This window comes from Lagopus leucura, unplaced genomic scaffold, assembly GCF_019238085.1.
Source record: "Lagopus leucura isolate 7727_CA_CO unplaced genomic scaffold, USGS_WTPT01 Super-Scaffold_100017, whole genome shotgun sequence".
Classification (NCBI taxonomy): domain Eukaryota; kingdom Metazoa; phylum Chordata; class Aves; order Galliformes; family Phasianidae; genus Lagopus; species Lagopus leucura.
Window position 1 is genome coordinate 7,565,268 of NW_024962271.1, and position 60,948 is coordinate 7,626,215.

General features: G+C 40.4%; 3 protein-coding genes and 1 non-coding gene across 5 annotated transcripts in view; all 4 read right to left on the reverse strand.

Annotated features, from left to right (window-relative positions):
* Nucleotides 1-17,771, reverse strand: part of LRP3 (LDL receptor related protein 3) — a 21,441-nt gene extending 3,670 nt beyond the window's left edge. The window contains exons 1-5 of the mRNA XM_042877088.1: nucleotides 17,688-17,771; nucleotides 14,080-14,127; nucleotides 7,810-7,948; nucleotides 719-927; nucleotides 1-442 (exon numbers count right to left, since the gene is read on the reverse strand). The exon at nucleotides 1-442 is cut by the window's left edge and continues 645 nt beyond it. Coding sequence (XP_042733022.1) covers nucleotides 1-442; nucleotides 719-927; nucleotides 7,810-7,948; nucleotides 14,080-14,127; nucleotides 17,688-17,757 — 908 coding nt within the window. The 5' untranslated portion in view covers nucleotides 17,758-17,771. The remainder of the gene's footprint in view (nucleotides 443-718; nucleotides 928-7,809; nucleotides 7,949-14,079; nucleotides 14,128-17,687) is intronic.
* An 11,909-nt stretch (nucleotides 17,772-29,680) lies between these two features.
* Nucleotides 29,681-43,624, reverse strand: WDR88 (WD repeat domain 88). Its single transcript, XM_042877198.1, has 12 exons — nucleotides 43,031-43,624; nucleotides 42,353-42,463; nucleotides 41,695-41,780; nucleotides 40,253-40,316; nucleotides 39,620-39,758; nucleotides 39,240-39,369; nucleotides 37,045-37,229; nucleotides 36,403-36,485; nucleotides 34,649-34,717; nucleotides 34,151-34,243; nucleotides 33,624-33,793; nucleotides 29,681-29,760 (listed from the first exon to the last, which is right to left on the reverse strand). Exons 1-11 carry the CDS (start codon nucleotides 43,142-43,144, stop codon nucleotides 33,656-33,658), a joined length of 1,212 nt encoding a protein of 403 aa, XP_042733132.1. The 5' UTR covers nucleotides 43,145-43,624; the 3' UTR covers nucleotides 29,681-29,760; nucleotides 33,624-33,655.
* On the reverse strand, nucleotides 32,436-32,509 carry TRNAT-AGU. The gene has a single exon. It is a non-coding gene; the product is annotated as a tRNA-Thr (tRNA).
* An 87-nt stretch (nucleotides 43,625-43,711) lies between the features above and the next one.
* Nucleotides 43,712-57,445, reverse strand: GPATCH1 (G-patch domain containing 1). Of its 2 annotated transcripts, none has more exons than XM_042877197.1 (20): nucleotides 57,351-57,445; nucleotides 55,926-56,060; nucleotides 55,546-55,631; nucleotides 54,963-55,123; nucleotides 54,522-54,619; nucleotides 54,280-54,338; nucleotides 53,697-53,942; nucleotides 52,738-52,885; nucleotides 52,014-52,093; nucleotides 50,840-51,044; nucleotides 50,208-50,498; nucleotides 49,632-49,813; nucleotides 49,235-49,362; nucleotides 48,836-48,969; nucleotides 48,332-48,501; nucleotides 47,419-47,626; nucleotides 46,968-47,078; nucleotides 46,402-46,526; nucleotides 45,719-45,864; nucleotides 43,712-44,552 (listed from the first exon to the last, which is right to left on the reverse strand). In XM_042877197.1, the coding sequence occupies exons 1-20, from the start codon at nucleotides 57,421-57,423 to the stop codon at nucleotides 44,531-44,533; spliced, it is 2,808 nt and encodes a 935-aa protein (XP_042733131.1). In that variant the 5' UTR covers nucleotides 57,424-57,445; the 3' UTR covers nucleotides 43,712-44,530. The 2 variants fall into 2 exon arrangements, with proteins under 2 accessions (XP_042733131.1, XP_042733130.1); XM_042877196.1 differs by lacking the exon at nucleotides 43,712-44,552 and adding an exon at nucleotides 44,667-44,982.
* Nucleotides 57,446-60,948: the final 3,503 nt, after the last annotated feature.

Consider the following 60,948-nt stretch of genomic DNA (forward strand, 5'->3'; position numbering starts at 1 on the left):
TCATTGTAGCCTAACTGCAAATCAAGCTGCAACAGAACATGTCGATTATCTTGTGTATCCACATACCACGTGCAACGAAGGTCTGATTTGCTGTGATCAGCACGGAATAAGTCTGGGGAAGCAAAAGATCCATAAAAATTACCCAGCCTTTTGCCACAGGAAAGATCAGGACAATTATCTTCATCTGAACCATCGCTGCAGTCTTTAACTGAATTACACCTCAGCTCGTTCATCAAGCACTTGGTGGAGCGGGCTACACTGCACTGGAATGTTCCTGAGGGACAGATGCTGGACGGAGGCTCTGTTGGAGGAACAGTGCAGTTTCTCTCATCTGAGCTATCCCCACACTCGTCCATGGAATTACATTTCCAAGTACTGGGAATACACTTTCCATTTGCACAATGGAATTCATCTGACTGGCATGCAGCCTGGCCGATCTTTCCTGTGAAAGAGGACAAGCAGAAAAAAGTCAGTATCAAAACTTTTGTAACCATCCAATGTCACATTTTAATGTCTACCCTCTCTGTGTGTCACAAGTCAATAGTCAGGCCAGTATACTTCAAGAAAACCAGTAAAAAGCTAACTGGAAAAAGTATCAGTGTTACCACGCTAACACTTAATAAGCAAGACTGGTCCCATGACTCTCATCAACAAATACTCCTGTCTTCAAGTTTTACTAGAGTGCTTAAGCAAAGCCAACAAAATTGCAAGGTTTTACCTCTAATATAAGAAAGGCGAAATCCCTGAGACTGTCCTGAGCTTGATGCATCTGAGTGAAAAAATATCCAAACATGATCCCTTGCAGAGATGAAAGATGGAGGTATGGAAGATCCGCATACTTTGTACTCCTCTCTCTTGGAAGATGGGCCAATCATCAACCAATCTACTGCACATTTCTGAGATTCTTCTAAATCAAAGTTCTTAAAACTGTTAAGAACAAAAGAAAACACAAGTAACAAAAGACATTTATCTGGAACAGTTAAACAGTGAAAAAACAGAATGTAGCAGTTGAGTTTCTGCACAAGCAGTGCTGACATAAAGAGATCACATTCAAAGATAATGAAACATCTCCAGTATCTTGCATACACATAAACATTGCATTCAAATTCTCCCAATTTGGAAAAGCACTCATCTCACTGGCATAAACAGTATGCCAAGCAGCTCCAAAATCTGAAAGAATGCATCTCTTATTCAGAGCCTGTAGGCAAAACTACTTCCTAAAACACAGACCTGAGTAAAAGAAAAAATAGCAAAGAACATTATGTGGAAGCATAAAAAATTATTTCAACAATCTTTTCCGACCTTAGAAGCTATTAAAAGATGGCATGAGATTAGAAGCTATTGTATCAGAGTAAGAACAATAGGAAGCAATACAAAGAACCCTAAGGGGACAAAGAAGCAAGACAAAAATCAGTTTTTCAAGCCAGGGATAAGCAGGGAGAGGACAAGATGAGAACAGCAAGAAAGGAAATGGAACATGAAGTCTCTCTAACTGTATGATTATTTAGTTCAAAGAATAACACATTCCCTTTCCGGGAACGCAAATGCAGAGCAAACGAGCTTATAACCTTTCACCATCAAACATCCAGCTCTCGTGCTGACCCAGGGCCAATGGCTATTCCATAGCATCTTACCCAGTGCAAAGAGGTGTTCCAACAGCTGCTGAACACTGAACACAGCCAAATAATACTCCCTAAACTGGAGCTCAGAACCACACTGGGTGTTTGTTCACGCTCTGATGAAACACATTGCATTTGCTTTCAGTAATCTGCAGTAAGGGAGAAGCTTACTGTGAAAGGGCACACTGTCCAAGACACTTAGAACCGTACTGTGTTCTTCTTTACATACCTCAGCTACACACAATTAACTTGGTAACAGTCACTGCATACTCCACACAAACACCTGAACAGAAAAGTCATAGAGACTGAAAAGCTGCTATGAAGTAGGAATCTCCTTCCACAAAGGACTTCTCAGAAACACAGAGGAAGAACTATCTGAAAAAGATAAATGGAAGATAATTTTCTGACACCATGGTGTACTTACAAAAGGCTGTAAAAGCCTGCCAGATCTTGCCCTTTGAAGGTGAAAGGGAAAGAGCAGCAACTTTGTAAACCAGCCAATTCATTTTAGAGCAGTTCAAGCCTACACACACCCCAGAGTTCTGCCAAATGTACTGACTTGAAACATTTTTTTGCAGTTTTCATGAAGAGAATGAAAAATAAGAGCCACCAGGATGTTAAATTAAAATGGAAATTAAAACGTGATCAGCAACTTGTTGGATACAAATATGCCCCCCTCCTCTTTTCTAATTCTTTTTCTCCTATTATGTTCCACATATCATTCCAGCTAGGAAGAATTCTTCCACAGTACCCACTTCCTTCCTATGTAAGCAATTTCATCAAGCTTTAAAAAACAGCTTATTTTGCAAGGGAGTCTTAAGTGAATCTGAAGTCAAAATAAAAAACCTCAAGTATCAACCAGGCAAAGAATTTCTGTCCCAGGTGTTCTACAAAAACTTCCTAATGACCAAGTGTACAAAGAGGCACTACAGCACGAAAAGGAGTTACATGAAGCAGCTATGAAACTGCCAGCACCCACGGAAAGTCTGAGACGGCACTACTGAGCTTCCACATTGGTTCCACTTTCTTTTTCTTAGCTACCAGGCACCACGAAGAGTTTCTATCATCTACTTGGAAAATTATTTGTAGAGTTTTCTTGTCAGAAAGAATTTTTATGGAAATCATTGGAAGTAACTATTTGCCCAACAACATTTGTAACAAAAGGGAACAGTCACTAAACCCAGTAATGGAAGCTCAGAACTTGGGAGTGGAGGAGGGGGAAATAACCAGAAAAACCCTTGCTCGTGTGAAACAATGAGATCATTTACTACATCTTTTAACTCACTTCTATGGAGATTTCAGATGTACCAAGAACAATCTTACAGAGCTGAGCAATTTGTTCTCCTACCCTGCCAGCTCCCAGCACTGCAGCCAAGTCTCAAAGCTCACACATTTTCCCCACTGCACTCACGCTTGGTTCACAAACTCTTCTGCAAATGAGCAATCTACCCTGTATTTGTAGATAATTATCAATAATTACCTCTATTTGCATATTCAGAATATTATACTGCTAATAAAGAGCAAAGAGGAGATACGAATGAAGAAGAAAGTTTAGTCCCACCTTTTAAAGCAGAAACATACAGACGTAACTGATTTTCCTGAGTACTGGCTGTGGATCTGAGATTCAGAACAGAGTCCCACATTCTCCATCCAGAAGCACAAGTGTTGGGCACAAAGCCATCCAAGCACACAAGCGGTGAGGCGGGATATATATGAAGAAGGTAGCACGTTTAACAGCCTCCCTGACAACACCAGCACACAATGCCTCGCTGCCATGCATGAGCTACTGAAACAACTGCCTCACTATTCAGTAAAGGAAGATAAAGAATACTGTCAAGAACAAACTCCTTGTTTTCTCAGAAGCAAGAAGCACCTCAACCACATGCTGGCACCTGAAAGTTTGAAACACACCGAATAAACACAAGTTCTCTGAAATATAAGTGTTCTAGTTTTGATGTGAAGTTTTATATACAGTAAATGCCAGAGCAATTATAAAATTCCTTCAGAGGGCAAAAGCAAAGTCAAAACAATTACATTCCATTTCATGCAGAGTATAACTGAAACACATTTTGCTTCGATTAAGGCACTGTATAACAACTCTCCACAAGCACCCTTTTACATTACACTGTTATCAATGGAAGCAAATTTTGTCCCATCTATATTGATAGTGACTTCACTTAAGACCAAAAATATCATATATTTGAGTGGACTGTCAGTCAATCTCAAACAAAAAAAAATTTACAACAAAATATGAAACAACACATATGCATACATATGCGTGTAGAAATACAGAAAACTGGTTTTCACTTTACAATCCATTTGCAACGAGGTTTTGTGCAAAAAGCTTCTGCCACATTGATCTGACATTAAATAGCCTACTGATTTATTTAACCTAGGAGTTCTGAATAGGGCATTCAACTTCTGCTGCTTCACTTCTTTCATCACCTGTAATTAGATCTAGTGTTGCTGTTGTAGTCTTCTGAAGAATAATTTAATTCTGCTACCCACAAAATAGAGCATGGGGACATTTGCTCATTCACTTGAACTTCCTCAAACAGGAATACAACTTTTTGTGCCAGAAGGATCAGCCCAGCAGCTGAGTGATTGATGGTACAGAGCGTAAGTAAGGGAGAACATCCCTTCTGCTGCTAATTCCTTTTAAAATAATAACAGTAATAGCATACAGAAGTACAATAATAGTCTATCAGGCACTGGGAGCATTCAAATCCCAAGTTCAGAACAATTCAGTGGGAACGGACAAATGTGGCACAGTCTGCTTCTACGGAATACTGCAGAAAGAAAAGGTAAAATCATCTCATTTTTCTTTGAAGGTACGTTACTGGAAACAGGTTACCTCCCACACTGAGCAGGACTCTGGGAACTTGCAAGGAATTACAGGACAGGTTGTGATCAGATCTAGCTTGTAACATTACTGAAATGAAACAACAGTAACTTACAACAACATTCACCTATTAACTGTTAAGTGTTTGCGAACTTCTGGATAGAACTTCACTAAACCAACTTGCCATAAATACTCATTTACACTCTGTAACTAAGATAAAAAGCAGACTACCCGCAAAACTAATCCATAGCAGAGATTTTTGGCATCTGCACCAGAGAGCAGTAGCTACTAGGAAAAAAAAAAAGTACTTGTATAAATAATGTGGGGAATTCCTTACAACCTCTACGTAGTTGAAGCACAAGCAAATACAGATTAAAGCTGGGAAAAGCATTCTTAACTGTAAAAAGATAAACATGGGATGACCATGAATATGAACAAGAATGGTTAAATGCTTCAGACCCAGCAGTTGTAAAACCTGAATGAAAGTAAGAATTTAAAAAATGTCCACCTTGGCCCTCCAAAGTCATTAAATTTGGAGAATAAATATCATGGGTAAATTAGGAGAGTACAGTCCCAAAATAAATCAGAGAGGCCAATTAAGCAAGAGAAGTTACTTCTATTTGCCAGCCTCTCACAGCAAGTGCAGACTGCAAACAACTGATGACTGAATTGGCTCATTAAAAGCTTTTGTTTACTCACTGGAGCACAAGGACCTGAAGTCAGGAAAGCTCTATTCTACTCCCCACTTCCAAGCACCAACCCTGCAACCTTAGGCAGGAGATATGGCTGGTTTTTCAAAAGCACAAGAAACTTAATTAAATACATGGCTATTATAAGTTTTTCCAATTAATGTCAAATTCTGAATCACCATGTTCAGCAAATACAGTATCAAACGGCCCCTTGAATTTGTCCATAAATACATGCCAGAAAGTCTTGACACGAACACGCCTCGGCTTTACTCAAAATCTCAATCTCAGCTGGCACCTTGGCATTTTTTTTCCCAAACCAATGACACAGATCACTGAAGTGAAAGCTGGCGAGGCCTCCCCAGTTAATACAGAACGTGAGAAGGTCACTACGGAAATAATTTCTCAACGCTCGTATCTTGAATTCTGATCATGGAGAACATTTTACTCTCAGTCTCATTAATTCCTATAATAAAATGCAATTATTCATACTGTCCCCACATCAGGGCCAATTGCAACAATCAGATAACAGCAACTGATAAAGAATCTTTTAAAAAAAAAAAAAGATATTTTCATCAGATTGGTGGAAACAAATACACCCTGTTAAGGATGGTGCAAAAAAGCAGTTAAAGGGTATGACATCCCTATTACAGGACTTACACGTGGTCTTCTATGAAAATAAGACCTAAACAGAGAGGAATTCAGACAAAAAAAAAAAAAGTTTCCGAAACAATAACTTACTAATTATCTGAACAACAAGTGACACAATATAATCCTGGAAAACAGTGGCTACATGTGTTCCCAGGTCTCAACAGCACGATCCTATCAGAAATAAAAACTTGAAAGAAAGGATGGAAACGTGCAAAACTAATAAGGACCTGTTATTCTTGCTAATAAGCAAGAAAAACATACTTCTCATTCTTGTGAAGATTCTCCCAGGGATTTCTAAAAAGTAAACTACAGAGCAAAACAGTGGAGACGTGAGGATATGAGACAATCAACACAACCGTGAAAGGTAGATGCCAAAACCAAGCTTCTAAAGGACACATCCACAGGAGACAGGACACAACATCCACGTGTAGATCTGCATACTGCTCTATTAAAAGCTGCTGAATAATGAGCTTATTAAAAAAATGACCACTGACTGCATGTTTTAGAAATCAAAACCACTTTCAGTTGCAATTTTATCCTTCAGTGACTCCTGCTGTATCCCAAATATGCTACTTATATAACATTGCTGTCATACCATCAATGAGAATCCAAGATCAAGGCAAATGTTTTCTGTATGACATAACACAAAGAAGGTGGTATCTTCTGTTTTGTGAACCTGTTAAAAACTAGATCTCACCCTAAGAATTATTTTTTATTTTCTTTGGAATATTTTCTATGCCCCCGTCAGCACACAGCTATGACAAGAAGCATTCCCCACTGTTAAGAAGAAAAAATGTTTTTATTTGAGCCCTGTTTTCCAGTTTCCTAGGCTGGCATGACATAGGCAAAGTCAGCTGCTGCTTTTACATCTTTGGCATTAAGACTGCTACAATATTCTAAAGAAATCCTCTGATGCTGTAACATTTTGTATTTCCTACACTGGAGTGAATCATTTCAAGGACATTTATAGTCAGAAACGTAGCACTACAACACGTCTGCTACCCACAAGGCAAACTACTCCCTAGGATGTAAACACAGCTCCCATTGTTCACATGTGCAGAGGAGGGCAGGATATGGCTTTGTATCCAGTGGCAGAAAACAAACTCATCAGAAAGAAATCTTTCAAAACTATTGCTAATGCACACATTCAAGCTGTGTACACATTATTACTGGTTTCCTCATCTCACTTTCCTTCAATTCTTTACCCTCTGTTAAATTCACACTTGCTAAAGAGATCCTAATTCTAACTAGGAGCTCTGAGACTTTTCAGAGCATAAACTGCAGCACTATTCTCCAGAGCCAAGTCCTCTCTCTCATTTATATGCTTTCTCAGAGCTTCCAACAATCTCTGCTTTGAAATAAACTCTGCAAGTCCAATACAATTTAATGGGGTTGAAAAGCATGTTTCTATTTATGGTGCTTAAATGTTGGCAGGTATCTACTTCCTTACGTTTGATGAGTAGATCCTATTTTGAACTAGGAATGGTGGAGCCCTTCTATTATTCCATCTGTGTCAGATTTGTTTTTAATTGCTGAGCATCTGCAGCTGAAGAGGTTTGTAGTCCTTTTAAGCAGCTGAGCAAAGAATGAGCAGATGGCATCAAATAAAAAAAAAAAAGCACTAAAGAAAAAACAAACAAAAAACCTTTCCCAGGTTTGCTTTTTTCTTTTTTTAAACAAGCAGTTCCTGGTTTGAGAAGGATACTGCAATTATTCAAGAGAAATTAATCAAATTTACAGGTATTACGAAGACAAAAATATCAACAGACTACAAATGACTTGAATATAAACAGATGTCAGAGGTAACTTACAGAAACAAGATAGCAGAACAATTCTAAAATGGAGGTGCCCAACCTGCAACCCATGCTCCAGTATGACCAAGTTTGCTGTCCATCTATTCAGCCACTTGGTAGCTCTGGCAAACAGTTCAACATTGTTACATCAGATCGCAACATACAGCTTCATTTCAGCAAAGCAACCAATCATCCCCACAGAATATCACAAACCATACCTAATTGTTATCATGTCTCCACGATCTCCTTGAATGTACCAGCTGCAGTTTACTGCTGGAGGATAGTTTCGTGGCCAGGAAGGGCTGTAGATGACGCCCCGTCTCTCTGTGTGCTGTTCGAGTTCTCCACTGCAAGCAACTGTTAATAAGAGGGAAAAAATATTGTTAATGCTTCACCTAATCAACAACTCACGTTAGCTACAAGAGCTTTCATCAATTTCTGGGGGTTGCAGACAGATGGGAGTCAACAGTTTCATCCTCTTATTGCTTTCTTCCCTGCCCAGTTTTTAATTAAGGCACCCACCTGAACTGCAGGTAAGCATAACCTGCATTTCAATGCAGGATCAATCAATAACCTTGTATGAATTTACCGAAGGCTACAATCAATATCACCGCACAGATCTGCAAGAGAGGATGTAATGCAGAAATCCTCTTTACCAGCTGCCCAAAGCTGGCTGTGACTCTCACCAACTGGAAAAGATCCATATTCAGTGCAAAGCACCTAGAAGCCCATTTTGCTACAACCTGTTCCTGGATACGTTCCTTCTCCTAACCGGATGACAGACCTGCAGAGTGTCATGGTTAAACCAACAAAAGAAGACAAAAAGTTAACTGGACTTCGATGTCAAATGTTTTCACTGAAAATTCCTGAGTACTTTAAATTCCTCCTGATAACAGATTAAAATTTTGCAGAAAGGGAAAGCTCAGTATTTTCAAAGTCTTTTCAGAGCTTCCTATGGAAAGCTGCAGGCCAATCAAAGCTGCATCAGATAGTTATAATTTGTAATTAAGCAATTCAAAAATGGCAGTGAGCTGCTCCAAGGACAAGTGGGAAAGCTGTTCTGCTGGGAAGATGTACTCTCAGCAGACTACAAGAGAGGAAATTCTCTGTAATGCAAAAGCTGTTCTGAACGCTCTCCAAATATATATTTAAAATTATTTCTAAATCAGCTGACTATCTGGAGCACGCCTTCTGGATTACAGCTGAACATTCCCATTGTTACAGGTTTCATTCTTCCCAGTTTATAATGAAGGGGAAAAAAAAAAAAAAAAGGATGTCTGCACTTTAAGGTAAGTATGCTCTGATGTACATCACAGACTTGCAGCATTGCTTGCACGCAGGCACAAATGCATCATTTTGGGTTCAGAGCCAGGACAGCATCAGCTGCACAAGGATGGGCAAGGTCCCAGCAAAGCCACACGGATGCAGGCACTGCAGGGCTGCCCTCAGAGCCTGGCCTGCAGCATCCCCTGGAAAGCCGGTGCTGGAGCTCACCCATTTGCCCACAGCAAGCATTTCTCAAGCGAGAGCCACGTGAATACAAAGCACGAGGTGAGCAACTTACCTGAGGCAAAACAGAAAGAGCCATTATTTTTACCCTCCAAACAGGGCGTTTCACTGAAATACATGTATGCAATTCCTACTAGTTTCAAAGAGCACAAAAACTTCCCAAACACATAAACACAAGTAAACATCTATTTTCCAAGCAAGTATTTTGCAGTGAAGTGGTTATAAAAATACAAGAAAACCTTTGTTAGCACATGTCTAAAAACAGAGAGGCTCCACACTGGGCACTGACAGCTACAGGAACAAGAAAGCAAATGTAAGACTACAGTACTTGTCAGCTTGGGCTCTCAAGATGTTTCATTACACACACCAAAGCAGCCTACCCAGGCCTTGAGATGTGCCCCTCCACACATCTATCACTGCACACACATCCCACAGCAGCAAGGGAGGACACAAAGCGAGCAGCAGTGCAAGAGGAACTGGGAAGTGCATGTCCTACCGCTGAGTTACTGAAACTTCTCAACGGGAGGGAAACAAAGTGCACACAGAACAAACACAGCACGCAGCACTATCCAGAGGCTTTCTGCAGAGCCTCGCAAAGGTTTCTGTTCCCCTTGTACCAACTTTTGCTCTGGATTAATATGCTGTGTTGACAATAAATACAGCAGCACAGAGAGCAAAACCAGCTCTCACACAAAGCTGGTTAGAGCTCATATTCTGAGGAGTCCCAGAATCCCTGCTGAATCCCTACAAGCACCTTCACTCACATTCATTGCTGCAGTTTAGCAGAGAATTTCCCCAATACTTTCACCTGAGTGCTAGGAAATATTTACAAAAACCTGACCAAAGGCTATGTGACACCTCCCTGATTTCTGAAGTAAGGTCACTAGCAGGTTTTCTTTTCCAGCAACAGTTTCCCAAGTCTTAGCAGCGAACGTGATGCAATGTGACAAGTTTCTCAGTGAGAAACACCTTTCCTTATTAACACTGCACATCTGCCACAAACATGGGACAAGGAACAAGAACGGACAAAGGAAGAAGATTTTTGATTTTAACAGAATGATGGTTGCTGTGAAAATCTGAGGTAAGGGCTGTGCTAAATGTTACTTATGGCAGCCCAGGTGGCCATGGCCATTGTTTCTCAATACCCCGCAGCAGTCTACACTCCTGCCATAAAACAAACATTTCAGACTCACCTCATTCAGAATTAAAAGGAGAATTAATTTTTCTCTCACAATTAATCACTCTTACAGGGACTGCTCAACTAACAGGCTGCTAACCTTATTACCATTGCCAAAACATACGTACACTATTTTAAGGGTATGTGCATAGCCCCCTGAGCCCACGGCGGAAATCTGGAAGGGGACACACACACAAAACTCCTATCTCGTCTACCCAAACCTCACTCTAATTGCCAGGTGCTTTAGACACCCTTCATTTCTTGTCAGTGCTCATTACTATGGCACTTGCAATTGACCAACAGATCTCCTTCCTAATGATTGTCTTCCCCTGTGCACTGACTGCTGCGTAGCAGTGAAGGTGAAGTCTTCAAACACTGCTTCTGAGCAGCTGTTCTTTCACCTGCATAAATGACAACTTCATTTTGAAAGAAAAACCCACACTAAACAGAAAAACCACGAGGGCACACTGCCATACCATACTGTTGGGGTTTCAGTGCTGACAAAGGGGCCTCAATTCCCTTCCTAGTTCCTGTGTGAATTTTGCAGAACCACAAACCCACATGCAGTGCTGTGATACTAAGCTGGGCTTCAGCACAACACTGAGTATGTATCAACCTTAAGGAAATACAAGCCTTCTCAAATTGCCAAAACATCCTAAAGGAAAAGGGAAGTCTCTAAATAGCAAGGCATGCTTCTGGATGAAGAAGGTCTTATAAGCAACAGTGCATAAGAAGAGTAGTGACAACTTTTCTGCAACAACTCTTTGTGCTTTTGCACACAAACACAGAAGCAAAGTGAAAACTCAATTTACAAAACACCCAAAATGGCTTACATTTTCCACATTCTGGATGTTTGATCATTAAAAAGCAAGAGAATATCAATCCCTGTACAAGCAAACCAACCCAACAAAATCTTACTGAGGTGATATTTTTTGTTGTTGTTTAACAAATTCTGAAGATAAACAACAATTAATCTTTTATAGATTTTTTTTTTTTTAAAGTATCATTTCAATGTTAGAAGTGGTTTGAGTTTAGAGTTTTCATCAAGAAGGATGAGAGAGCTGGGTTTTTCAGCCTGGAGGAGAGAAGGCAGCAAGGAGACATCACTGCAGCCTTCCAGTATTTAAAAAGGCATTATAAACAGGAGGGAATCAGCTTTTTACTTGGGTAGACAGTGATACAAGGGGGAATGGTTTTAAGCTCGAGGAGGGAAGGTTTAGATTGGATGTCAGGAGGAAGTTCTTCACAGAGAGAGTAGTGAGGTGCTGAAACAGGCTGCTCAGAGAGGCTGTGGACGTCCCATCCCTGGAGGTGTTCAAGATCAGCTAGGATGGGGCCCTGGCAACCTGGTCTAGTACCTGAACTGGAGGTTGGTGGCCCTGCCTGTGGCAGAGGGGTTGGAATTTGGTAATCTTTGGGATCCCTTCCAACCCAAACCACTCTTATGATCCCACAGTAAGATGAAAAATCTTAATATGAGGCTCTTTCAGTAATGATCAAATGGATTTCTTATACTGCAAACAGCAGTAAATTTCTCCCTCCAGTTAAATACGCCACTAATTCTTGCTACTAAAAGCTTCCAAGAAATTTTCCAAAACATTACACAGAAGGTACTAGTCCTATTCTTTGCAAGAGCAACTACAACAGATACCACACTTCACCAGAGGACAGCACAGCTTGTTTTGGGGTTACTAAGCTGTGCAGGAATAAATAGGGTGAGAGCAGAGACAAGGGAAGTGGTGGAGTCACCATCCTGGAGGTGTTAAAGAAAAGGACAGGTGCAGCATGGACAGACACAGGTTAGTGGGCATGGAGGGATGGACTGCTGGTTGGATTGTGGCCTTTTCCAACATTCATGACTCTATTCCATGAAATTTTTAGATGATCCCAGCAGAAGATCAACCCTGCATCTTTGCACCCTTCTGTAACAGGGAGTACACCTCAACCATCTGCTCCAGACTAAGAGAAGCCACAAGGAGCTTTCTCTCAAGACTTCATGTTTAGCAAAATATGCCTTCTTAACAGCTACCTCAGGGCTGGCAGAACACTCTCTCCTCAGTTCTCTAACTGCTCCCTCAAGGAGTGCTCTCACACACTGCTTAGCACAGACCCCTCATGCCTGTAGTCTGAAGGCTCTCCCTGGTTTTATCCACCACACAGCCAGCTGCTGCTCCCCCAGCACCAGCACACACACAGCTCGCTGACCCTGCAGAACCTGAGCACTCTGTGGGACCAAGAAGCAGAACCTGCTCTACTGAGGCAGGGGAAGAGCACATGGTGGGAGAACTTCTCCCTTTCAGCAGAGACAGCTTTGATGGCTTGAAGTGTACGAATACAGCTGAGAAGGTGGCTTGACCTGTGATCTCCAGAAATTTTTATTTCTGCCACTGCGAGCTTTATGAAGAGAAACCCCACAACACCTTTCTGTAAAGATATGTCTGTAATAGATGCTTCGTAAGGATACGTTTGGGACAGCAACCGCCCCCCTCCACTTTTATTATGGCTGCTAAGGAACACCTCCTTCAAGAGGGTTCTCAGCAGAGTTATCTGCCTTGCAACTGCACTACCCTTACCTGTTATCTTCCAGCACACAGGAAAACAAGATATGAACTGCATTATGGCAATGACCTTTTATGATCATTTTTCACACTGCTCCAGTTACTATGTCAGGATTCAGAGCAACTCAAAGCTGTATCAGAGCAAGAAATCATGAAGGCTACAGTATTACAAGGTTTTCCGAATGCTCGAAAGAATAAAAGTAAAATGTTACAACCCTGTTTCTAGCAAAAGGACAGCATTGGAAAAGAGCAGAGCCAGCAGGAAGAAGTGTTACGTATTTGAGGCTGAAGTAGTAGCAGCAATCTAGACTGTATAATTACGCAAGTTACACTTTGTAAACTTAAATACCATACAGGCAGGGGATGCCAAACCCCATCAGAAGCTAAGAACAATCCTGGCAGAACAGATCAAGACACAGATCACATTCTGGTCTTTTTCTAATAGAAGAATGGAAATATAGTATTGCAAACAACACACACCCCATGTGGTGCATCCAAGCTACCCTAAAATAAGCTTAAGGAAGTCATGTAATCATACAATTACTATCCTTTCCCAATTTAAATCTTCTCTCAAAACTCCATGTCGATTTGAATACTCAGACTCTCACATTAATCAAGCGACTGCCTTAGAATTATTTTTGTGTTTTCTCATTTCCATTTCTCCTGCCTCCCATATTTGGTTATTATGTTTTATTTAAGTTGTAGCCTCTTTAGGCTTAAAGTATGCCTACCAAAGTGACTGTGGATTGAAAGGCACAAGAGTACCCTTATCACTAAGAGGACTCTGATTATACTCCTCCAGTAACGTCAGTAAGCCACAGTACTACTACAGAGAAGGAAATTACACTAAGTGCCAGGACTCTGATTGCATTTCCACTCTAAGAATCAAAAGATGTTCTTAACATTCCGGTTTTAGCTCCTCTGGGAATGGGCCTCTGCCCCCAGCTTGATGTTCCCAGGCACATCTCCTAAACACAGATTTTCCCCCAAACATATCAGTACATACTGTGACCTTGGCCTCAAGCTTAAGATTTTTTTCCAACACAGAGACACTGTCTCAGAACACTGACGGAGTCCAATAACCATTCCAGCAAGATTTGAAAGTTCTAAGCTTCCTAAAATGTCACTGCTACCCTTTCTCAAGCAAAGGTCATACTGCTTTGCTTAAACAAGTCTTCAAACAGTAAAAGAACAGTAACAACTTCAAAACAACAATAAATATAAATAAGAAAAGTGTATCTTACCTAGTGAGGTAACAGCACTTTCTATTTTCCCAGTCAGAAAGAGATTCACTGTAAAGATAGAAAGAAAAAATGTTACCATAGGTTCCAGTGGCACAGTGAGGCAGTTCATAGTCTGCCGTTTCTAAGTGTTTGCTGCCATGTTTATATAAAGGTATTACAGTCTTCCAGTAAGAATTCTATTTATCTCCACTGAGAATTCACATGAATCAACTCTCAACTTTCAACAAACAATATCAGTTCAGCATCAATCAAATATGCTAACAAGAGAAACGACAACTCAGTTGTCTTTTGTGGGATTTTTTTTTTTAATTGGGGAAGACAGAAAAACAATCACACTACAACATCCACAATCACAGCTGGTCACTTTAACAGCTCAAATGTTGTAAAATAATTTATAAGGTTATCTTGAAATGCATCCTCGCTGAATAAAGCAGTTTGTTCCTATCAGGTAAATGTCACCTTGAAAACAAGCTGCAAAAGCAAACACAGTTAACTTGGCTAATCAACAGCAATGAAGTTTTTTAAAAAGCCTATTAGTGACATCAAAGCAAGATGAGATTTGCAGGGTGCCTGCAGTTCACATTTGCCTTCCAGGCGGGTCTTTAGATGCTCCCCACTTTCTCAGAAGTCTCCTCTCAGAGAATACACTGTTAGAACGATCTTTAAGAGGGGCCATCACCAACACTTTTTCCTGTGCTGTTGTTACTGCAGAGCTCAGTGTAGCACACACTTCCACTGGAGTTTCCTCGCAGATTCTTCAAGCCCTTTTCTGGTGATTACACTGCATTTCACTAACTGCTCTCATCTTAGCAGTGTTCTGTAACCTACAGTTTACTAATGACATGACAAACACTAAAGCAAATTAGAAAGGTTTAAAAGGTTACCAACACTTAATTCACAACACCCCAGCCAGGCACCCTGTTGGCTTAATTTTGCATGTGTTAAATCCAAAATCTTTCTATAGCCAATCTGCAGCAAGCGTTTAGAAAAAAAACACCATTAAAAAATGAACAATGGAAGAGGAACTGTCTGTGCTCCCAGCAGTGACTGGAAGCCACTGACAATTAGCACTATTTCTGTATCATGGAGGCATGCTGACTTCAGGCCCTTTTGTCTTAGCACCGTTAAAACATCGCAGGACAACAACCCTGGCTCCAACCACCTTCTGGCCTGACAGACCAGCACAAGGGAAAGAAGCTGCGGAACAGTGCAAGGGAAGGAGGGCAGCTGAGGAACAGCTGTAGCTTCAGAACAAACAGGCTCGAGCTACTCATTTGCACTCAAAAGTATCAATACTATGTTCAAGGGATGTTAATAGTGCTGATTTTATTACATAATTAACGCACAGCAGCATTTATTACACAACCAGGCCAAGGCACTGTGTAACCACACTGTGCCAGGGGCAGCTCCACACCTGAGCTGCACGATAGGTCCTGGCCCACAGCAACACTGTGACACAAAGTTCCCCCATGTGGCATTAAGCACCGCTGTTCCTGTAACCATAGTAATTCAGTCACACAGACTGAGAAGACATCAGCCAGCAATTAAGTCACAAATTGACAGATGTTATGAACATTAAAATATTTTGCTCCTAAGTATGTGAATGTACTCTGTCTAACAATAGGCAGAGTATCATCCTAACCAGGCTCTGTCACTGCCTTTCTGCACATGTCCTGCCTGAGTTTTCCCAACATGACAGAACAAGCTCCAAGCAGAGGTTCCTGAGAGGGGTCCTTCAGGAGGAACTTGCAGCAGGACAGGGCTAGAGGGAAGAAGCAGCACACATGGAGCTCCCAGCTCCATGTGACAGCTCAGCCAGCAGCCCTGAGCACAGCCAGGCAGACAGTGATGGGCAGCTCCGCACACCTGGCAAACAGAGCCCTCCCTACACAAACCTACTGGCTGGTACTGCAGCTCTCTCTCATTTCCAAGTTGCTCCATAACAAGCAGCCAGTAGTTGAGAACAGTTCTTCAGAACTGCCTCACATCAGATGCTTTCCTCAACATGGTCCCTCACTGTTCCCCACTCCCACCCAGGCCCTCAGATCAGAGCACTTGCCCTGATGCACTCCCAGGAGAGACACCAGCCCTGCTATTCTGGTTATTCATCCACTTTCTGCATTCTCCAGCATTTCTAAGGAACAAGGAATGAAACAGCCTCACCAAGAACAGCTGCCACAAAGCAGCTCCACACTGCGGCTCACAGCTGAAGTCAAACAGCCACAGGCGGCAGCAGTGTGTCTACAGAGACACGAAACCCCACAAACAGCCCTAGGAGAACAAAAAGTAAAAGCGGAGAAGGGCTGGAGAAGTGAGAAACAGGAACTGAAAGCAACGACAGACCGAAAGGCCAGGCAGGCAGGAAGTAACACACAATAACAGCTAAAGCACAGTGCTCTTGTGGGGTCTTCACTGCACAACAAGTGATAAGCTTCCCCCCTCCCCTGCTTGTTAACTTTCACTACTGTGCAAGGGACAGGCACAAAGCACTGCAGAGATTTACCAAACTTCCGACCTCATGCCACCTCCAGAGAAGGACACAAAGTGCTCTCGCTTGGACTCTGGAACTCGCATGATCTTCAGTGACAGTATTAGTCACTTTTAGAACAACTACACTATTTTTATTAAATAACAGAAGTTTTCACAAAGCTCTGACCAGGCCCCAAGAAAAATAAATGGCTGGAACTTATATTTTAGACTCAAGAGTCCAGCAGGCTCTGCCCTCATGCTGCACACACTTCTGGCAGCCCTTTATGTCTCTGCAATACAGCAGCGGCAGCAGGCAGAGATGTTTCAGCTGCTCTGAAGCTTACAGGGCTTTATGCACTGTATTTCATAGTTAACACAGAGATGTCTTTAGTCACCAGAGCAGTCTTTAACTTTCCACACTTTCCTGGGCAAGCGCTGACATTAAAAACTTCCACAGAAAGAGAATAAGCAGTACGGCCACTTCTGACAGTTTATGTAACTGATGCTGCCTATCAGTCGGCATTACCAAACACAAACCCGCTTTATCAGCAAGCAGCAGAGGGTTTCACACAGTTCCGCGGGCAGTACGTTTATCAGACAGCACTCAGAGCCCTCGAAAGAGCTGGGATCAGCCCAGCACAGGCCCCTGGGACAGGCAAGGGCCGGTAACCCCAACCGCCGGGCTGCCGGCTGCGGGCACAGGGCAGCACAAAGCCCCAAGGAAAAGTGCCTTCCCCCAGAAAAAGGGCTGCCCGCTATCGGCAGGGGACGCGCCTCCGCGCCGCCACAACCCGGCACCTGCCGCGGGAGGAGAGCGGAGCATCGGGGAACGCGTTCCCCCCCGGCCGCTCACAGCGGCGACGGGCGGTGTCGCGGTTCAACTCCTTGGGGCATCGCTGCCGTCCAAACTTTCTTTTTTTAAAGCTCCGCATGGGGTCACCGTACTAGACTCAACCCAGGAGCGAGACACGCGACCCGGACGGAACGCGGCTCGGCCCGCACAGCCCCGCCGGCCCGGCTCCCCCCAAAACGCCCGCAACGCGGCCCCGAGCCCGCCGTGCCGCGGAGGCCTCCGCAGGTGCCCGCATCCCGGCTCCGTGCCCGGACGTGCCCCGCGGGGAGCGGCCGCCGGCACTCACCCAGGCAGATGGCGGTGAGCGGCACCAGCGCGCCCTGCCGGAGCTCCGCCGCCGCCGCCGCCTTCTCCATGGCGGGTCGCCGCCACCTGCCCTTCGGCAAAGGGGGGAAGCGCTCGCTTCTACGCCCGCCCGCCGGCCCCCGCAGCCCGGGCGGCCGGCGGCGGGGCAGCCGCCTCCCGCCGCAGCCCCATGGCCGGGCCCGCGTTCACCGCTCCGGGGCAGGTGGAGGAAAACGGAGCGCAGCGCCGCCGCTCCACCGCCGCCGCCCCACGTGACGGCCCAGCCGCGCGGCTGCGGCGCTCGGGCCGGAGGACGAAGGGAGCGCCGCCCCGCTCCGCGCACACCTGGGGGCCGCCGGCAGGCGGAGCGCGGCCCGCGGCGGAAGGGAAGGCGAGGGCCGGGCCCTCCCGCGCGGCGCCGGGCGGGCGGCTTCCTGTCAGGCGCGGCCCGCTCCGCCGCGCGGCCATCGCGAACCCCGGGCCCCGCGGCGCCCCTCCGCCGGGCGGGCTGCGAGGAGCCCACGGGCCGTGGCGGGAGGCCGCGTCCGGCGCCGCCTTGCCCTCCGACCCCCCCTGCCGGGGGAAGCTGCCCCGCGGTGCCCGGCCAACCTCCCCCTGAGGATGGGGCCGGGGGCTGCAGCCGGGGCGTACGAGAGCGGTGCCGGATTTGCCTCTGCCGCGGTTCGCTCGAAGGAAACGGGGTAGGGTTTTTAAACGGGGCGGGGGGGCGGCAGCGGCCGTGCCCGGGGAACTCCCCCGGAGTCTCCGTGCCGGCCGCGGCGGGACGGCGGCATCCCCCAGTCACAGTGCGGGCTGCTCCCGGCGCGGCACTGCTAAGCGCTGCGCAGTGCCACGGGACAAAGCCACCGCGGAGGTTTACACCGAGCAGCAATAGAACAAAGTGAGCCGGGAACTTCAGGAGATAAACCTAAGGAAAAATGGAAGAACTTCCTGCAATGTACCAACTCCACCTGAAACATTCCTTGCCCTTCCTCTGTTCTCGAAGTGCCTCACTAACAGCTCCTCGCTCCACAAAGAGGTTCTCCCTCAGTGCTTGGCCATGCGCCTGCACCTCGCCGGCAGCACCATCCCTGCCCTGCTCCAATGAAGGCCCTGCTGCCAGGCACCTCGTCACCTGCCAGGTGAAGGGTCACTGTGCTTACAGTGACATTTCCCTACGTGCTTTAAAAAAATGGCATAGTTACAGAATGTAAAGATGACACAAGAGACAGCAGAAGTGTCTGTGGGGATACCGTCTACAGCAGAGACTCTCCGATCAATATTAAATACCGATCGGTATGGACAACATCGCAGACCAATCAATAACATCCATTATTGTACTCAGTTTCCCACTACAAGAATGCAGTTTCTAAGTGAAACTCATCCTTAGGGGCTGCCCGTTCAATGTTAAGGCCTACCTGGACTGGCGGTGCCTGAAGGAGCCTCTGGCAGTGCAGGAGCCGTAGGGTCACAGCAGCACCGATGCAGCTACGTGACTGCCTCTTGCCCGGCAGGCATCATGGGCCATGGCAGCAGGTGTATCAGAAGCACAGCAGGCTGAGGAGGAATACAAAAAGCAACAGGCACTGTGAGAGGGAGCGGGACACTGGGACGTAGCTGTGCTCTCAGTGAACATCTCACGCATTTGTTGCTGTGCATGCCTCACCTATGGTAACAGCTGCACAAACCTAAACATCTGGTGTTGTGGGAGGAGAGAAAAGCGTATTTAATTTGCCTGGTGTGCCATACAGTTTAAAATTATTAATTGGAACTCTGGTTTTCATTTGCCCGTAAGCTCATGAGTGCAATTTTAAACACATATCTCAGTTAAACAAATACTTTCAAACTTGTCTACAACAAAACCGCTCCACAGAGCTTCTCTCATGGCACTGTATCATGCTTAAAATTAATCCACTCAGCAGAAAGTTTTGGCCAGGGAAAGAAAGAAAAAGACTAAATTAAAAAATGGGAAAGGAAACACCAGATAAGGAAGAGAAGGAAGGCGGCGGAGAAGGGGAAATCACTGGGCCAGACAGAAACTACTTCAAGGCATTGGTGGTGACAGCTCCATCCTGGAGTCTGGGAAGCGCATCGCATTGGCTGCAGAGAGCGCATTAAAGTCAAAGCACGGACTCAGGTTCCCTTTTGCTGATTCTTATTTGATAGTGAAGAACTCTGGCAGAGTGGTGAAAGAGAGGGCTGAGGGCTTAATGCCTGAAAGCACCAGAGTTCACCAAAGGACGTCTCTCGGCACACTGAGATATTGCTTTAGACCTTTTTATTTCAGCAATATAAAGTGTGGCTGCAGCAATATCTCGGGGGTTCGGCTGATTCTTATCCTCGCTGAGCTACAGACTTGTGCTTTATCTCAGCAGCTCTTTGATGGAATTATTGTAATTGTAATTCACATTTGTCTATCACTCTGGATCTTAATGGATGCCTAATGGATGACTGGCCCGAGGATCAATAGTACCACGTCTTGTCTACTTGGGATGAGAGAACTGAATGTTAAAACAAATACGCCTACTATGCTAAAGATGCAGAAATATTAAGCAGATCAATGCAAACCAGGTTTGCTGGGAGGTGAGGAGGCCCTGCACGCAGCATGGGAGGACCTGTGGCCCTTCTGCCCGCTCACCCAGCCCTACCAGCACGTGGCCGTGCGCTTTTTAAGGAGCATAATAAATCACACAACATTTTCCACAACTAAGTTCTTTCTAATCTAGCCAGACAATTCTTAAACCTTTAATGAGCTGATGATTGTAAAATCACTTCTGTCTGGGTTTCTGAGCAGTGATCTTCAAATTATGGGTTTGAAACAGCAATAATGGAATGTGTCATAAAAGAGTTCTTCCTCAGTAAGTCTATTATTGTAATAAAATAACATATCTAGTCACCTCTACATTCTACATTAACCCTTTTTATGATAATTATGAGTAAAGCGTATCGCTCATTTCCCTTCAATAAGATTCTCACAGATCACTGAAACAGCAGGCTACATAGACTGAAAGCAAAGTGACACGGACCTTCTTTTTTATCCATGCCAGAAACTTGTTAAGGTAAAATCCACTCAGTTTAGGAATTATTCTTGCCATTTGTGTAAGATTAATTTCAAATTCTGAGTCCTAATTTTGAGTTGCATACATTTGTTTTCACAGAAATGTATGTACCAATGAGACAAGTGCACATGAAATGCCATATTCCTGTGCTCCCATATCCACTGTTATCACAGAACTCACAATCACACCACAACACCCACACAAACACCTTGAAAATGCGATCACTAGAAATTAATCAGGATGATTTATAGATCCCATTTTAAAATTACTCTTAAATAGTTGCACAAAGCTAACCCACAGCAAGCTGAAAGCCTTCATACTCAGTGTCAGAATGTGTGATATGGAGGAGGCTGCAAAGAACTTTCATTCCTAGAAGTCACACATTATGTGTGCTGAAGCTATAGGCATGTTCATTCATTTTAATGCTTTTAACAGAATTGGATCATAAAAAAATCATGTTGTTAACACCACCAAAACAAAGTTCTGATAACATTTTAAGAGGTAAAATCAAGGGATATTTTTAAATATGTAGTAAAGATGAAGACATCCTAAAACAATATAACAGTGTTGATTAAAGATTATGGATTTCATTGATATTAGTACTAAAAAAGTCAAAGGAACTTGAGATCTTATCCTATTCATGTGAGTAATCTGTCCCAGACTGACTACATGCACTTTTATTACATACTTCATGTCACTTCCATCTGCATCTGATTTTTGTAGTTCATAAACATTTATGCTTCTTTTATAAACAACTCTTGAATTACATGAATTTGGTTGAGATTTCTTTAAACTATGACCCCAGTATTACCTGTTCCACAAGTTTGTTGTATTTATCTCTTCTCCACCATAACTCAGTTTCAAAGGAGAGGCAGCAAGTACAGAGTTGTGTACATAAGCAAGCCTGAAATCCTGTATGTTTTCATTATCTCTGTTCTCTTTTGAAATCTGGCATTAAAGAAAAGTCAGCTAGAAAATATTAAGTTCAGTGACATACATAATTTGTTTCAATCTCACATGGTTTACTGCTGGCTTTACTTTTTAAGAGTTCATATTGCACCACCACACAATGCTTTCTGGCTGGATTTAATAAGGTTTACATTTAGTGACAACAACACTCTTCCTGAAAGGGAAGAAGAAAATTCTCAAGGGTACTTTTGTACTGACCTTAACACTACTCCTGTCTTGATCTATCATAGATCATTACTAAACTTCAGAGGGAGCTGCTTTCCTTATTCTTCCTTAGGAATTTGTTATGCATGTATTCTATGAAGAGCTGAAGAGAACCACTGTAATTCACATCTGTTTTATTAAATGTGACAGGAATATATATAAGCACCTTCGTATGACAGGAAAGTGAATCCAGGTATGTGATGGAAAAATACTATAATAAGGTCTCCAATGTACAGGTTTTTCCAAAGAAAATGCAAAGCTGTGATATTCCTTTGTGGCACTATGATGTTCAATAAAAGCTTGTATTTATAATCTGGTTTGCTTGATACGAGTAGCAATTACACTGGGGTAATTGCTTGAAAAATAGAATAATTTTCTCTTGAAAGGGCCATCCTCTGTAACTATTATCAAGGCAGCATTAATTGCATCTTCATTTTTTATACTTAACTCTTAACAAAACGGAAAGGTCCACATAACCTGCTCCATTAAGTACGTAAATTAGGACTCCTGATTATTGAATGGTGTTACTGAGATCAGAGTTTTGAATCATACAGAATAATTACAGAAGAAGATCAGAATTGTCTTCATTTCTAATCTTTGTGGAAATAACTTAAGGAAGCTTATCAGAGTTGTTTATCAAAATTGTTAAACTGCACTTTACAAATAAGTTCCATTGCACAGCATGTCATTCTGAACAATAGAGAAAGTCAGGCCAAAAGCAGCACTGTTTCATTTCTCTCTTCTTTTTGCCTTTAAATATTTTCATCATGATTCAGTTTCAAATGTGTAATCTCATGGCACTGCTTCGTGCCAGCAATTATGTCCATTGTTTCACAAGGTAGTAGGCTGTCACCTGCCAACCAGATGTGGTGGTGCCTGCAGCACACTGCAGTCCCAGCTCCTGGATCCTTCAGCTGCTTCCCAGTCCCACTGCACAGCCATTGTGCAGCTTAGCAGCATCAGTTCCTGCAAATTTATTTCACTCATGACTCCACAGAAAAGGGCTGTTTCAACACCACACCTCCTACCCCCCTTGGTGACTTACCATTTAATAACTACATATGGATTGATTCAGGCTGCAGTGATGCTCGTTCTTATCATGTACTGGAAAAGCACTACGCACCAATGGTAAATCCATGAACATGAACAACTAAGATGCTAAATTGATTTCTTTCTTCTGGCTGTTCTTTCATATCTATTGACGAACAGAGTTTGGACAATTTAATTTAGTTTATAATAAATCCTTTTATGCTGTAGTTGTGATAGGGCTTACTCTGTGGTAGCTAGAGTCATTAAAGGATTTACTATTCTTGACGTACAAAATCTTTGGTGGATGAGGGCTGAAATAACTCAGAATCAAGTTTCTTCTGCTTGTAAATGATAAAAGAGCAATGTCAAGATACAGCTGAATCACATTTCAGATGTACAAATGTTTTCAGATTTCTCTTCACAATTCAGGGAAATAGTAGGATCAGTAAAACCTTGCCATGGTTTATGATTTTCTGTTATCAGTCTATGTAAAACCCCGCCAAACCTAAAGTTATATTTATTTTATCTACTTCCTACAGAAGAAAATGTCACAGTGTCCCAAACTATCAACACATTCTTAGCCAAACATGCACTGGCTGCACAAGTTACCATAAACTTATTTTAGAATTTAAGCGGGAGATCAAACAGCTTGGAATCAGAAACGTGAAATCTCTAAGTCATGGGATGAACACAGTGAATGTGCATTATAACCACCTTCTAGCAAAAGTACAAATACTTTCTTGGGTTTGTATGCATGTTGTTATCAGAGTAGATGAAAAGAGCCATTATGACTCCACAGGTTACTCAGCACTGCTGGCAGTGCAGTCCCCAGTTTCATTTAAATAATGATTTAAAAAAAGAGTAGACATTTAAAAAAGGTGTTGCATGCAGTCAGGCATATGTCAAATAAAGTGACATGTGAAAAGCAAAACAAAATTAGAACTGAAGAGGCACCTTTAAATGAGTTTGGTTCCTGACTTCTGTACTGGGTGAAGAAGGGCTAAAAACAACACAGCTCAGGAGATGAGGCTGCAGAGCAACTTCCCCGTCACGAACCCCTATAGCATTCCCACTGCCAGCCTGGCAAGTGCCCTGTGGTGTAACACTACCCGTTGGTTGGAAACACTGGTAATATTTAGAGCTGTCTTCCATCCCTCCCTGTGACTGTGAAACTTGTGCAAAGATCCAGGACTGGTATCCATCAGACAGAGCACGAGGCTCAGCAGGCCGACATGTGAGGAGAGGCGCAGCAAGGACTAAGAGCTGGTGCTCTACCACGCCACCTGTGAGTGCCAGGGGAGATCACTGAGCTGCCCTCTGAGCACTGCAGCAAATTGACTGTCAGCTGAACTAAGCAATGCTCCATACTACCCTCTATGCTTACTACAGATTGCCATTTTACTTGTATTCAACTACCAGCTCAGCAGGAAAAGTGCAACAAGCTAAGGACAACCACATTCTTCATGCCTTACTGATAACTAAATAATGTTGTCTGCTGTTTTGTATTTTAAAAAGTACTTCGTATTTCTGACGCCTAAAAAATAACTGCTGTGGCTGTTCTTTTTCATGGAAGCTTGGCCCAAATACTTCCTTAGATGCTAAACTTCATCTTAGGGAACATACTTGTGTTCTAGCTTTCCCAGGGACTGTACCTAACACGGATTCATTGCTCCTTTTCCTTTATTTGTCTACTGCAGTTATATTTTCTACAGTTCTAGTGGCATGTTTCTGTGTGTAATGTTCTTCTAGACCCACGCTGCATGAAGCGCATTTCTTATTCACTGTAACACCCCACATAGTTTAAAGAGTCTTAAAGATTTTATACTACAAGCATGTCCTTGGAAGCATCTAAAGTCATTATTACTAACAGTTCTTTCACATTTGTTTATAACTTCTCAATACATATTCATAGCACAGTGATTTTTGGGTTCATAAAAGAGCAAATTACAGCTTATTTCCCAAATGATTGCAAAGCTCTTCTTAACAGGCATAGAAGGGTAACACAGCAAAATTTGGAGCTGTGCATCAGTGAGGCAGTTCCACAGAAAGAATGAGAAAGGATGTTAAGGAATGCACGAACTCACCTAGAAAGTTCTCTCAGTTTTTCACAGGGATATTACAGCCAGATTCGTAGTACATATAATATATTAACAGGGATATGAGGATGTTGCTATACTGGCTCATCAGAACAACAGCCTGTCAGCTAATTTTGCTAAAAGTAAAAGCAACTTTAAAGCTTAAGGGGACAGAAATACCAGCACATACTTAGGTGTGAACGTGAGATCATTCTGCAGACTGTGTGCCAGTACTTACAGTTAAGGAGATGCAGGACGTGTTGATTTCTACAAGTCATGAGGTATGCTCCCGTGATAGAAAACGCTCTGGAATATTTGCTGTGTTGCTGTGAATCAATGAATGCTTCTCTCTGGCACCTTCGTGATATAACCGTTAGCTGCAGGAGCAAGAAGTACAGTATAAGCACTCAGTGTTCCAAATAAAAACTGAAAGCATGTGGTCAGGGATAGGGGGTTGGTAGACATAGATAGGAAATCGTACCTGCCCTGAAGGTGTGACAATTTCATCTCTATTCCTTGTTGTCTAGGCTAGTTTTCAGTATTAGGCTGCGTACAAAACCTCAAACACATTAAAGCTGTCTGAAGTGTGCAAGTGAACTCATTGTATAATGACTAATATAAAAATGAATAACATGATGACAAATGAACATGCTTATTCAGACCACACTACTGAAAGGGCTGAGAAAACAAAGAACAGAGAATAGGAATAAACCGTGGAGCAAAACTAAATGTCAGATTTCCAGAAGAATCAAAGCTGCTTCACTCTTCAATGAAGCATAAAAGCACGGGAAGTCAGATTTTCTTTTGCATAAAAAGAACCAAATAATCCAATATAGCTTTTAACTGTGACTTATTAGGCACAGCACAGCTATGGCTGCCAGTTGTACATTCTGACCAAGAATAAAGAAGAGCTTGTGGTAAATGAGTTGAAGAATGTGAAGGAAAAAATCATTGCAACAATTGTGTAATAACCACATTGTAAGAAAGCAGCAGAATAAACAAGACAGCAGTTCTATAAATTCATATGCACATTGTCTACAAATGTGCTTGGAGAGAATTAAAACCAAAAAGATATCTGGCAATTTAGAGACTGAAACTATTTTATGAGAACAGGGTATTTGTTTTCACAAAACTTTCATGAGGTATTCGATAAATCTTTCATATGATTTGAGATCTGGACTACACAACTGTATACATTGTTACAGTACAACATAATACGGAAATATGATGCCAGAAGAAGTAAAATATTTGTCAAAAACTGAGAAATAAAGTCAAGAAAAATAAAATTCTGGTCCTTGTAAGTCCCTTTTTCTGAAGGTAGTCATCCAAGATCCTGTTTCATACTCATCAACTCCACATGCAGGATCAATGGTGCTCCCCTGAGCTGACATTTGTTTATTTATCCTCGAGGGCAACAGTGGCATGGCTGCGTGCACTGCTGCCCAGAGATGTCATCCCTTCCCAGGATAGTTACGTGGCTGTCAAATCATTCTGGTTATTCCCTTAATCGAGTGGGAGATGAAGGTGCCAGATAGATAAGCCAACTAAATTATTGAAAAATAAGGAAATAAAATTGGAAAATGTACAATAGATCAATTTACAAAAACACTCACCGGTATCTAGAGTGGCAGCTGCAACAAGCAACAATGAAAGAAAAGTGTGTAAAGAGGTCTCTCTATATTTATATTTCACACGTTTATGAATTCACCACAACAAAAAGCAGTCAAACAGGTAGACAGAACCTGCAGAGTCAGAAATTCTAAATCAAAAGTAGATAACAGAAATATCCTTTGATCTTTGTACAGATGTGCAGGGTAACGCAATATACATAGCACAGAAACTGCCTAGAGATCCAGCATTACATGCATTTACAGCTATCAGTGCTCAAATATTCCTCATTATAGCACTTCTTCCCATGGCAACACACTCCTTGTTGTGCCAGCATCTGGGGAGGCATTGTGAAGATTAAACCAGTTTTAAAAGTATTTCAATAAAAGAATTAGTATTTATTTATCAGTGCATTTATATTATATTTGTGTTTTTCAGAATTATTTATAGACAGGTTGTGTTGATTTTTCAGTTAGTAACTCAACCAACCAGTTGATTTGGGAGCTCACTGTAATTAAATTTAAGGAATCTATCATTTTTCACAGACCATCTTGGAACAAATGAACAAAAAAAATTGTATGCATTCATGCCTATGCTGTTGTGCAGCAAAAAATATAACAGCTCACTTATAAATACCAAGCAAGTCAGGAAAACAAACCTATGTACTTGTAATATTATTCTTACGGTAACTTGTCAATTGTCAAAAGTGAAATTAATTACAATAATTGTTTATTTATCTTACTTAAGCAATGTTCTTCTACTCAACTATACAAGGTACTATTTATGCCCATCAACTGGTGTTATGCTAAAGAAATAGTAATCCAAAGAGCCAGTATTTAATAACATTATTTCATTACACAATATGGCATCGATCCATTTACTCAGCCGGAGGTGCAGCAATTGTGAATTCAATGCTTCTCATTTCCCTTACTGCAAAGAACTTGGTGCTCTGTGTTAGCTCATTTGTCCTCAACCCTGCATTCACTGAGCGTAATGGCAAAGCAGTGCCCACCGACTGCAACAGCATGGACGTATGAATCACAGAGCTTTCCCATTTCTCCAAAGTGAGGCCCGTGGCAAATATTTAACTGGCGAGGGATTTTAAATATTTCATCTCATGTCTATAGATTTTCTGAAAGTACAGTAATCCCAGTTGGAAACAATTACAATTACTCACTGCAGCGCCCACATTGAGCTCCGCACAATTCTAGATGGATCTGTGGGCAATTTACCCAGTGCATTCCAGTACACAAGGGCTCCATAGGTATTCTGTAATGCCCAGAGTTCAGGGGACAAAAAGGTAATGCAAATAACATTAGTGAAACACAAATCTTGACGTGCAAGCATTCAGATTCTCAATATAACCGCAACGTGATTTCATTTCCAAAATACTTGCATTCACTGAATAAAGTATGCTGTTTTCTTCAAAGCACTGTCACTCCAGCAGCCATTAGTGAATGTTCTTCCTCAGGTTCTTCACAGGGAAGAACAGAGACAGAGCAAAGGCTTGGATAGATTTCAGATTGCACAGTACCAGCCCAGGGCTCTGCAGGCAAATTAGCTCTGATCAGTGTCAGGCAGGCCTAAAGCCACTGGTGCCAAGACAGCCCCAAATCTATTTTTAAGCTCTCCTGAGGGCCCCATGTTCAAAGTTGCTGAAATACAGAAACCAGCAGCAACCATGTAATCAATTTATGTGAAATCATTTGGAAATGATTGAATCAGAGATTCAACAAGCTGGTATTAAACCAAATGACTAGATCCTTCTCTTATTTTTATTACTGACCTGAATCTGGACCATTGCATCATGTTATAATGGCATGGGTCTTACTGTTTAAAGGGATGCGCCAACTCATGGTAGCTCTTGGCTCTGCTCATTCCACGTTTGCCTTTGCAGTTACTAATTCATTCATTCTCCCCTAATCTTCCCAGTTACGTTCCCACAGAGCGCAGTCAGACAGACTGCCAGAAGGAACAGCACTTGGCCTTGTGGAAAGAACATGGAAAGAAGGTCACCATCCTCTCGCCATCCTAGAACAGAGGCAGATTTTGGCCACGGCCAAAAGGAATTTGCAACAAATACCTGGGATACATTTCCTCAGCCTAAAGAAAAGGATGTCATGTGATAATGGCAGCTGTACAGACTGCAGAATCCCAGCCTTCATCACACATGCATTTGCAGTTATTGTGGTTAAGGACACACAGTTCCTACACTTTAAATGACATTCTATTAAGAGAAAAAAGCAATAATTTTAGAATGCAACTAATATAGATAACACTGTAAAAAGATTTTGGCTGCTTAAAAGTTATGGAAATAATGGGCTATGGGTATGCTCCTCAATTAAGATAAAGCATAGCTATTATATAAAGACAAACTAAATGACCACGAGAAGCACTCAGTGGAAGAGCATAGCCCATTTCAAAGGGGAAAACATGTTTATTTTGGTGATTAATTCTGTTCTGCATGAAAATGCAAATTAAAATGTTAATTAAGGGGAAAATGCACAACAAAAAGAAGGTGTAGTACTAAAAAAACCAGCCTCTTAGGGCTGGCCAAACAGAATGACTTCAATGTGGTTTGGAGATTGTTTTGTTACTGACAGCAAATGTTCTAACAGGAAGGCAGGATACATAGTCATATAATTTGTCAAAAGTCAGAACCAGAAATTAATTGATTAGTTCATATAAGACTTTTTTTTCACAAAAACCTACATTAACTCAAATCAATAATTAGAGAAACTATAATTAATTGTTCCTGGGCTACGATGTTCTAGGAAGTTTATTCAGGGAGAAGCATCAAATGAAATTACAAGTACAAGAGGCTGTATTTGCTATTACCATACCTTCAACCATTAAATTTTGCTTTCATAGGACAAAAAGAGCAGCGTTTTTAAGTAGATAGCATGTATAATTAAAAAAACCATTTGTTTAGAAAGTCATCCAGAAACAATACCAAATCTACAGTTACGTCATAACAAATGTTATTCAGATGAGAATTCTCAAATACCTGTGTTAAAATATTATCAAGAGATTTTCAGAAAAGCTCAGTGCTCCATAGTTTCCACTGACCATAATGAGAGCTCAGCACACGCTTTGGCAGGAGTCACGTGAAGGTTGATTGTGTTCAGTCCTGTGTAAGTAAAGAAAAAGCACAAATACTACAGCAGATAAGGACAGACCTTGTTGTTTTGATGCCAGTGCGCTGTTAATAACACAAGAAAAACTCTACTCACATAGCTTGGCTTGACTCATCTTTTCCTCCCTTTATTATGAATCAGATTCTTTGTTATCTTCTATTGAATGAAAATCTGCTGCAGCACAGTCAGTGGGAGTGGTGCCATTGATGTCAGCGAGATCAATTCTTGATTACCTCACTAATATTAACTTTTTAGGTTCTAAGGATCTTAGGCTAGCTACAATTGCTTGAAGGAAAGAAAAGACTTGTTGCAATAAGGAATAAAGACATTTCCCTGGATTGCAGCCTGTTGCTCCATTTTGCAGGAGTTGGGCACACAACTTACGATTTTCTAGCTAACCTGTCTCCTTCCCTGAAGAGCCTTGGATTTCGCTCCCAACTGAAATACAAACAGGCTTTCAAAAATGCAAATATTTTTTTCTATTCAGCTGTAAATAATTACAAGCTGGGAGAATGGAACAACAGCACAGGTCCTAAATGACAAGAATCTAAATTGCACTACTGCCCTCTGTTGTGTTTTCTGTCATTGAAGTTATGCTCTGTGGAATTTCTAAGGTTCCAGACCAGTTTCACCTCTATAAAGGTCTGAGCTGTGAATCTCAATGGCAGAATGAATACAGGTGAGGAGCTGATGTGCTGGGTGGTGTGGGGCAAGCCTCTTCCTGCTCAATAGGACACTCAGTGCCACTGCTTACCTTGTAAGAGCTGACAATGAAAAACCTTACAACAGTCCCACAAGCAACACACGCCATTTCTGCAAATTAGTTATAAATGAAAAAATATTCATCCCAACAAAGTAATAACTGGAGAATGTCATTTTCTTTCTACTACACAGACTGCAGTATCCCAAACAGTTCCCCCCCCGACCCCAAAGTTCAAAGCTGATGATTTACACTCTGGCAGATCCTTTCATGACACATGCATCACATCACATTATATAGGCATGACACTGTCACGGTGCATGCCTGTCAAAGTACAACACTTTGCAAAGCAGCATGTCAGGGAATAGGAAAGGGCAGTCTTGCAAACTGGGGTTAACGGGCGATGTGATTTCACTCAACGTTTTCATCAAATTTTTTCACTCAAATCTTTGTGAATAATGTGCAGGCAGCAATGTCAGCCCTTGCAGACAAACTGCAAAAATATGCTCCCTTAAGCCTTCAGTCACTGCTACAATAAACAGCCACTAAACATTTGACTGCCTTTAATATTTTCCTTCTTTAGGCAACTGTCCCTACGATATAGATGTCTCCAATATGCACATCTGCCTGCAGCAGTCACTTCACTTCTTCCTACCCACAGACACGGAGAAATGAAAAATTAAATTTGATCACGTCTGTATGTGAGAGCTCAAGACCCCCGGCTGGAATTCACTGGAGGCTGGCAGAGCATTCTGGCAAAATATCACTGCACGTTTGCCCTGTGCTTATGTTCTGCCTAAGACATGCACTGCTGGCCACAGCTACAGAAAAACCACGGGGCTAGATGTACCTTTGGTCTTCAATTTGCATAAGGAAAATAATTATACTCTAAATGATACTCAGCACACTCAACTTCATTTTGTCAGTAGCCCAGAATCAGTGTGACTATGACAGACTGCACAGCAAATACTGCTCCAAGGAGGGCTCCTGCAGATAGCTGTTAAGCCAGGCGCTGATCCGGGATGTTAGGCCCATACTTTGCTCTTGGGGCAGCAGAAGCTCCATCCCAGCAACAACTCTGCACTCCAAATGTGCCAGTGACTACATTTACTCCCATCAGCTCCCGTGTGGGCCAAAACCTGCCTGAGGGTACAGCTGCTGGGCTGGGATGTGCTGTACTAACTGGTTTAGAGCCTCCTGAGCTCAGATGTGAGGACAGATTGCCTCTGTTGTACATTTGGAAAGACTGCACTGAACCTCATTCACCTGCCCAATGGGGAGGGTTGGCCTTTGACTTCCAGGATGTCTCAGAAAGTTCTGTCACCTCCTGCCTCAGCGGTGGCCTGAGGGAGAACATGGGGCTTCCACACAGCCTGCCCTCAGAAAAGGCAAAAACAGAACTGAAAAAGGGAATGAGGAGAGGTGGGGAGGCCCGGGTAGAGGGGTGGCACATGCCTCATGTTGGACACCTGGCCAGCGGTCACAGAGCATGGGAATAAAACTGAACAGTGAGTGAGCGGATAAAGATTTAGAGACAGGAAGCAAAGACATCTGACAGAGGAATTCTCTCGGCTCTGTAAGAACGAAAAAAATCCTCTTTGCAGTTCCTTAGGAATCTAGGTGACCAACCAGCAGACCCACAGGTGGGCTGGCTGCCTGGAGCGCCACAGGCAGCTGCCGTGAGCCGGCAGAGAAACCGGGCAGCAGGAGCAACGCCCCGCTGCACAAAAACATATCGCGTGCATAAACATACCGCATGCACAAACAAACACACATCGCGTGCAAAAACACATAACACATTGCGCGCATGCACCTCATTTCACACACCGGCCGCTTTTCTCCTCACTGCTGCCCGTCGCAGCACACAGCCGTGGCGCAGCCCGCTCCCCCTCAGCCCCACCCGCCCTTCCCGCGCTCCGAGCTGCGGTAAAACGGCGGTGGCGTGCAAAAGACGAGCGTCTACCGCGCAGGCACCGCTGGGATTCGAACCCAGGATCTCCTGTTTACTAGACAGGCGCTTTAACCAACTAAGCCACGGCGCCGGGCGATGGCGACTTGTGCTTCGCGGGCCCAATACATCGATCCGACTCCTGACCGCCGTACTTCTGTTCTAGAGTTGAACTGGATTCCTGGTTCAGCTATCCTTCCTCTTTTAAGTACCTCTTGGAAATAAATGTTGAAAAGTCTGAAAATACTGTTTTTAGGAACAAGGCTTCCAGACATTTTGAAACACTAAATATTTTATTAATTGATATTTGCACATACACTAAATAGATGCAATCCCTAGGTTGCTCCCAAGAATACTGTGCTCCTTGCTGGGTGGACCCTTATTAGACAGAACTAGTTTGTACTGAATTGTGTCAGACATGAACTACAGCTTCTTCTCATGGCTGGAAGTTATTGCACAGCAGTTTGTAGGAGCATGGCAGCAAGAGGCAAGAGGGAGAATCTGACCATGAACTTGTTCATCATTTTACTTAAAAAAATTCTTTATAATTATCCTTTGTTTGTCCACTGAAAGCAAAGATTCTGTATGTGCCATAGTCAAGAAGAATTGTTTATCTAAGAAATGGAAGGAAACTTGACAATAATTTATAATTCACACATATTCATTAATAAACTGAGCTTGGAACTACTGTATTCATTAAAAATTGTTTAAAATTTACCAACAGGCAAGTAAATAAGTTTGTTCTCTAGTACCATACTATATAGACTTCAACTACTGGGCAGTTTCAGTCTTTGGGTGACAAGGCACAGCTGTTCAGGGCATAAGGGAAGCATAGAATCACAGAATTGTCTGAGTTGGAATGGACCCTTAAAGGCCATCTGGTCCAACGCCCCTGCAGTGACCAGGGACACCTACAGCTCCATCGGATGCTCAGAGCCTGGGTGTATCCAGGGATGTGGCATTCACCAGCACTCTGGGCAAACTGTTCTAGTGCTTTACTACCCTTATCATAATCTTTCTTCCTTATATCCAGTCTAAATCTCTCCTCTCTTAGTTGGAAACCATTTGCCCTTGTCCTGTCACAAGAGACCCTGCTTAGCAGCGTAGTTTATCATTCTTGATGCAGAACACTGCAGCAGAACAAGATTAAATGTTCAGCTTTATATGTGCAGTACATGAAGGTGTACAGACATTACATTTATACTTACATATGTTAACATCCAAAGACTGTCATACGAATTTAAAGATCAGGAGGGATGGAAGGTGGCAATGGCAAAATACTTCTTGCTGGAGAAGACAGACGACAGAATACACACTTGGATATCACTTCAAAGCCACCATGCTGCAGGCTTAAGAAAGGTCTTTCACATTCTTCACACTGGTATAAATACAATAAAAATGGTAGTTCAGCCACACACATGAAGTTTACTCCATTTCTATTAGACTCTATACAGCATTAATTTTAAATTCAATAGAAAATATTTACAGAAAAGTTAATGGCATATTTTACTGTTTGATGCACCTTTGCACATGAATTGGTGTTCTTATCACAACCACTTTTAAAAGAGAATTGTTACTACTACATTCTACTCCCCCCAAAAAGATGTGCATATCTTCATAAAGAAAGAACAATCCATTAGTGCTTTCAGCTAGCAAAACTCAAGCTTTCCTTTAAAATTCAGGTTTTGTTTCTGAATAAAATACGAAGTGTGGTTAGAAAATAAAATAATATAACCTGAGCAATTTTTGAGCCTTTTTCTTTTCTGCTTTCTATCACTGAAGGTATGCGATCCATCCTTTCAATATTCCACAGTCTCAAAGTAGAATCCTGGGAATCAAAAGCAATCATTTTTATATGTTTGTGTATCACCAAAACACTGATTTACATAATTTCCAAGAAGATGAGCTCCTATTTCTTCAGATAAGTCTCTCAACAGGAGAGTGCTAAACCCTCTCACCTTTAAGAATCACCTGTCTCACGTTTAAGCATATCTTTGGAAACAACCTGTAGCAATCTTAAAACTGCATGGACATTTTAAGATAACAAAAAATAAACATAGTCATCAAATTATTTTTAAGATTTTCTACAATTACTTGATGTAGATACTGATTAGAACACAGAAGTTTTGTGAGCAATTGAATTATTTTCAAATGTTGTCAAACAAAACCTGACACGAAGGGATGAAATCTTCTAATTTAGCTCTTGAAATCGCATCAGGAAAGTGGTGATCACCTTTGAGGCTGAAAGAATCCACTTCTTGTCTTCACTAATTGCAACATCTGTCACCCAGTCCCAATGGCCCTACAGTAAAGCAAAATCTAACTTTAAGCCAAAAAAAAAAAAAAAAAAAGCACATAGTCAATTTTCTAATAATAAAAATTACTGTCTGTACTATGCACTTGTTTTGAAATGCAAAAGGAAAATTGTTATCTACACTCTTCATGGTCAGCCAGAAAAAGGCATTGCTAGAAAGCTCATGTTCTCTCACGTGTACCTGAGAGCAGTTGCTGTTACAGGCCGTGGGAGGCAGCCCACCGGCAGCAGCAGCCAGGGGCAGTGCATCTGTCAGTTACCATGAAGGTGAGCTCCACTGAAAGACTTCTTTTCTACTTTTTAAACAGCTTATTAAAGAACTGTAAGGAGAAAGAGCTGATTCCTAATACTAATTACTTCAATAAATAAACAAATAAATAAATAAATAAATAAACAAATAAATAAAAAGAGGCTGCTTAGCATGCAGTAACAGAGGAAAGAGCTTTGGGAACAGACAGCAGCTTCCCCCCATTTAAAGGCAGGGAACCCAATGCTGAAAACAGGCCAGGTCTAGCAGCTGTATCAGATGCCCTCCTTCTGACAACAGCAGCACTGCTGATCTCCAGTGAACAACACTGAGCTGGCATAAGAACAGAGGCAGGTTGAAGTCTAAAATGACGTGCTTACTTCAGTGATGTAGGCTGTATAAACATATATGGAATCAACAGATAAAATCCCTAAGGTTTGGGCAGATATGGTGTCATTTTTATGATTAACACCACATTCAATAAATTAATTACAAAAGACGAACAATTGTGTATTTTCCAAGCACAGAGAAAAAGCTAAATATGCATATATAAAACTTAAGTAGTTTTTTTACAGCAGAATCTTTAAAATGTTTTTAAATTTAGTCATGAGCAAGGAACAGGAATTCTCCATAGCTACAAAGACATTAACATTTAAACAGATGCCTTTGTGTTTAATGGCAAACTGAGTTACTTGCAGCGATTGCTGTGAACTGGGATATCTGCAGTAATTGCATCCTGCAAAGCACCAGTGGAGAACATGTGCTGCTGTTGTTCAAAAGGTTTAACCTGTACAGTTCCAATTCAGGAGGGTTTGTAAGCCTACATGTAAGGCAACCAGCATGAGGCACAAGCTTATAAACTCCCCCAAATAAAGATACTATCTTGAACGCAGACAACAGTGGAAAGTTATTTTTAAGCTCAAAAGGCTTTGAAGGAAAGCTGTATTTTCTGACACATTCCAGGTGGGCTTTTTCATGAACGTTTTAGCTAAGCCTTCAGTACTGCATGCAGTAATTCAGAAAGAAAGAAAAAAGAAGTCCACTGAAATCAGATTTGCAGAGGACAGGAAAAGAACCAAGATCGCAAATCTGTACTCTGACATAATTGCCTGACTTCTGTGAAATTAACATTTGCAAAATGGGCACACAAAGTTATGAACAGTTTTAAGTCATGCCATAAAATCATATCCCATAGTTAGCTGGAGTCTCATGTTTATAACTGACCTGACAGAGGTAGTATCTTCCTGACTGACTGTGTATGAATATATTGTTCTAACCAATTACATCACACAAATTCAGTATGTTTTGCTGCCTGTATCTGGAAAGGATGGGCAAGGATACTGTGTAACAACAAATACAATGCTTTTAAAGGAGCACACACTTTACAACTTCTCATCAAACTACTGACAAAATAAAACCGCAGTACCTTTAAGCTTAACTTCTTATATCCTGCATCTGTTTCCCATATGGTTATAGCGTTGTCATATCCACCAGACACTACAAGTGATGCTGAAATATGAAATCAGAATATTTACTGTATATTTGCTTTGGCACACAGACTAATAAGAGACTCCTTCTAGCACTGTGTCAGACTTGGTTAATAACACGTAAGTAATGAGCTATTAGTCATGCTCTGACAAGATGCTAGAAGTTCCTTTTGGCTATTTGTTGCTAACGTTCTTGATTTTATAAATAGTAAGCATAACTTGGCATAATAGTAATGTAACAGTAAACAGTAATAGTAAATATAGTAATAGTAGTGAAGAAGTGAAGCTGCAAAAGGGAACAGCTAATTAGACCAATATGTAGAGAAACTCATATCAGCCCATGCCAGTGAAGAGAATCTGTTCCAGTACAATGGCAGTTTGCAATAATACAAATTTCATGCCTGTAGAGGGGCTGTGGTCATCAACTTCAATTTACATGGAGATCATTTTCTTGTAATTAAATATGCTATCTTGGAAATGACAAATTTCTTACGCGATTGGAGTGGTCGCTTGTGGCTCACCTGCTATGTCACGTACACAGATATTGAGTTACATCGTGTGCTGGTATCAAGATAACTCACCATCTTGGCTAAAGCAACAGGAACTAACAGAACCCTCATGTCCGTGGTTCAAGGTAACAGGTCCACGACTCCGAAATTCTCCTGTCTTTACATCCCATATTTTTAAGCTCCTGTGCCAGGATGCTGTGCATAAGTATCGACCATCAGATGTAAAGCAACAATCTGAGATAGCATTGCTGTGTCCCCTGAAACATGAAAACACCCCAACAGAGGTTTTGTAAGCATTATCAAACTCTCAGAGAGCCTCCTGTGGCACTGAGCACTCTCTCCATCCAGTAGAGCATCATAAGCACATTCTGAATGTTAACTGTATGGATAGTTCTGTAAAGCCCCTGGAGCTGCTCACAGCCCTGCAGCCTGCATGGGTTTGGGCTCCTTGCAGAGTGAGCCATTGGCCAGAATGAACCCAAGCAGTGAGTGAGCGATGACATTGCTTTGCAGCTACAGAACAACCACACTTCTTTAAAAGCAAGTTACCAAAAAAAGTCCAAAAAATGTGAATTTGCATTCTAATACTCAGAGGAAAGAGATTAATCAATTTATATTAAAGTCTATAAAAGGAATCTGGAAGCTCTGGAACAGGTTGAAAACTTCGGGGCTTCATGCAGTCTGCACCAGGGGAGGGATCACAAGCCTCTCTTACAGGAAACAAAGCTGTCGTCACTGTGATTTAAAAGAAATATTATTACAATGCTCCAGATTGAATTTCCCATCCAAACTAACTCCTAATTCCTCATCAGACCATTTTATTACTGTTTAAAGGCACTCTCTGTTTACTGTTGTTATAATTCAAAGCTAAATTTGTTGAGTTTATTAAAAGCTACTGCTATTTTAACAGCTCACTTGATATCTATCATATAATTTATTCTTAAAAATGATAATAATGCCCAACATTGACCTAATTTTTAAATGTTAAATATTTTAAATGCTTATTTCAGTGAGAGATAAAAGGGTTTAGCACAAGGAGCTGTAGGAGCTCACTAGGAGCACAGCTGCTGGTACTAGGCATGACACTGTCCAAAAGTAATGCCTTTTATGGTGTCAGCCCACATCAGTGGTAGATATTGGTGGTATGGCATCACCATAGAGATTGAATCTTCCCACCGATATTGTTGCTGTGTTACAGATGCCAGCAGAGGGACAGTCTGACAAAATGGCATCTTACATGGAAATGCACATGTAGCAGAGGCATGCCATTGAATTCCTCCATGTGGAAAAAATGGCACCCATTGGCACTCATTGGCACTTGCTGAACATTGGTGGAGACCAAACAGGGGGTGTGAGCATGGTGATGCAGTGCATGGTGCATCCCAGCAGTGGTAACAGTGACAGTGGGTCACCTCCACTGGTGCAGGCTCTTGTTCATTGCTGGTGAAAATGCACATCTGATGATGGTGCCTATGCTGCAAAATAGCACTTTGTAGCTGAAAAATGATAAATTTATTTTAAAATACATAAATATATAACAATTTTAAATAACCAGTGTTCTTGTGCTCTTTTGTTACAGTTTCCATGGAATTAAATAGGAGGGATTACTTTTGCAGCAAGAAATCACCTGGAAAACCTGTACCAGAACTCTGAGTGACCACAATTGGTTCACTGTGAAAATATAAGTACATGCTGAGCTGGGGTCCAGAGCATCTGTCCTGGATCCAGTCCTGATTCATACTGCCATTAACAACATAGATAATGAGATAATGAGAGATGAAAAGAAGCCAAAGAGGGAAGCCAAAGATGGCCCTCAATTATACAGGAAAAATAATTAAAATTCAAAATAACCATTGTGTTACTTCTCCTTCACTATATAATATTTTTAAAGACTTTTTTTTTCTATGTAATATTTTATCTTCTCACTTGTCAATGATTATAAATTCTTCCTAATTAGTAGGAATTACACCAGTAAGTTTGTACTTCAGCACTATATTGCATATGCTTCTTCCAGTGTATTTAAAAGAACCTAGGAGCTCTAAAAACTAGCACAAAAACGCTGACAAAATGCAACTTTTCAATAATTTACAGCAGGAAGCTTGAGTGGAAATTTTCATTCATGCATTCCACATATATCACATATAACTTAATTCAGTTCAACAATTACAGTTCATTTTCTCCAGTACAAATCTTACCATAACTCTCACTGATAATTGTCAAGGATGCAAACAATACCATGCATAATTAACTACAGTATTATTTCTTACTCTTTAATTGTAATTGAGGTGGATCGAGCTACCATATCCCACAGCTTTATAGTCTTATCGTATGATACTGAAGTCACCCTCTGATTATCAGGATCAAAACAGCATCTTGTGATTGTACTCCTGTGATGACCTATGGAAAACACACCAAGAGGAACTATTGCAAAGCTGCTTCCCAGCTTTGGATCATTAGCTCTCTATATCTCAGTGCACAAGTCTGAAAGGCAGAACTACCCACAGCAGCTGTGTGCCAGTCTATCTGCAAAACGCAGACACTTATGAAGGAAGGGCATCTGAACTGAGTTCATTGCTATTACTAAGAAATACAAGAAATCAAGAACTGAATAAACAAAATTTAAAAGTCATAAATCTTACAATCTTACCTTGGACACATACCACCTGTGTTGCACTTACTGCATCAAAAACAGATATGGCATTGCCTTTATCTGAGCCAGATACCACGTATTTGCCATCATGGGAAATATTACATGAAGTTACGATGCCTTCATGTTCTATTGTCCACTAAAAAGAAAAGAAAGGCTTTTGGAAACACATTTGAGGGTTAGAGATAAGAGCCTTTAACAGCACTTGCTTTAATCTCTAAGTAGGCTCAGAAGAAAGGAGTTTGGTATTACTTTATTTCAGCAAAAGGTGATAGAAGTATTTATATCCAATTCTATCTTAAAAATGGCAGTAAGTTTAAAATTAGACAGGGATACCTCGTTCAAATCCTAAATTGTTAATTCAATCAGTCTAACATATCCTCTGAGACAGATTATTACTATTACAGCCATTTTTATCTGAAATAACTGAGACATCTTCATCATCAAGGGACTTACTGTGATCAAACAATTAATCAGACCAAAACCTAGACTAAAAATCAAGCCTGCCTACCCTGACTGTAGTGCATTGTGCAAAGAATGCTTTTGTTTTTTTTGTTCTTTGTCAATAACTAAGGAATGCATCTGAATTTTACAGTTACACTTTCTTGAGGATGCACTCAAAAGGATACATACAAGCACTTTTCCTGTTTCCATATCCCAGGTCTTGACAGTGTTATCATAGGATGATGTCACCATCCTAAAAATGACCATGAAAACAGCATTCAGTGTTCTCACTCAAGAGAAGACATTTGAAAATAAATGCTAACTTTTAATTCTGACAATGATTTGACATCCTCACACTCATTACTTTAAAAAAGATTTGTAAGCACTGCAGCAAAAATTGCCTTTTGCAGTTTAAAATATGTAATTATTTATATTTCAGATATAAACTAACAATAAAAATGTCACGTATGCAATTTTCAGACACTGCTCTGCACAAACACAAACCCACATTACACAACAAAGCTAACTGATGACAAGTGGCAGGTTTCCATGAATGAGGAGGTCACCACCAAGTTTGCTTTCACATTGTTTTATTAGAATATTTCCAAATATCTAAAAAATAGCATTTATATGGAACGTCACGGTATGGGGCAAATGTTTTTAGTCCCACTGTGGCTTTTTCAGTTTTTGATCAAGTTCACAAAAGGTCACTTTCACAAATTTTGCCCAGGAAGCTTCATGCAAACTAAAAATAAATTCTCAAACCTTCTATTCTTCTCATTATGCATATGTTTACTTCACTTGCATGATCTCTGCTCCTAAATGGAAGCACTTAGCACAAGAGATAACAAGAAGATAATGAACTGGTGGCATTTTTGGTTGGGAGGCAGCAGGCAGAATGGCACATATGCAATCCCATGGTCAAAAGGAGATTAGACAACTCTTTAATTTGATAAAAATTGATTTAAACTACAAATTAATGATAAAATGTAGCAGAAATAATACCCCTGGTGGCAACGTATGACCTACTCAATCGAATGTTAATGCATGCTGCAGTTGTTTTAATTATTATAGCCAGAGATTGACACTAGGTAAGATGCATTTCTTCTTAAATTGACATTACAGGCTTAATGGAAAGCATATAGATTATTAATAAACAATACAGAACTTTTATGACCATATAAATCTCACTGACAGATGAACCCCTGTGCTTCAATGTTGCTCTTCTATGCAATACCTGTTTACACACTACTTTCAGAACATAAGCCACAGACTTCCAGCCACAAATAACTCACAAGCAGCAAATTCTTTTGCCCTGCAAAGGTCATGACTTGGACTATTCCTTCAGTGGCCACCAAATGAAAACCAAAAGACTTGCACGAACTGTAGGGGAAATCAACTGAAGATGAAGGAGTCTGGCAGCGAACAGGCTGCCAGACAAAGACATAGGAATAATGAAAAGAAAATGAAGCAAAAGAAGTTTCACTTTGATGAAATAGAAAACCATAGGAACAACTAAAGAAGTAACTGATCTGTTCTAAATTTGTCTGATGTTTTCCACGTGCAATCACATTTAACCTTGAAAAATCACATTGTCTCTTTTTAAATAAATTGTGATAGAAAATAGTCACCTCCTATCGTCAGGACTCAAGTTGCATTCAGAAACTGGGGCTGTGTGTTCTTCAAAAATTTGAACAGGAAATCCTTCGGCAACATCCTTGAATAAATCCAGAAGAGTTTGATTGGGAAGTGCTTTTTTTGTGAAAAAATACACAGCACCACAAAACCAAAGCAAAACAAAGCTTGTGAAATAATGTTAGCCTTACGTGTGTGCCTTACATGTTTTGTCTAATCTAGAAATACAAATGAAAACTTATTTCTGTTTATTCTAAATTCAATTGTGAATGTTGCGTTCAAATAACGAACAGCCAATCTCATCAGTACTGTCCACCCAAGTGTTGCCTCATGTTTCATGAGCGTGCCTCCACACCAGCCTGGTCCAGGCACTGGTGCCAGGACTTTTTGTTGTTTGTACAAAAACAACCAGAGGTCCATTGTTGGGCTCCTGTGTACTGCAGTGATACAGATGAAGACTAATACTGCAAAGAGCCCAAGATCCATCACACTGACCAACATTTCACTCCTTGCTCATTTGTACTCTGCCATCTTCCTCCATGAGGAGGCAACTTCAGATTCTTTACAAAATATTCCACCTATCAGTAGTCAAATCATACTAAGACATAACCATAACAGATTTTTTTTTAATTTGCTGTTGTGTTCACAACATACCCAGAGCTTCACTGTTCTGTCGTAAGAGCATGAAAGTACTTTTGAGTCTTCACAGCAAAAATGGCAGGAACTCACAGTATCGCCGTGCCCTCTTAGAATTTTAAATTGAATCTGTAAGCAAACAGAGCAAAGTTTAGGAAATCTTCTTCTGGCAACCCTTGGGGCAGCCACTTCCACACAGCGGAGCACGATGCAGCAGCAGAGCTCTGTATGGAGACGTCAGTCCTGCTCTGGCACGGGGCTGCAGTTGCTCAAGATGGTGGAGAAAAGAAGGTCGATGGATTTGATTCTTATTTTCTGGAGAGAAAGGGCAGGGCTGTTTTCTTTTGTTTATTTTTCCCAGTTTCTCTCAAGCAAAGCAATATTTATTTTTAAATCTCAAAAGTCTCTCTCAAGTCTTTCAAAAACCTTTCTGTGTTTCAGTGATTTTGGCCCATGGAGAGGCAGTGCCAAAGGCCTTAGGGCTGTGCTGTTTAGCCACGACCACCACGAGTTGTGTGAAACACTCTCAGAAAGCCTTTCTTCAGTCACTGAGAGCCCACCACAAGCCTGTGTGAACTAAGCCACCAAAAAGCCCAGCTGCCCCAATCGTTGGTGCTGAGCTTTCAGAAGCCCTGACCAGCACTCTGCCAATGCTCCCTTCCTCCCAACAGCCCCAACTTCCCCTTCCCAGCCCACCTCTGCCATTTGCTCCTGGTCCCCCCTGAGCCCCTCAGCTGGGGACATCTCGGGCTGGGGCTCAGGCAGTGGCTCTATGGCCAAGGGGTCCCCACGGCTGCCCCCTGCTGCCATACTGCCCTCTCAGCCTCAGGCTGCGCAGTGGCGGGAACGCAGCCCTGAGGCCTGGCTGCACAGTGTGGGTTTGCTCTGTCACAGCTGTGCTGGTGCAACGCAGGGTCTGTTTTATATCTTCCTTGCAGCGGAGGCAACCTCAACGCCTCAGATGTTTTTTCTCCCCTCCCCAGGTGTTCTTGTTGGCTTTATTTTAAAAACCATGCATTCTGCAATTCACCACACAACGGTTAACCACCTCGCTCTAATCAAGAGCTGCTGTAAAGCTGCAGATACCTAAAGACACACCTGAAGTCAGACACGGAAGAACTACTACCTACAATAGAGGATTTCAGTGAAGGTTTTTGTCCCTAAGTTTAGACAAGGTTGTTCTGGAGTCCTTGTGCACCTGGGAGCTGAGAGGCTGCAGGTCTACTTAACAGCTTGCTGGGTCGTAGCTTACATTAATACTGCAAGTTGTACTTTATAAGTACTTTCTAAATGTACCGCATGAAATAAAAGTAGTGTTTTCATTGTGAATACATGTAATAGCTGAATAATGCAGTTTATAATTATAGTACTAATGTATTAAAGCTAATACAGCCTTTATTTCTGTAAAACCGACAGCTTACTGGTTTAGGTCTGCTATGACAAATGCTATACGTACTTGGGAGATGTTCCAACTCCAGTTACAGCCAGATGCTGGGAAAACGCGACCTTTCTGCATTAGAAAGGTTAGAAGAAATAAAAAACACACACAATACATATTTTACATTACTTCAGTTTTTAAGTCCCTAACTTAATTCTGACAAACATTTGCCCTTCAGAGTGAAGGGAAGAAAGAACGGTTGGAAAAGACCTTCGAAAGACCTGATCTCTTCAGGGCTAACCAAAGTTTAAGGCATACTATTGAGGGCACAGTCTCTGAAACACTGGCAGACACAGGGAACCAGCCACCTCACTAGGTGCTGACTGTGTCTGACCACCCTTGTGGCAAATAAATTTTTCCTAATGCCTTATGTAAACCTCCCCAGAACTTCCTGCCATTCCCATACTTCTTGAGAGATTGAAGTTTTAGAGGTCTGAGGTTATGACTTGCTGTACAAAAATGATTTGTAATACTTGGTTTATTAAAATATCTTGCTTCATATTAATTAAAACAGAACCTGCAGTATTTAACATTATGTTACACAGAAGAGGTCTTTTTCAACATTCCATAATCATTACATTTTAAACATATGAAACATCACAAAATAAACATATAAACATTTACTTTCAAACAAATTCAATATGAACACGTTATCTACAATGCTTCAAAGCATATATACAAGACTGATCTACCATCACGGAGGAGATCAAAAATTTGAGATCTAAAAACCACACACAGCAATGAAGAAAGATGCCTCTTCAATACTGAAGTTGTTTCAATCTAAAAGAAAGAAAGAAAAGGAGGATAAACTAGTCATATACATCATTCAGAATACTTAATAACTTGAGAAGTTAAACCTTAAATTAAGAAAGATCAATGACTTTGGATAGAAGCACTTTATCTCAGTGCTCAGCAAATACAAACACTTTCAAATTATCAGCTTGTACAATGAAGTCAAACTATTCTGTGTAAAATACACTCAAACACATTTTGGCTATCTACATAATCAAAAATACCACCTTGCTTTTTAATACAAAAAGACAAATACTTAACTGAAGCTCAGCTCCAAAAAAATGGAAGACAGACTCCTTAGGAATCCTGACTTTTCCTGTTGGTACATTTCCACTCCACAAAATAGCTAGATGACAGTAATTTTGCCAGGACAGCTGGATGCAATACCTCAACCAACACATTCAGACCTCTCTGCCTGCTAATAGGAGGCTCAGCATAATCCAATGCAGTAACAGTTCCACATGAGATGACAGAGGCTTAAGATGACTATGATCTCAACCCGATGCAGTTAGTTTTAACTGCATTTCAAGTGTGGAGCAGAACAAAGTTTCAAACTGTTTTTTTCTTATTTTCACATCCCAGGTAGCACTGTGTTCAAGTCTCTCTCTCTATATTCTCTATTTATATAAATAAACAACAGTTTAGATTTAGCAGAAACATACATGAAAAGCATCATTCTCCTTGCTTCACTGCTCCTTGCTGAAGTGCAGAATCATCCCAAGTATCAAAGCCATACAGTGAATCTATCTGGTCTCTTGGTGATTATCAACAAAATAAAGCTGACTTAAAACATTCTGGAGCAGACAACATTGCTTCCAACATTTCCAAGTAAAGACTGTAGACAAAGTCACGGACATATGACTCACCATCTGCACTTCTTTAATTTTTAATTCCTTCAAAATATCATTCATCTGTAACCATAAACCCCATTAACTAGCACAGAGCTGTATTTAGAGCCTTTTATCTCTAGAGGCTTAAGACACTTGCAACATTTCCTCCCTTCATTAAACAAACTAACAGGCTTTATAAACATAGAGAGACCTGCTGATCCATATTTGCTATGAATAAGTTTACTGAACTGCAAACTCCTATGCTGAGGTTTCAGTTATATACACTGCAAAATTCACAAGTATTTCAGTCGACTTTCTACTTACCTTCTCAGAAGTTCTTTAGGTGACAGGTTTGTGGAATCTGTATCACTAAGGCTATCACTACTGTCTGTAGTATCTGAGCTGCTGTCCTTTTCTGACTTTTTATTCTTGTGTTTTCCTTTGGTTTTGTGTTTCCTGTGTTTCTTTTTCTGTAAAAAGAAAAACAATTCATTCTACTACAATTTTCATTTTGAAAGAGCTGGTTTCTTCTGAAAGGCACTAACAACAAAAAAGCAAACATCCCTAAAAGTCAATTTCATTGCAGACTCCACATTCAATTGAAACGCTCAACAATGACTTCTTTTTGGCCCTATCTAGCCTGAGCTAAAAATTAAAAATAAATGCCAAAACTACTCATCTCTTTCCAACTCTTAAACCTCATCAAAATAGATGTTTGATTAGTAGTTTATATAGAAGTTGTGAATTATGCACAGCTCTCAGAATATGCCGACATCTTCAGCATAAAACATAATGTTTAATGTCTGTACTCACATTGTACAAATGGGAAAAGCAGCACCCTAGCTAAATAATGTCCTGTTTTCAAATTCTAGTCTGAGATCACCTGAGAAACCTCAGCTGTTCCAGTTCAGACACATTTGACTCATTTTCTACAGCATGGCATAAATCACAAGAAAATTTGATTGGTAGATCAAAAAACCAATAAACCAATTATTTTAATTAAATACCTTTTCCTTTTTATGCTTGTGATCCCTCTTAGTCTTGTGTTTCTCTCTGCTCTTTTTATGTTTTTCTTTCCTGCTAGGCCCTGGAGAAATTGCTGGCACCACTGTTTCTTGTTGCCATGTAGAGCCTAAAGTACAAAGCAAATGCAGAAACAAAAAATACAAATACAAACAGTAATGAAAAGGTCATTTTAATATTTAAATTCTACATTAATTTAATATGCTAATTTAAAAAAAGTTTTCAAACAGGTGTGAAATGTGTAAACTCCTAACTGCAATGTTCCCACTGTAACTAAACACCTTTTCAATCTGTTAATAAGGAAATTGTAATGCTCATCCTGTATCTCCATTACAGTTCATAAACCCTGCCTCTGTGGAACTATACACTACATAGGCAAAAAGATTCCCGCTAGTCCCTCACAGCTTGGTAACAAAGCGTGTGGACACGTTTGACACAGCACAGGCACTTAAGAGGCAAGGCACTGCTTCACAAACATTTACTGAAGATGTATGTATGATATTTCTCTTTAACGTGTAGAATTCATACGCTACAAGTCTACAGAACCTACCAGAAGAAAAAGATGGAGGCAACTTCGGTCCAAACTCCTCCGCATTATTCTGTTCCTGCTTCGAAGAAGGCAATGAAGAAACACCAAGCTCAGCTTTAACAGTCACAGTGTCTATGAAAAAAACAAAAAACTCATTTATTTGAAAGGAAATACTTCTTTCAAGAATTATCAGAGAAAGTTAAAGCAAACTGATCAGCATCCTTTATCTCCATGGACTGCCTGGGCCAACTGCATAGCTGACATCCTGAATGATTTCCACGTATTGCCTCTACTTGTTTTTGTTTGTTCGCTTTGTGTTTTCTTTTCTTTTTTCTTTTTTTTCTAACCAAAATAGACCTATTATACAAGTTAGTTCAGAATATAGCACTGTCCTAGCAGTCCCAGAAGTACTTGATTCATAAAGGAAGCTTTTACAAGATGCTTATAAAAATAGGCATGCATTAAGAACTACCTTGTATGTTAGATGAAGAACTATCAAGCAGACCAGCTTGTCCAGTGGTTTCTGAATCTACTACTGAAGTAGAAGGCTGCTGTTCTTCATCACTCTCTTCCTCAGAGGAAGATTTTTCATCTGAGGAACTCACAAAGATGGCCTTAAATAAGTCCATGGACGGTCTGCTTTCTTCTTCCTGTTCCTGATCCTTATTCTCATTATCTACCTGCAAAGCAGTGTAACAAACCACATTTAGACACCTAAAGAAATTAAAATCCCTCTCTGATCAGTTAAGCAATATAATAATTTCAAATATGTTGGGATGTATTGACTGAACAATCAAACATCACATAACATAAGCTTCATCACAACAACAAAGACATCACAAACACATAAGTTTACAATCTTAGTAATTCTTAGTTCAATCCACTGAAGCACTGCTAAGCTCAGTTTCCTGTAAAGAGTACTAAAATTTGTGCTCCATGCACAATTGAAAGCAGATTCCAAATTATTATAAATTCTAATTCATTACTTCAAACTTTACTTACACACCAGAGTAAATTTATTAAAAAGGAAAACATTACCTGTCTCTACAAAGTATGCATCCTCCTCCTTAAAGCAGAAGACACATATATATCCTGTGCCTGTGAGCAAAGTGGATGCACTGAACTTAACTCCCAGACTGTGAGTGACATTTTATCTATCCCTAAGCTGTTACTTCAAATACAGCCATACTTACTATCCTTGTAAACTGTGGAAGTTTCACATCTCAGTTATAACCTCAAAATTCTTCCAAAAGCAATCTCAAACCTTACCCTGAGTTGGCCCTTTGGCAAACTAATTTTTATTAAACCAATTCATACAGTACACAACATTATTTCCAAGGTTTACAGTCATTCTCCTTTATATCCCAACACCACTAAGAACCCACCTCGCTGGGAAGTGTTTCAGCTGCCTTTGTTCCACTTTCTTCTGTTGTTGGCACTGCTGGCTTCTGCAGAAGATCAGCTTTTGATCTGGCAAGACTAATGAATTCACTGATAGAATCTTTTTTCTCCTTCTCTTTATCTGATACATCCCATCTTGAAGGTTTCTTTGGTTCTAAGAAAGTCCCAAATATTCAAATCACTCACATGTCAAATTCTACTGCATTTCATGACCTACTTGATTTTAATTTAGTCTGCTTCTTCAGACTGATTTGATTTTTCTAGGTCTCCTAGGTGGAATAAATTAACACCATCTCACTGACTTCAGCTTTTATGTTTGAATGGAATGTATTGGATATATTCATTATTTTTGATTTTTATACCCGTTTTTCTTTTATGAAAAAAAATCTCAGATGGATAAATTCATTCTCTGTAACAAAGACAACCATTTTCATTTCATTTTCATTACTTCACAGCTACGTAATTAAAAAAAAAAAAAACTGACTTACTGCTCACACTGTTATTCTCTTGTTTTCTTTCATTTGTTTCTTGTGTAACAGATGTAGTAGGCTCAGACAGAGTTAAGAAATTAAATACAGAATACTTGTCCCTCTTCACTTTTGGTAAACCAACAATGGAAGACCTGCAGGGAAATAATTTTTTTTTTTTAAACACTGTTTTCCATGCACAAATTAACTACAACAAACTACAGTAATACTTAAAATATTATTTTGTCAGAAGTTATTTTACTACGCTTCATAAGGCCAATTAAAACATTAGGAGAGTCTATCATACATCTACTGCAATACAGAAAGAAAACATCAAGCCAGATTTTTTCCACATTAATATAAAAACTCAGGATTCCCAAGGAGTGTTCAAAAATTTAAGAATTTAATTCATCATCTTACTCAGGATATGGATCAGGAACATTAAATCTTTTGCACAACAGCTTTTCAGGGTGCCATTCAAACTTGTCTCTCGTGAGTTTGCCAAACATCTTCATCTTCACAGCAGATTCCTTATCATCAATATCATTCTGAAAAAGTCAAACACGGCCTGCTAGTTAACTAACAATTTGGTGAATTAACTATTACTGTTGTCATATTAACATGACAGATAAACATTTCAGCACAGTTTAACAGATCACTGCTTTACATGCATCAAGTCTTTTCAAAGTTTACTTAACAGGCAACAAAGCATTACTGACATACTGACAAAAGAGTTTTAAAGAAAAATACTTTTGTAAAGCAGCGTTAAAGTAATAAACGTAGCTCCGAAGTACTGAAGTACTGTGACAACATATACCTCCTGGTCCCGGGGAACTTCAACTTTGTCAGCATCATCTTCATATTTGGCCCGGGTAAACCTGGACGCCAGCGCCGAGTTGGAGGACTTGTAGAACATCGCTGCACGGAAGAATTCCTCTTGTTCTCTCCCTCGTTCCCATTCAGTCATGCTTGGGTCTAAGTAGCGCTCCAATGTATCTGCTGTAAGGTAAAGAAGTAAATACTGAAGGCATGAAACCTTACCTAAGTTTGATGCTTTTCAAGAAAAAGAAAAAGAAAAAAAAAAAAGGCAATCAACCCTGCAAGAATTTCATGAATATTTATTTTAAAGATAGTATTAGTCTCAACTGTATTTTTCCTTGACAAGTAGAGAGTTTTTCACAACAGCAAGAATGATTTGCTAAATGCAAGATAGATGTTTTAAACAATTTTACTTGTAATGCTGACTCTTTACTTGTTGCTTTTTAATACTTCATTTATTTAATAGGTGTTTAAATTCAAAGCTTCATCAAATAATTAAAACATAGAGGAAGCAAAAACAAAAAATACTCTTTCATAGAAAACTAAAAGTGTCAGGATTTCTCCCGTCAGTTACCTTTTTCTCCTTGTTTAAGGCTTTTCACAAAACTTTCATATCTTCTTTGTTTTTCTGGATCTCTTGCAAATGGCTTGAAGTCACTAGAACCAGCATTTGCTAACATTTGTCCCCCCAACAACATTTGCCATTTATGAGAAGCATCGTTTGGGGAGGCTGGCTGGAATCTGCTATTTCGGGGCTGCTGAGGCAACATTTTTGCTTTCATTTGTTGTTCGGATGCTTGTTTTACTTCTTTGAGTCTTTCTCTGTCTTTTTCAGACAGGTATTCCAAAACAGAAGGAGCTGGACCTATGAACCAGAAGAAGTGAGAGATAAGTGAAAAGGAAGAATTAGTTCAACTATTTCTGACATTTCAGTGGAGTAGAAAGCCTGTGTATACACAGAAAATGCTCTTCTGCAACACAATATAATGGCAGAAATAGCAGATGGATACTATTGGTCACTACTTCATCTTTTAGGCTATTTGCACATATTTATATTGCTTCATAATTTTTATTATTGTATATAACACAAGTAAAATGTACAAGTTACATTAGAACAATGTTCAAGTCTGGACCAAATTTTTACTGCTATAGGAACAAACTGTGGAGCTAAAGAAGCAGGAAAGGCACAACTGTATGTATCAATACCTTTCAGAACAGTCTCTCCTAGTTGTTCCCTCCTCTGAGACGCATTCAATGCGTGCCTGCCCTGTTGTGCGGCGTCACTCCCCAGTTTTCCAGTTGATTCTTCTAACACCTTTTGCAAATGGCAGTTCTCATTTCCAGCTGCTATTACAGGCCGAAAGTAATGGACTGGTCTGTAATTTCGTGGCAGATGAGGTGGCAGATAAATCTTTACAGAGTAGTGGAAAACAAAACAAAACAAAACAACCACAAGAGCGAGATAAAACTTGGGATTAAACTTTTAGAAATGGGATTGAGAAATGTAACCTCAAACTAAAAACTCCTCAATTTACAAGTAACAGTAGAAAGAGATACCACATTCTTTCAGACTGAATCAGTGAGTGGCACTGTAATACAAACTTTTGGAACAAACTGTTGTTGTCAGTACACATATGCAAAATAGAAAAATGTGCACATCAAGCAGCAGCAAAAATTCAGCAGTCTTAATATCATTGCTTTGTTTGAGAATATGTGCTTCTGATTATATTTTTAAAAACAGAAGTCTCATATGATTTGGTCAATTAAACTGTTGTGTACTTCTGTGCTTAATGTATTTTCCTGTCTTTCAGAGTTCTTTTTCTCCATTCTTCATGCAAGCTATGACTTCAAAGATTACCCCTCTGCCTCTTATAGAATGCAATTTTCTATACCATACAAACGTTCTTCCTTTCTGCATCAGCAAAAGCACCTTGTCACACAACTCTGATAATCATTCTAATTTATGGAAACACTCGTGGCATACAAGATGCAAAGCAAAGAATCAGGTTGACAAACTAGCTTGTCATCAAAAACAATGAAGGAGACAAAGTGTGCAGCCTGATTTTTACAAAAAAATGGACATTACAGCTGAAAGATGTAAAACCAGATGTACATTTTTATTGTGAAGTTAAATCAAATTATTCTTCCAACTTCCTGCAAAATAACAGTGAATGCATTTGTTCAAAGTCTGAACATGGGCAAAATTTAAATTTATCCAGTAGTTTGACATTTTTGTTTAGTCAGAAATCTTTATTGCTTATTAGAAGTTCCATTTTGAAGAACTTAAAGTATCACACCACAGTAAAATCCATACATTTCATTACATGTCAATTTTGCTTTGAATGTTATTCTTACTGCAAAAATGTCATTATATGCTTACCTTGTTTGGAGCTGATGGCTTTGATGCCAAGGAAAAGCCATCCAAGATTTTGCCTATATATTTCACTTCTGTTTCAGACCCTGCAAAAATAATCACAGAGCTGGTCAATATTCAAAATACACACATTTTGTAAAAACACTTCTTCCTTGAATATTTTACATTTTGCAGAACATTTCATGGAAAGTAATTGAATGTGGCTACAAGGGAGACAACAGCACCATTACTCACACGTCTAATATCACAAGTGCAATTAACTGCACACAGCAAACATTAGGAGTTGCTTTAGAAAACACTTAAGTATTCCATGCACTTAAAAGCTTCACCACAAATAGAGCATTATCAAGATAAAGTTTACAAATATTGTCGTCTGAAAATAAGCAAGTCTATCTAAAAAAAAATCTATTTACAAGTACTGGGTCGTATTTGCAGCCATACTTCATAATAATGAAGTATTTTCTCTTTCTTCAATGCAATTCAATACTGTATTTCATGAGCAGCACATATAGTCCCTTCTCAAAATGTAATTTGCACACTTAATCTAAATTGGCATTAGTGGAAAATTAAAATAATTATTTCCAGAATTAGAACACACAGATATTCCAAGAAGTCTAGGACGAAGCTATGGATATCACAGCTACAAGACAGCAATCTACTAGAAGCTTCTGCAAAGATGGGTATGTTTTAAATACAAATCACACTAACCCCATAGAACTACAGCTCTTACTTTTTTTCGATCTATACTCCTTAGGTGCTGTCCAGCCATACAAGCCATCTCCAGGTTCTTCATCTTTTAGAACCGTATCATATTTTGACAATGTTTCAGTTGCATAAATATCATCATCTTCCTCCTCTAAAGCTCCTACACCAAAAGCCTACAATATATTTCAAACGAAAGCAATGAGAACTCAAAAATGTGAAAATAGCATTTTAAGTCACTTGTTGGAACACATCTATGTCAGTACCTTACCATCTACAGTATGTAAGATGCCCAATGCATACTGGGAAAAAATGTACTCCACACAAAAAAACAAGTGGTCCCAAGTGGGGGATGAGAGGTGTGGGGGAGGAAGCAAAAAATATTCTACTTGTTTCAGCCCATTCAGAAGGACGAACAATAAGCTGGGTCTGTATGAGGCAAGGACAGCAGCCTAATTCTAGTGGTCAGATTTGAGTCTGATTAAATGCAGGTACAATTACTGAGGGGGAAAAAAAGCATGAAAATTAATGAAGTGTAATTCTCAAAATTACATAAACTGACCAAGCTCCTTCTACATAAGAACTACAAATACAACAGGAGAAAGTAAAACCCCTGACAGATTCAACACCACTGAAAGAATTCAGTAAAATTGAAGAAGAAGAAAAAAAAAAAACTAAAATCATATTCAATATCAACTTTCTTTAGTCAAAGTAACACAAGAATTTTCTCAGTTCAATCAGTCAGCCAGCTATTTTCACCCTACTGCCTTTTAAAACACTGACAAAAGAAAACAGTTAAGAGATATAAGGTTTTGTTTAATATGAAGATACGGACAAGTTAAACAACAGGAAGAAGGCAGATTCCTAAACCTGTTTTCAAACCACAGTTACGCTTTCTTACAGTAAGTTTACAATGATTAGGTCCCACTCTCACTACATTTTAGATTTTATCACAGTACTAATAAAATACCTGAAACAGTATCTTACCTGGCCTGTGATTCCTAGTTTTCTTTGTCTATTGTTTCTCACATCACCAATTAAATTACTTGAATCTTCAGAATCAGCTGCAAACAGATTAAGGTGCTCTCTTCCAGATGCACCAAACAAAGCTTGTGAGGGGTCCAAACCCTTATAGCCAAGTCCATGGACATTCTCTTTTGGAGTCAAATCTACAGGCATTACATCTTTTGGTGCAAACGTCACATTTTCTGGCTGGTATTCATCCTCTTCATCCTTGTACAAAATAAAAGTATGTAAGAACAAAAACAAAGTTTTGTGTATGTGGCTGTTACAACATCTAGTTAATATGAGACTAGGCAAGTCCGAGTTCCTGTAACTATATATTAAATTATCTATGAAAAACACTTGATCAACTAACAAAAGAATAAATGTAGTTACATTTTCCATAATAAACGCAGTAAATATTTATGAACACTTTAACAAAACTTTAAACTGTGTGTTAAAGTTTAACTTAAAATACTTAAAAATATAAAAAGTTTCTTATAAAGGGTGTTAACACACATAAGTTATTTATACATAAGTTAATAAATAACTTGTGTCTGCACAATACCTCGGAACCTTCCGACAGCCCGGGTGGTAATGCACAGCCATATATTTTCACATCAGGGTCTGTAACAGACACAACAGCATCAGTGTTAATTTAAAGTATTTTAAATAAATTAAAGCTCGCTACTAAATTTCTCTAAGATTAAATAAACAGATTAAATACAAGGAAGGAAGAAGATGAGCTTTCTAATGGGTGTGTGAATGCTAGCTTTCTACAACTGAGTTCAGGCACCTCAGTGAACTTACCAGGCTTCTGCCTACGTGGCTTTCTCTTGACTCGTGGTCCAATTCCTTGTCCTTCTTTCCAGCCCATTTTTCGCAACAGTTCAACCCCAATTGTTATTCTAAGAAGAAACAAAATAAAGCAAAAATAAAAAACTGAAGTCACAATTCCAACATTCCTTGAAATCTAACAGCAAATCAAACCAATTGAAAGTTTGCTTTTGTACCATACTTTCAATTAAAATCTGAATGCATCAACGTTTGCATATATGCTGCATCGGTTGTAGGCGTGTGCCTGGCACAAGTCTGCACATGCAACAACATCCACAAGGAGGCCTCTCTGGAAAGGTAACACTGCAGATCTTGCAGGCTCTTTCATGAGTTAGTCTAGTCAATTGCTTCTCTTATCAATGCACTCGTATGCAAAAGGAATTTCTAAGCTAACTTTTATTTAAACCTACTTACTTTGACGGTCCTATTAAATCATCAAACGCACTAGTTCCAGGAATGGCAGCAACTACTCCTGCAATCTGCCTAGCTTTCTCTTTTATTCTGTCCTTAGCTTTGGATGCAAAATCATCCGTGGTTGTAATATCTTTTGGGGCTATCCCAAATTCACTAAGATCCTAGAAAAGACAGGCAAAACAGAAAAATTACATTAGAAAATGTTTTCCTCAAAATACTTACTGTAACAATAAAGGAAAGAAAACAGGGTGCAACCCTTAATTGGCAACATTTTAAGACATTTATATGGTTGATTTCTGTGCAACTTGAATGGTCATACTTAAAACAGCTTTGAAAGTATTTGGATTTCCTGATAAGAGGAAATGAAAAATATTGTTTTTTTTTTTTTTTAATATTGAGATTATACGAACTTCCTAAGTGAATCTGTTAAATATCCTATAGAATCTAGAACTATAACAACATACACATGAAATAATTTTAAGGTTACCACAATTTTTGCTGTTTAAATTCTTTTTTCATGGCCTGAAAAACTTACAATCATGGCAACAACTTCCAAAAGGGATTTATTTCTTTCCAAATTTACCTCTTCATCCATGAAGTCTTCTGGTCCAAGAACTGTTCTGTCTGCTCTCTTCTGCCGTGATGATATAAAAGCTGAGGGCGTCCATCCTTTAAAGAAGGCAAAGTAAGGGACATCTAAAGTAAGGGACTGCAAACTACAACATAGCATCTGAAAACAACTCAAACATTTGAATCTTACACCTAAAGGATACATCAAGAGAACATTCACGTAGCTGCAGTCTGAGAAGCAAAGTTTAAGTATCCCCAAAAATTATGTTCCAATTATTTACATAATAACAAACAGCAGGGGAAAAAATGATTAATAACATTTCTTTTCACTGATGTTTCGCTGACATTACAGTCATCAAGCAACTCCTCCTAGCTGACAGAGAAGTATCTCACCTTCCTTAGTGCCAACAGTGTTAAAGTATCCAGCAGAAAAGCCACCAGTAAATGCTCCATGAAAACGCTGATATCTCCCCTTTGCATCTTTAACAGTCTGCTCTTGAAGAGGAACTGGCTTCTTAATTCGTTCACCTACAAGGAGATAAATCAGAAAGCAAGTCATAACACCACATAAAGAACGGAATCTCTACTTGGTCCAGAAGCCATTTCTTCCCTTGCAATTAAGAACAGGACTGAATAGTACCTATCCTGAAGTAGAAAGCATCAGCATCACTTACTCCCTCTCTACTTTATGTATTTGTACACACTGTTGACATACACTGACAGAAAAAGCATCAAGTGTTCAAATAGAAAACCTAAATGCTTACTAGTTCTGTGCACGTTCCTTTTTCTACAATCAGACTAATAGATTACCAGTCTGCTTAACAATACTTCTGATCTGTAAAAGTTTCCCGTTTGTAACAGACACTTCAGAACGATTTACAAACCACTAGAAAGCTTTAAATACCACCCAGATTCTCCTTAATATTGACAAGTTAACTATGCAACTTTATATAAAAAAGTTTTTATATAAGAGCAAAAAAATCCTACTACTACAAATTTTCAACAGAATCAGTTATTCCACTGACAAAACATAATGCTTGAAACACATTCCATTCATAAAGAGAAACTAGTGAAGCCCACACCGAACCTTCTGAAGGATGAAGGCTTTGTGCTGATAACAAACTCACACACTCACAAGGCCCAATTCTCCTCTCATATAATCTCAGTCAGGCATGTGACACCATTATCACCATTTACTAAGAACTGAGAAGTTCCTGCCTTGGCAAAAAATAACGTGTAATACTGCTGTTTCTCTAAGGTCCACCAAAACTGTCACTCCCAGATCCTGTTAAAGAAAGTCCTCTTCACACAGCAGCTCCTGCTTTCCAGCCCCTGATAGGCAACAAAACCTCTCTTTACCGTCAGGCAGACAGCTCCCAAGCTCCACTGGGTGTCTGTTTGCTTAAGAACGTCCCAGGTGGCACAGAACTCCTGGAACTCCAAACGCAGTCGGAGGTTTTTCCACACGCAAGCTCCCTGCAGCTCGGCCCGCAGCCCGGCAGTAACGTTAGTTAAGAGGTAGAGGCTCTGAGCCCACAGCTGTGCACAGGTGCTCGGGCAACGCTCAGTCTGTGCCGCGAATACAAGCGTAGAACACGGCCACGGAACCGCACACGGCTTACAAGTTATGGTAAAGGCCTGAATAAGGAACAGACTCAGGCCGGGACACGGGCCCTGCGCGGGCAGCACGGCCGCTCCCAGCCCTGGGCCGGGCTGCTTTATTTCGGCAGGCCGCTCCTCCGGGACACCCGGACACCCTCACCGCAGCGCGGGCCAAAAAGGCGGAATAGTCCAGGCGAGCTGGCCGGGCTCCCTTACCTTCCTGCAGGGGCTGCAGCGCCGTCCCGTAGTTCACCAGATCCTCCTCGCCGTCGCTAGAATCCGCCGCCATCTTGCCGCGACGGCGGCTCGCGCGGGACAGCGCGCGGTCACGTGAGTTGCTGGGCCGGCCGCCGCTCAGCGCTGCGCCGCGAGGCCGGCCTTGACCACGCGGGGTCCCCACTGAGCGCCAAAAGGAATTTCCCGAGCGGAACGCTGTGTGGAAGCACAGAGGCAGCGCTCTGCGTGGTGACTTTGGCAATTAATACCGCTAAATAAAGGCATACGCTTTGCATTCACACCTCTGTGAGAGGCATCTCACAAGGGAAGCTTTCATTCAATACATTTTGTATCAGAACAAATAAATACCTGTCAGTTATGAACCAAGCGTTCCAAACCAACGTTCTAATTTTGCGTTCCCCACTATTACCTGCACTCATATGGCAGTTGTGATTCATTTCATTTCTCCACCTTCCAGTTTTCTGCCAGACTCAGATTCACTCAACGTTTTATAATTAGAAAAAAAAAATTAACACGTTCACACGAAAGATACACGGTGCTTCATCCTGCGAAGTAGCACCAGGCTCCATCCAGAACTTCTGCCAGCCGAGACCACCAGTTCATTGAATTCCTTCGAACTAAATCACAACACAGCTGTAAGGGACTCACGGATAAGACTTCTTTAAGCTTAGCGGTGCACTCTGTAATCCAGCCTTTGTGTTTGTTTGTACGCACAGAACTGGTTTCTTCCAAAGTGAAACTTCCCCAGTTTCATGTGGTTTCAGCTTTCCATAGGAAATATTTACCCATTTGTATGCAAATAGAGGGCACTCAGTTATTGAGGTCTGGGATTGGCTCAAAAACAACTCGGTGGAACCACAGGCATTTATCTACGTGCATTACCTTTCCTCATCGTTACTAATTAGTAGGCAGTTATCCTAGAGCACATAGTGCAAAATGAGTTGTTGGCACAGTTGCTTTTTCTTTTTGTTTGGGAAATAATTGCTGCTAAATAGTCAAGTCTGAGGGATTTGGATGCACATGCTTAAGTAAACTTTTTTTTTTGCACAGTGTTAACAGAAAATCTTTTGAGTGTTTTGTCGAAGTTCAAAGAGATCGGGTAATCAAATCTCGGAGGTTTTTTTTCCCTTTAAAGCTCTTAACAGATTAGAAATACTTTCGCATTATAGTGGTATTTCCTTTCCGTGGTAAACTATGTCTCCAATTTGCATTTGTTAAAGCAGGTGACCGTTACTATCTGTAGCTGATGCAAGTGACTTTTGGTAATGGTAATGCAACTAAAATTTGTGTAGGTTTGAATAGTTTATGTTTGAAAAATTAATATATATATTTTTCAATATTTGAGTGGTGAAAAAAATAAAACAGCATTTTAAAATGAAAGCTCAAAGCCAGTACACATAAAGCTGAATTTGGGCTCCTAACCTCTGACGGAGATCGGGTTTTATTTTCTAATATGTTTTCAGCATCTGTTTTTTAATTAGTTCATCAAGGAGGAACCACAAACATTACTTCCCATACCCTCTGTAATGTTCTGTACTCTTTAACAGCAGTCCCTCAAATGGGTAAGTTATTATTAATTAGTTTTAAGTTACCTGATCGCTGCTACTAGAGACTGAAACCAGCATAATCCATGTACAAACGTAGAAAACAAAATTTTGATTCTTCTACAAATTAAAAAAATAAAAATAAAAAAAATATATAAGAAGTTCAAAACAATATTAAATAGACTACGTATTTACTATTCAAAACAGGGCAAGAGACAAATGACTTCACTGCTAACTTATCTTGGGTCAATGGGAATAACATTCATCCTAATATCCATCCTAGCAGCACACAGCTATGTATCATTTCAGGAAACAGATGCACAAAGTACAGGCCCTGAGGAGTTAAGCTTTTACAAAGTTTACAAAGCTTATTTTAATATTCTCAGGAATGAACGAACAACAGCAACAAAGGAGATAATGCATACGGTCCTTAAATAAACTGGTTTTTACCTTGGGGTTTCAGATAAAGGCAAGGCATTATCTGGAACAAGTGGTGATAATTTTGCCCATGTCTAACTTTACATTATTTATCACATCTCACTGAAACTACAATGTATCGTTTTAAATATGATAAAGCTCTAGTTAACCCATGTAACTCTTGAAGCAGTGAAATGCTGCACCTGCAGCCAATTGTATTATAGACTTCCATTGAATTTGCATAGCACTTTTTGTACCATTTGGTATCACTCTGTAGATTTCTTGGATAGGAAAACTTGGGGCACTAGTTCCTTGCCATTCCTGTCTGGTCACCTTTCAATTCTTCTGTCATAAAATGCAGACGGGCTTCTTTTGTTTAAGAGAAGTCCTTCCAGTCTTTAGTCTCAAAACTTTACAGTTTGAAAAACTACATCTGGTAAATTTTAGCAGTCTTTAATGACACAGACATCACCATTACCACTGTGCTCCCATGCCTGTTTTTGCCATTCTTTTTTTTTTTCTTTCTTTCTTTCTTTTGACAAATATGGCTTTGCAGAGAACTGAGTGAGAAACAAAAATCTCTGAGTGAAAAACAAAAAACAAAACAAGACCTTTTTCTCTCTCCTCACCTAAAATGTCCCTACTGTACCTGGACATTCCCTTACTACAGAGCTACAATCTTCAAAAATGAAGAACTCGACAACTGTAAAGTTACAGACTGCCAGGGATGCTGACAAAATCTTTTTTGCTCTCAGCAAAATATTTAATATGAAACAGGAATATTTAATATTCCAAGCCAACAACTGAGGGAGCAATAAACAACTATGTGATCTGCCCAGAATTCAAGAATCTACCTGACAAACAGCACGTGTTGGAAGCATACTTCTCTCTTCACACGGTATCATTCTGATGTGCTTTTGTTGATAAGCCTCCCTGTCTGTCTGGGACAAAAACTGCTTCTGAAGCACCTGTTACCATACTGCAGCCGCAATGTTTGTAGTCACAAGAAAAATAAAAGGTTCACTTCCCACAGAGTAGTATTGTTCTTACAAAGGCAAATGAGATTCAGATCTTCAGTGTACAACTGCATCAACACAAGTCACGGCAGGAAATGAATTTCCCAAATTGAGACCCCTTCCTACTGGCCAAAGAGAAGTATAAGGACTAAAACAAGGACTGGAATTTCATATATTCACTTTTTTTTTTTTTTTTTTTTAAGATGAGGGAGGGCAAGGACAGGACTGACTGAGCGAGCAGAATTACACAAACACGAAAGAAACACGGCACATAACGTGTACATATATATTGATATATACACCATCGTATATGTGTATGTATCTACGCATACTACCGTGTGTCTGTGGTAAGCCTATTCCAGTTCTGACCTCTCTCTCACCTTGACTTCTGTGGGACAAAAACTGGGAAAACTCCAGCTCTGCCTTTCAATGCCTGTTTTCAATGCAGTCATTGTTTGCTTCACCTGGCTGGTTTATCTGCGAAAATGCAGAAAGCCTGAAGCACAGAGTTCTGAAAAACAAAGAGAGAGATTTGATGCAGAGATAACATCAGTTGCTTTCAGCTTCAGTATTTTAGGCACAGCACACTGATGCAAATCC

Coding starts and splice junctions, on each gene's coding strand:
- WDR88 (XM_042877198.1), bottom strand. CDS start 43,144: ATGGCAGCAGGGGGCAGCCGTGGGGACCCCTTGGCCATAGAGCCACTG. Junction 42,464..43,030: donor ACCAGGAGCAAATGGCAGAG/GTGGGCTGGGAA, acceptor GTTTGCTTACAG/ATTCAATTTAAAATTCTAAG. Junction 39,759..40,252: donor TGGAAACAGGAAAAGTGCTT/GTATGTATCCTT, acceptor TTTTCTTTTTAG/TGGACAATAGAACATGAAGG.
- GPATCH1 (XM_042877196.1), bottom strand. CDS start 57,423: ATGGCGGCGGATTCTAGCGACGGCGAGGAGGATCTGGTGAACTACGGG. Junction 52,094..52,737: donor GGAGTATAGATCGAAAAAAA/GTAAGAGCTGTA, acceptor TTATTTTTGCAG/GGTCTGAAACAGAAGTGAAA. Junction 51,045..52,013: donor AGCCATCAGCTCCAAACAAG/GTAAGCATATAA, acceptor TACTCTGTAAAG/ATTTATCTGCCACCTCATCT.